The 55,607-nt window shown below is 40.2% G+C and overlaps 1 protein-coding gene, 1 long non-coding RNA gene and 1 pseudogene across 2 annotated transcripts; 1 reads left to right on the top strand and 2 right to left on the bottom strand.

Moving 5' to 3' along the window:
- Positions 1–8,197: 8,197 nt before the first annotated feature.
- LOC118892180 lies at positions 8,198–32,192 on the bottom strand (annotated as a pseudogene).
- On the top strand, positions 15,726–30,897 carry LOC118892183. Its single transcript, XR_005019251.1, has 3 exons — positions 15,726–16,105; positions 28,042–28,137; positions 30,133–30,897. It is a non-coding gene; the product is annotated as an uncharacterized LOC118892183 (long non-coding RNA).
- Positions 22,936–32,177, bottom strand: LOC118892179 (olfactory receptor 7D4-like). The gene is made up of 2 exons (XM_036846460.1): positions 32,166–32,177; positions 22,936–25,473 (listed from the first exon to the last, which is right to left on the bottom strand). Exon 2 carries the CDS (start codon positions 25,455–25,457, stop codon positions 24,483–24,485), a length of 975 nt encoding a protein of 324 aa, XP_036702355.1. The 5' UTR covers positions 25,458–25,473; positions 32,166–32,177; the 3' UTR covers positions 22,936–24,482.
- Positions 32,193–55,607: the final 23,415 nt, after the last annotated feature.

Raw genomic sequence — 55,607 nt, 5'->3', positions numbered from 1 at the left:
GTCCTGTAAACAGTCCCCTGCAGATACCGATGGACAGCTGTATTTGGCTTTTCGTGTCTGGCTTATTTCATATAGTAGAATACCTTCAAGTTTCATGCATGGTGTTGCATGTGACAGAATATTTCTTTTTAAGGCTAAATAATACCCCATTGGATATATATACCACATTTTGTTTATCCAGTCATCCATTAATGGACACTAAGGGGACTTCCATCTTTTGGCTACTGTGAATAATGCTGCTGTGAACATGAATGTGGATAGAACTACCAAGTTCTTTCAGTTCTTCTGGGTGAAACTCAAAGGGGAAATTGCTGGATACTGTGCTAAGTGTCTATGTATCCTCGTTCACTTTTAAATCTTACCTTATCTTGACAGGTGTGTTATTCATAGGGATGTTGGGGAAAACTACAAAATGGGAGCTTTTGACAGAGAAATTTTGTCAGTTGGGTGTAAAGATGTAGTAAGAGTGTCTATAGCACTAGAGCACTTTAAATTTATGTTTTTGTTTCCTGCATTTGCCTCTACAGGGATATTTATTATATCCCATGGGGGATTGTGTATTACATCAAGCAACGTAAGAGCCAGTGATTTTGCTATATCTAGGTATCGTTTAACAATCGTAAGAAGAATTGCAGTTTTGTGTTAGTCACAAGTCACTGGATTCCTTCAGTGAACAAGGCTGTCTGCAAGGTACTATGCCATTGGTAACCAAAAGACATAAAATGCCCACAATGTGCAAAAACTCTCCAAAAGAAGGCAGATCCTAATGTCAGACAATGTAGAATTTAAAGCATTTCTACAGATAATCGATAAAAGATTCCAGTTCTTCAAAACAGGAAAAGTTGAGATGTGTCTCCACTTAAAATATTTCTGTAAAATATATAAAGGAATGTTTGACAGAAATAAAAGGATGAAGAGATAATACACAGGGACTCCCCTGTTGACGCAGTGGTTAAGAATCCGCCTGCCAGTGCAGGGGACACAGGTTCAAGCCCTGGTCCGGAAAGATCCCACATGCCACGGAGCACCTAAGCCCATGTGCCACAACTACTGAGCCTGTGCTCTAGAGCCCGCGAGCCACAATTACTGAGCCCACGTGCCTAGAGCCTGTGCTCCACAACAAGAGAAGCCACCGCAATGAGAAGCCCACGCACCACAACGAAGAGTAGCCCCCGCTCGCCGCAACTAGATAAAGCCCATGCACAACAACAAAGACCCAACGCAGCCAAAATAAATAATTAATTAAAAATAAATTTTTAAAAAAAGAGAGAGTACACAGTTCCACGGGGGGACTTAATCACCTTTCTCCCCATAATGTTTCTCCAAACAATAGACAAAAATGAGTTAGGCCATATATGTGAAAACAGTGAGCGAAGGCTTAATATATGTGTACTGAATACTGTCTCTCTAATAACTTACAAATCAGAAAGTGCTTGTCTGGGGATGAAGGTGAGGGGATGGACTAGAACAGGCAGGAGGGCTTTGGAGGAAAGATAATTATGTTCTGTATCTTGTTTCAGCTGGTGATTACTCAAGTATGTGCAGTTTTCCAAAGTCATTCCCTGAATGCTTACATGTGCTTTTCATTGTACACTAATTGTATCTTTTTTAAAATTTATTTATTTATTTTTGGCTGCATTGGGTCTTCATTGCTGTGCACGGGCTTTCTCTAGTTGTGGCGAGCAGGGGCTACTCTTCATTGCGGTGCACAGGCTTCTCATTGCAGTGGCTTCTCTTGTTGCGGAGCACGGGCTCTAGGCGCGCGGGCTTCAGTAGTTGTGGCACGCAGGCTCAGTAGTTATGGTGCACAGGCTTAGTTTCTCTACAGCATGTGGGATCTTCCTGGACCAGGGATCGAACCCGTGTCCCCTGCCTTGGCAGATGGATTCTCAACCACTGCACCACCAGGGAAGCCCCACTAATTGTATCTTAACAACAAAAAGTAAATATCCTATGCAGTCACCAGGAAAATAAACAGATTTCTGGCCCTGTTCAGTACAGGGTTTCCCAGTTTGAGGAATGTGGTATTAAGTAGAATCTCTACTATGAAATAGATAGCTGGTTTTCACCTGTGACCATATATGACTTCACGGTTAACAAAATAACATTGGTAAACAAAAGAAAGCAGATCCTAATGCCGGACAATATAGACTTGATGTATATGGTTTCAGGCTTCAGGCTTCTCATCTGTGGGGTTATCATGATGGTGGATTTTGTTCATGCATAAGAACTGTGGAACTTTCCACCTTTGTCATTCGAATACTGTTGTGAAGATTACCATTTAGGCTGCTCTTCAGTTTTAGACTGTGATTGGGCACGGCACCCTCTTGCCTGCCCACTTGTAAGCCTCACAAGTGTCCTATTGTAATAAGTCGCTTCTTATCAAAAAATTAAAAAAACAAAGACTGTGATTGATTTTAACCAAATAGAGTTGACCTTTAAAACCACAGAAGGTTAAAAGATATCAAATGGTTGAACATGAAGGAAATCTGAAGAATAAATGAATAAAAGTAAAACAGAAGAACTGATAAATAATTCCCAGTGGTGGTTCTCTGAGAAGACACACATCCAGGGAGACTCATACAATACATAGATGTTGGAGAAAGTCTGACTTGGCATTTCCCCTTTGCAAAGGTGATGGGGAGAGCACAGACCTGTTTCAATTGAATTTTCCCAACCAAGACTTTCTTGAAGTTACCCAGTACTTAAAATTTATTTAGAGAGTTTTGGGCAAAATTTATTTAGAGGGTGTTGGGTGGGGGGGGAATCATGACGTTGTTTTTCTAATCTTTTTTGGTTCAAGGTATAATAGTCAATATTTATTTTCCTTTTCTGCCATTATCTGCCCCAGAATATTTATGCCACTGTGGGTGTATATGTAGGACCTTCCCTATTTTCTTGCCTGCTTCATTTTTCCCATATCACTTTTGAACTGGTATATTAATCATTACTTTATTATCTACCTCCTACCATCATATCAGATCGTCTAGACCGTGTACATGTTTTTTTAACATTTAACTTTTTATTGAAATAAAATATTACATACAGGAAGTACACATGAGTGTTTAGCTTGATACATTTTCACAGTGGAACACACCCATGTAACCAACACACAGATCAAGACACAGGACGTTACCACCACCCCAATATCCTCTGGTGTACCCTTGCAGACACACGCCTCCCAGGGTAAGCACTTTCCTGACTTCTGATAGCACAGGATGACTTTTATGTCTTTGTATTTGACATTAATGGAATCATACAGTATCACATTTTTTAATATAAATATATTGTTAAATTTATTTATTTGGCTGCATTGTGTCTTAGTTACAGCACATGGGATGTTCGTTGCGGCATGTGGAATCTTTCCTTGTGACGCATGGGCGTCTCCCTACGTGTGGCACACGGGCTCTAGAGCATGCAGGCTTAGTTGCCCCGCAGCATGTGGAATCTTCGTTCCCCAGCCAGGGATCCAACCCGCATCCCTGCATTGGAGGGCAGATTCTTAACCACTGTACCACCAGGGAAGTCCCCAGTATCACTTTTTATATTTAAATAAACTTCTAGATTTCGAAACAGTTCAGATTTTCAAAAACAAAACAAACAAAAAAAAACCGTGTAGATGGTACAGAAAATTCCAGTGTACCCCACACCCAGTTTTTTCTATTGTTAGTATCTTACCTTGCAATTAGACCTCGTACATTTTTTGTATACGGTGCTCATGTCTTCTCAGTTTCCAGCACAGGGACATAATTATTTACTGAGAGATTAAAGGAGAAAACCAGAGAGAAGGACTTAAAAGGAGATACAGGTCTCCAGGCTTCTCCAGGCTCCTTCAAGGGAACGTCAACTATGTTGACTGAATATTTCATTTTTCTTTTCTTCATAATTCCCAGCTGCAGTTTATACTGTGTAAGCCACATATAGACTTAAAATTTTTTCAATAGCCACAATAAACCAAAAAGAAATAACTGAGATCATTTTCTTAATAAATTTTATTTAACCCAACATATCCATAACATTTCAACATAGTAAGTGGTAATGGTGATATTTAAATCCTTATGGAGTATTCAAAATTCTCTGGTTACTATATATTCTTCAGATGTAACTGATACGTGTTTAGCTCTCAAAAAATTACAGTTGAAAAGGTAGCTTCTAATATCCAAAATATTTCCAATAATTGTCTACATACGGGTGTGAGGCCAGGAGCTCCCGGAGCCCTGGTTGCAGATTTAACCTCGGACCCTCGTGTCCTGAGTAGTCGTCACATGGCGCTCCAGACCCGCTTCATAATTGAAACAATGTCTCAAGTCTGGAAATCCAAAGACTGATTTGTGTCATCACAGTAGACAATCACAGCCCACTAACCAATTTCCAGGCATACGTCAATAAGAAAGAACCTTTTCATCAAAGGGAAGACCTTGCACCATCACCACAATCCATACTAAATCTTCTCTCAAACCGTCCTCAAAAGGACTTGCAGTCTTTGCTAGAGTGACTAGGCACTGGGGAGAGGAAATGCCTAGATGGTCTCAGATGACACGAATTTCTGGAAATCCAAACTCCCATTGTAGCCCTCCACCAGTAAAGCAGAGTGTTATGGTAGGATTCCTCCCGCATGGCTGTGGATGGGCCAGGGGTCAGCTAGTGGGGGGTGGGGTCCAGATGCAGCCCAGAGGACATGGTTCATTCATTCATGTTGGCCTCGGTGGCAGAAGGGACTCTGCAGGTGTAATTAACTTCAGGATTTTGAGATGGGAAATTTATCCTGTATTATTTGGGTGGGCTGAATGTAATCACAAGTGTAGTTATAAGAGGAAGGCAGTGGGGTAAGAGAGAGATTTCAAGCTATATTTTTACTTTTAAGATGGAGGAAGGACCACCAGCCAAGCACTGCAGGGGGCCTCTAGAATTTGGAAAAGGCAAAGAAAGAGATTCCCCTCTAGTACATCCAGCAGTAAGCCCGTTGCTGATACTTCGTAGAATTCTGACCTCCAGAAGTGTAAGATAATAAACTTCTGCCATTTTAAGCCACTGGACTTAACAGCAATTTGCTACAGCAGCATCAAGAAACTAATACACCTCTCTTCCAAAATCTACCTGTCTTACTGCCACTGGCTTGGTCAGGTCCCCATCATCTTTCCCTGAACTACTTCAACAGCCTCCTAACTCTTCACTGTGCCTCCAATTTCCCCCGCTTATAGCAATACTAAAATCCTCATATTATGCCCATGATTACAGCATGGCCCTTGTGCTCAATTGCTTTTAGAATCCTTAATATGTCAAACTAGACTCTCAATAGTCTGTCTTCCATCTTCATATCTATGCTTATTTCTAATAAATCAGACATAAGTTCCAAATATCTTACTGAAATGCTTTACTTGAATTTCCACATGCATGTGTGTGTGTGTGTGGTTTCTTCTTTCTCAAGTTCCCAATCTCCTATCCTGTTTTCTACCCAAACCCATTATCCAGTTAAATTTCTACTGATTATTTGTTACTCTTGGTCAAGTATATTCTCCATTAGAAGTTTTTCTGAATCCTAAGTGTTGGCAAAAATGTGAAAAAACTGAAACCTTCATTCATTGCTGGGGGGAATGTAAAATGGTGCAGCCACTTGGAAAACAAGTTTGGCGTTTTCTTAGAAATTAAATACAAATTTACCGTATGACCGACCCACTAATTACTCTGCAATACCTACCCCAAAGAAATAAAAGCACATTTTGGCACAGAGACTCATATGCAAACGTTCATAATAACATTATTCATATTAACCCCAAACTGGAAATACCCACATAGCTGTCAATTGGTAAATGGATAAACAAAATGTGGTACATCCATACATTTGAATACTATTCTGCAATTATAAGGAACAAAATACTGATGTATGTTTTCCACATGAATAACCCTGACAAATCATTATGCTAAGTGAAAGAAGCCAGATACAATAGATCATCTATTGTATGATTCCATTTATATAAAATAGCTAGAAAAGGCCAGTTTATAGAGAGAAAGAAACAGATAAGTGGTTACCTAGGACTGAGGTGGCAGTTGATAATACCTGCAAATGGGCATGAGGGAACTTTCTAGGGTGATAGAAATGGTCTGTGGATTGTGGTGATGGTTGCATAACTCTATAAATTTACCAAAACTATTGAACTTACGCTTTCAATGGCTGAATGAATGGTATATAAATGATCCTGCAATAAATCTGTTAAATAAATTTAAAAAAATTTTTTTCTGGACTTAATCAAGGTGATTTGAAAAGTTTTGCCTTTGTTTTCAGCATGCCTTATTACACACCAATATTATTATGGTTACCACTCTGTATTTCAGTCATGTTTACCTCTTTGGTCCCCAGTTGAGTTTGTATGAAGTAGGCAATAAATACACTATGGATTAAACTTAGTAGAGTCAAATTGAATTAAAGCCACACTGAATATGTTTTTCCTCACTAAAAAATTATGATTTTCCAGTACTTTTGAAGATCTTAGTACATACCCGATACTTGTTTTATTTTGTTTTTGTTGTTTTTGCCCCCAAAGTCCTTAGTTCCATTCATGGTATTGTTTGGATACTCTTCACAGTCTTTATCACCTGTCTCAGCTTTGGTTCCCCAGAAGCAGATCCAAGGATTCACGTGCAAGTACTTTATTGGAAGGAGCAAGGACCATGGTATGTGGGTTGGAGAGAGGAGAAGTGATACAGGGAAGAAAACACATCCAGTAAAGTTTACCTTAAGTCAGCTCCCGCAGGAGTGAGCAGAGTTTCCATCCTGTAGGGAAATTCTGGAAAATGGCACAAAATCCAAACTTCAGAATTATTCCAGCTGAGGGGTGAAGAAGATGGTACACCCCACACCTGTCCATCAAGAACTGTCCCTGGTAGGGCATAATTCTATGTCACGTCTACCATCATGCATTGGGAAAAGTAGGTTCCACGTGGTGGTGACAGTGGCAGTCAGGCTGGTGTGCAGTGGGGATGTGAAGGGATCCCAGGGAATGTAAGAGAAATACTGACCACTTCTACCATGCCATCCTTCACTGCAGACTCAGTTCTATCAATATTCTTCTCAAAAAGTGGACTAAGTTCTGAATACATTTCAGAAATGTGTAACTATCATTCCTGCTGGCACCTCCAGAGACATCCCTTCCCCAAAAATAAACCACATTACAAAACAAGGTTTATTCTGTTGTATTCATTACTAGATGTTTTAGGATCTTTGGTGTATCTTCAAACTGCCATGATGGGAAATAGATGTCCAATAAAACAAGGAAAGGAAAGAGGAAGGGAAGAAGAAGGAAGGCAAAGAATGAAGCAATATAACAGAGTTATCTGATGCAATATATTACTATGAATCACCTGAACAAACTAGCTGTCAAAACATTCCCACCTAAATGTCCATCAACAGAGGAATGGATAAAGAATATGTGGTACATATATACAATGGAATATTACTCAGCCATTAAAAAAGAATGAGATAACGATATTTACAGCAACATGGATGGGCCTAGAGATTGTCATACTGAGTGAAGTGAGTCAGACAGAGGAAGACAGTATCATATGATATCACTTATATGTGGAATCTTAAAAAATGATACAAATGAACTTATTTACAAAACAGAAAAAGATTCACAGACTTCAAAAACAAATTTATGGTTACCAAACAAAGTGGAAAGATGGGGGATTGATAAATTAGGAGTTTGGGATTTACATATTCACAGTACTATATATATAATCAACAAGGACCTCTTGTATAGCATAGGGAACTCTACTCAATATTTTGTAATAACCTATATGGGAAAAGAATCTGAAAAAGAATGGATATATGTATATGTATAACTGAATCAGTGCTATACATCTGAAACTAACATAACAATGTAAATCAGCTTTAATATAAAATAAAAGTTCAATTAAAAAAAATTCCCACTCTTAAAGTTGAAAATCACGTCACTGTTTTCAGGAAAACTGTGATAGCAAAGTTAGCAACATGGGCTCAATGTCAGGTTTCCAGGTTAGCGTCCATCCCATTCTCATTCTCTTTTAAAAATGGGGTAAATGAGAGAAAATACCTTTAAAAATGTTTTCAAGATTACATAAAATATACACATAATACAATAAGAACAGACTTGATATATGAAGCAGTTTGGTCATGAGTATTGTGTGATTTTCATTCCATTTTTTTCCAGAGAAAGACAAACACAACCAAATTAAGGTGAAGAACATCAACATTTGAGAGGATAATTTTAGGGGGAAACCATGCCACATTTGATATAAATGCTACAAATCTAATGTCGGAAATCACTGGAATGGCTGTAAGAAAGCTGGCCCAAGATAGAAATGTATGGTCTGCAAATAGGAAACAAAAGTTAAAAAGGAATTACTGAGGAGGGTGTTGAAGAGAAACTAATATAAAAACAAATAAAAGCAAAGTCATAGGTGCTTTGAGAAGAGAAGAAATGAAGCATGTCTTTCAGGGTCAAAAAAGAACCAACATATTTAAATTCACAACATTTGTTTTTGAGCCTCACAATGTCCACTTAGTTCTGAGGCCAGTGACCCATCACAGACAAGGGGCACCTCGGCTGAGGAGCCTTCCCAGGGCCCCTTTCACATACATCCTTGTTCCTCAGGCAGTAGATGAAGGGGTTCAGCATGAGGGTGACCACAGTGTACATTACAGAGGCAAAGGAGCTTCTCTGGGAAGAATGAGTCACATCGGTACTGAGATAGATCCCCAGGCTTGTCTCATAGAACAAGGAGACCACACAGAGGTGAGACCCACAGGTGGAAAATGCTTTATATTTTCCCGCTGCAGAGGAGATTCTCATTAAAGAGGAGACAATTCGAGAGTAAGAGAAGAGGATTCCAGTGAGGGGAAACACACCCAGCAGGGCAGTGGCCACAAACAAGAAGATGTTATTGATGAGGGTGTCAGAGCAGGCCACCTTGAGAATCTGAGTCAGTTCACACAAGAAATGTGGAATTTCAGTGCCAGTGCAGAAGGTCAGCCGCCTCAGCAGTAGAATATGAAGCAGGGCAACCCAGAAAATGATGAACCAACACATCAGAACCAGGAGGCCACAGAAGCGTGGGTTCATGATGACCATGTAGTGCAGGGGGAGGCAGATGGCCACAAACCGGTCATAGGCCATCACAGTCTGAAGAAAACCATCCATTCCAGCAAAAATCATTAAAAAAAATACACCTGAGTGAAGCATCCTGTGTAGGAGATGTCCTTGCTCTGTGCCTGGATGTTCACCAGCACCTTCGGGACAGTGGTAGAGATGAAACAGATGTCAACAAAGGAGAGGTTGGCGAGGAAGAAGTACATGGGGGTGTGGAGGTGGGAGTCCGAGCTGACAGCCAGGATGATGAGCAGATTCCCCAGCACAGTGACCAGGTACATGGACAGGAACAGTCCAAAGAGGAGGGGCTGCAGTTCAGGATCGTCTGAGAGGCCCAGGAGGAGGAACTGTGATACTCCCGTGTGGTTTCCTGCTCCCATGTGGATGGTGCGTCTGCTGGGGAAGGAGGCAAAAGCAAGGTTCAGCTAACAGCCGATTGTGGGAAAGATTGGAGAAGAGGTAGTGATTCTCTGGGAAATAAGTCTTTGGAGAGAGGGTCCAGATTCCACAAAATGAGAGAAAGAAACAGAACTGGGTTCAGTAGAAACTAAAGTATCTGAAAACTACAGACCTCACCGTCATAGACTAAATACATATGGAACTGTCCCAGTCCCACTATTCTAGAGGTAAAGCCCAATACCCACCCTCTCTCCTCTTTTCCTTCTTACTCCACCAGCCTTTACTGGGACACGGTCCCTGATGGTCATCACTGAAGCTTTCTCTTCTCTGCGGTCTATCTGGGGGAAACCCATTTGGGTTTCAACTGAGGCAGGGGTCACAGAATTATAGTGAAGGGGCAACAGGGACATGTTGTTATCATCTCAAGGGTTGAATTCTCAGGGCTCCTCATTAAATAAATTGTTGTATTGACTTTCCTCTCTCCAAACAACTCAGCTCCCTTGAGGTACAAGGAAAAGAAAATGGAAACATTTCAGCCAACGCTGTGTGTGTGGAGGCAGCAATGGGGGAAGAAGGTATATTCTCCAAGGAGAAATTCTTCCTTCTTTGGTTTGACTTTAAAAGTGACAAGGTATCCCCTAAGGAATGTTTAATTTCTACAAGAACCAAAACATGGAAGCCTTTGTAGATATTATGGAGGGCTCCATTTATTACCTCTAAATAGAGGGGCAGGGGCAGCACTTAACCAGGTAGATTGGGTTGAAGAGTGTGTATTGAGGAAATACATGTGGCAAATATAAATGATCTGTAAAGTTTGTCAAGGAAGGGGAGGACAGAGGTAAAACATAGCCTAAAGGGAGTATCTAATATGAGAGGGTTAAACCTAAGATTCAATGGAAGTTATGGGAACACATTTAACTTCAAGCAGAACGATGTTGTTTAGTGCAAGCATTTGAATACACAGGAATTTCTGGATACATAATTCATAGGATGCACTGTACACTCTAAACCAACAACAATCATAATGTGCTGTATCTCCAGTTTATAGGACATGGTTGCAGAAATCAAGGGTTGGAAGCAGAAGTGAACCCTTGTAACATCACTCGCAGTTAGTCATGTGGGGAGTTTGTGGTCCAAGTCTACACACTTCTGGCCTCTGCAGGTTTGGAGGCCTGGACACCTAAAAAGATAACAGTTCCAGAGACATGGCGAAAGTCCCATTGAAATTTTTTTTTGGGGGGGCCGTGTTGCCAGCTTGTGGAATGGCCGTGCTGCCAGCTTGTGGAATCATAGTTCCCTGACCAGGGATTGAGCCTGGCTCCGTGGCAGTGAAAGCTCCGAGTCCTAACCACTGGACCACCAGGGGATTACCGCCATTGAACTTCAACCAATTCTACTGCATGAACATTTCAAGTTCTTTATGCTAAGAACAGGAGTCACCTCCAGGCAAGGGTAATTGACCCTAGTGATCAATGTAATTGTATGAGCATGGCAGTGGGCACTGGTACCCTGCTGTGCTCAGTCAGTGGCTGGCAGCAAGAGCAATCTCAGGGCACAGTGGTGGATACAGATGGTGGTCAGTTATGCTCCCACAGCTAGAGATCTGAGTGGTGTGACCTTGGGTGAGGCAGCTTCCTTTAGCCGAGGACAGTTCTCAAAGAGAAGGCTCAGGGCTGTCATATGCTTGGAAAAATCAGCCTTTAATTCTGAAGAGAGAAGTGGGCAACACAACACAGGATTCGCTACAGTGAATCCTGATGGCTGTTTGGATTGTGATCTGTAACAACATGGACAGTGTCCCATGAGAGCTTATCTGTGATGCATGGGGGGGTCAGGAGTTGGGAAGGCCTTTCCTTAGGAAGTGAGGGCCAAACCAAGAACTGAAGCATCATGAGTAAGGCTCAGCTAAGCATAATCTTGTCTTTCTGACCTGCTTCTCTATAAAAATCCAATTCTCTCTACCATTACTGACATTAAGACAGAACACCAGACCAACACATGTCACTGCCAAGTGGAAATTAGTGGGCTGTTTCACAGGCACATCCAACCAAACCTTTCCAAGAACAAACCTACATTTTTTTCTTCCTTTCTTTTCCTCAACCACTTTATATCAGAGACAGTAACACCGTAGGGAAGGTGAACAGATCCACACGTGGAATTGTTCTAGATGGTTAAGTAATAATAAAGTTATATTAAAATAATTTTCCTAATTAGTCTTTACTTTTTTATTAGCATTTATCACAAAGTCTAGGTTTACCACTTATTTATATATTACTGTCTACCAATAGAATGTACACTCTATGAATTTTGGGCCTTTACTTTGTTCCAAATCTCATACCCATACCCAGAAGAAAACAGTTAATAAATATTTAAAGGCACGAGTCAGTGAATCAAACCATTGCTATTATTAGCATTTGAAATAAACTGGTTTCATCATCTGGAAAAAAAAGAAACGAAAAAATAGAAAAAAAAAAAGAACTTGGAAGCAGAGAAATGTTCCAATTTTTCTCTCTCTTTCCTAGTCTTTGCCTGATATTAAACTTCACCTACACAAATTGAACATTTGTAACTACCAAAAATTTGTATAATGGATGTAATCCATATGTTAATCTCAGAATGTCTTGTTTTCCACATACCTTTTAATGACATGTAAATATTAGGTAATTTTTGTCTGTAAGGAAAAATTCCAGATCTAATAGTAGTGTAAAGGAATATAAAGGGGAAAAAAACCCTATGGTCAAGACAGCATCAGGTTCCTCTTTTTCAGCATGTTTTCGGTACGATTAACAAAAGGGAATAGTTACAGAAGGGTATATTACATATCTTGGGTACTATTATGGGCTGAATTGTGTTCACTCAAAATTCCTGTGTTGATGTCCTAATCCCAGTGCCTCATAATGTGACTGTATTCAGAGACAGTGCCTTTAAAGAGGTAATTAATTTAACATGAGGTCCTTAGGGTGGGCCCTAATCCAATTTCACTGGTGTTCTTATAAGAAGAGGAGATTAGGAAACAGAGAGATCAGGGCACACCTGCACAGAGGGATGACCATGTGCAGAGGCAGCAAGGGGATGTCCATCTTCAAGGAGACACACCTGAGAGGAAACCAACCCTGCCGAGACCTTGATATTGAACTTCCAGCCTTCACGATTGTGAGAAAATACATTTCTATTGTTGAAGTCACCCAGTCTGGTATTTTGTTATGGCAGCCCCAGAAAACTAATACAGGCACCAATTAAAAATCCTCTTGCGTCATCTTTTCCTTGAGCCAGATCTGCTGTAATTTCTTCTTTTTTTCCAACAATTTAAAAAATATTATTTATTTATTTATTTGGTTGCTCTGGGTCTTAGTTGTGGCAGGCGGGCTCCTTAGTTGTAGCTCACAAGCTCCTTAGGTGTGGCACATAGGCTCTTTAGTTGTGGCACATGGGCTCCTTAGTTGCAGCAGGCAAGCTCCTTAGTTGTGGCTCACTGGGTCCTTAGTTGTGGCACATGGGCTCATTAGTTGTGGCATTCGAACTCTTAGTTGCAGCATGCATGTGGGATCTAGTTCCCAGACCAGGGATTGAACCCAGGCCCCCTGCATTGGGAGTATGGAGTCTTAACCGCTGTGCCACCGGGGAAGACCCTGCTGTAATTATTTCAATGGAAGCAGTGACACGCTTTGCCCAGCTCCAGCTGGACAGCACCTTCCCACACGCCCATGCCAAATACCTCCTGCTTCCTGCCCTGAAGCTTCTCTGATACCACACTAAGGGACATCTGAGGGAATCTGGTATATATTCAGAAGTGCGCAACTCAGAAATGTGGGGATGCTAATTTCTTTAGGACCACCTCTGGCCCATAGAAAGCATGAGCTGATGTCTCTTCATCTACTGAGTGGCAAGTTCTGAGACACATATCACGATGCACCTCAGAAGGGTTTGGTGGGATTTAGCACCAGTCATCAATAAACGAATCAAAACGATAACGATTACTTTAATTGGTTGGGTTTTCCTTCCTTCCCTGGTAGATAATAATAGGAGATATATACAACAAATATATATATATATATATATATATATACATATATATGTATCTACATATGTGTATATGTGTGTGTGTATATATATATATGTATATGTATATATATTTGTTCTGTTTCTCTGGATAACCCTGATAATCCCCAAGAGAAATTAAAATATGTCTGAACAAAAGGACATACATGAATTTTCATAGCACCATTACTCATAATATGCACAAAGTGGAAACAACCCAAACATTCATCAACTGATGAATAAATAAAACATAACATATTCATACTATGGAATATCATTCTACAATAGAAAGAAATCATGTGCGACAACACATATGAGTCTTGAAAAACATACTACGTGAAAAAATTATACTGATGAAAGATTTTATGATTTGATTTACAAGAAATGTCTAGAAAAGGCAAATGTATAGAGACAGAAAGTGGAATCATGGCAATGTGGATGTTAAGTGTGTAGGAAAATGGTATAACTAAAGGGTACTTTATAATTGAACCAAAATTCCATTATATTTTTACAACTAAATTTTCAAATAACATAAATCTATTGCTATCTAAAGAGTCTGATACAGACATAAGTAAATATTTCTGGCATAGAAGACTCTAAAGCCTGATATAAGTATATATAGGAATTTATTGTTTAATAAAGGTAGAATTTCAAATTCCTATGTCAAGGATAGATTATCACTAAACAATTGGCTCTCTTTCTGGAGGAAAAAAATAATTGGATCCACTACCCCACACCACATGCCAAAATACATTCTTTGAGGATTAAAGGTTAAAATGTCAGGGACTTCACTGGAGGTGCAGTGGTTAAGAATCCGCCTGCCAATGCAGGGGACACGGGTTCGATCCCTGGTCTGAGAAGATCACACATGCCGCAGAACAACTAAGCCCATGCACCACAACTACTGAGCCTGCGCTCTAGAGCCTATGAGCCACAACTACTGAGCCCACAGGCCGCAACTACTGAAGCCCACACGCCTAGAGCCTGTGCTCCGCAACAAGAGAAGCCACTGCAATGAGAAGCCTGTGCACCACAATGAAGACTAGCCCCCCATCGCCACAACGCCACAACGAGAGAAAGCCCACGCCCCTGCGCAGCAATGAAGACCTAACGCAGCCAAAAAAAGACAATGTCAGTAAAAATATTCAATTTTAGAAGAAAATTAAGAAATCTATGTAACCTAGAGTTGGAAGGGAATTTTTAAGGCTAGTAGGAAACCCAGAAATTATTTTTAAAAAGAAAAGAGTCCTTTGGCTACATAAAAAGTGAATATCTTGTTTGCAATAAATGAAACATTAACGTAGCAAAATAATTATCAATTTAATAGATGCATAAAATACATTTGATAATGCACATAAACAATTTTAGTAAAATGTGCTAGGAAACAAGATTTCAAAAGACCTTTATAAACTCCTCTGGGGCCACCCACTGAAATATACAGCAAACATGATTTTGGAGAAAATTTAGAACAATTCCTGAATGAGTGAAGAACGCCTGGTATCAGTGCTGTTTCTCAACTTAGTATGGGAGGCTCTGTACGGTATGGTAAGATCGGGAAAATAAAAAACAGAAATACACACTTGAAGAAGATAAATACAAAGGTTGCAGAAAAATGTCACTATGGATACTAACAGAAATCCATGATTAGAGTTTAGCGCGGTATCCAATGTAAATAACAAGTAATACGGGGAAATAAAGGTTAAATACAGGACTGAACGGAGGAGATAGACCATCTCATGGATTGTCAGGCTTACCAATATGTAAGGATCATTCTAAGGGCTCCAGGAAGTTGAGGACAAGCAGGTAGAAAAGCCCTTGAGGAGCATCCTGAGGGGTGAGTACGCACCCCAGTCCTCTTCTAACCTCTAATCCTGGCGCTGGGCCTTGCACCGCCTCCAACACCACTTCCGGTTGTGGACCCCGCCCTCTGGCCGTAGCCCCGCCCACAGGCCTAGGTCCAGCCTCAACTTTGTCCGCTGGGCCTGTTCCTGCGCCCGGCCCCGACCCCGAATCGACCCCAGGCCCGTCAACCGCAACGTGGGGAGAAATGACAAGTTTCCTCCTGCAATGGTGGAACTTGGCTGACAGCCCCAACCTCAGAGCCCCGCCCCGCCACGACCGAGGTAGGAAGCGGAAGTGCGTCACTGGTGCGCGGCAGTCTTCTGTCCCGCGGTTGCGCGCCTCGAGGAGGGAGCCGCTTTGGTCGTCGTGCGTTGCAGCGTGTCCTTGGTGAGGCCCGCGTTAAGGGAGTGCTCTGGGATGTACGGAGCGCGTTAAAGGACAGGTTTGGCTCGGGCTTTCAGAGCGGTCTCCTTAGGCAGACCTGGCCCCTCCTCTCACGTTCGCCCGGACCTGAGCCCCCGCCTTCAGCGAGGTCGTAGGTGCGGCAAGGGACGTCTACGGGTTTTGTCTTGCACGTGCTTCCCTGTTCGGAAGCCTGTGACTTTAGTCCATGAGGACATGAATATCCGCTGTTCCAGCCGGGTTGCTCAGGCCCCTGCGCCTTCTGGTTGTCATGAAGGTAGTGATCCTGCCGTGTTCGTGTGCGTATGAGGGTGTCCACTTGAAAATGCAAGAGTTGTGAGTTGAGTTTATTGAGTGTGTTAGTGAGGACTGTTGCCCAGGAGTCAGCCTCTGAGATGGCTCTGAGAAATGGTTCTGGAGAGGTAAGGGGGGATGTTAGTATATATGTGGTTTTGGAGAAGGGTATGTATAATTGTCCATGAAAAATTAATCAGTCAATCTAAGAAAGAATTGGAAAATATTATTCAAGCCAAATTTGAGGATTACAACCCCGGAAGAGCATCTCAGAACGGTCTGAGAAGTGTTTCGCCTTTTAGAAGTCAAGACTCAGTTTATATAAGTTTTTTGAGACAAAGGGCTTTACATTAAATGACTTTTTCCCCGCCGCGCCTCGCAGCATGTAGGATGTTAGTTCCCAGGGATGGAACCCACGTCCCCTGCGCTTGAAGCGCGTAGTCTTAATCACTGGATCGCCAGGGAAGTCCCTCAATGGTGCATTATTGACAGTTTACATAATCCAGATTGAAGCGCCATCGTGGTGGGTCATGTGACCCTTTACAAGCTTAAGAAGGGTTAAGGGTTAACCTTTTAAGTTGTCTTGATGCTAGGAGAATGTTGCTGTTTATGGTTGAGCATGTATTCCTGTGGATGGGGGAGGTTTGGTCAATGCATAATGTGGGTACACAATACACAGTGGGGGGAGAGGGGAGGCCAAAGGGCAGAGAAGAGTTTTTTATGGCTAAATTTTCCTTGTCTTGCCATAAATAAGGATTTTATTTCACATAATCAAGCATCGTGGTGCAAGGTTCCTGCTAGTCAGGAGGAACAGATACTTTAGTTAATGGTTTTAGTGTGTTTCTAAGTATAGGAGAATGCAAGAATTGGGGTTCATAAAATGTTCTTCTGAAAATATCTAACTATCTGAATGCATGCATAATCTGCCAGTTTTCCCAGAGCACAGAGTGCCTCATTTCTGACCTGTGTTCTGAATTCCTTTCAGGATGTGTGAAGGTGAGCCACTGCAGTGGTCAGTGAGTCAATCCTAGTAGACCCAGATGGTGGGCAATATTCTTTGGCTGGCAAGGGAAAGTCGGTTCACAGGGCCTCCTCTTTTCTTATGCAAAGTTTCATTTGAGAATTTGTCTTCATCTTTGCATGTTCTTTATTTTTGAATAGTACATACAGGTTGGAAGATGAGATGCTTTCTCGGGTATCCATGGTGTGCTAATTTCTGTATATTAATATAAGTGTATGTAGACCACAAGTCTTTCACCTGAAGAAAAGCAAGGATCTTAGATGGCTGAACTTAGATCGGTACACGCGCACAGAGTTAAAACAGGGTCCTCAAGGAGAAAATGATGGGAGGATTTATGACACTGGTTCTAAAATAATTGAGATTACCATTAACAGGATGTTTGGAGTACATGTGTCCCCAACACACCTTTTTTTTTTTTTCATAAAATCTTTAACCTAAAGAAAATCTAAACATCTAGTACAATGAATGTTCACTATAGTAGATACACTTATTTTTATTTAGCATTTTGCATGTTTGCTCTCTCAAATAAATAAATGCATTGTATGGTGAACTATTTGAGAGTCAGTAAGTTGAAAATAAATTGCATACATGATACTTAACCTTTAAATACTTGGTAATGCATCTTTTAAAGATAAGGATATTGTCCTACTAAAACGACAATACTATTTTGCTCACAAAAATTAAAAATAACATAATCTATTGCCTACTCTGTGTAAAAACTAAACTTTTTTGTGTTGTTCCAAAATATGATTTTGGTTGTTTTGGGATTTACGACCCAATCAAGGTTTATATGTAGCAATTGTTATGTGTTTTAGTCTTTTTTATACCAGATCAGTTCATATTGTTCAGTATATTGACTTTTTGAAGAGTCACACCCAGTCTTTTAGAAAGTCACACATTTTGATAGTTCACATTTTATTTTCAGGCTGTGTTTAAATGTCTCCTCCATGTCTTCAATCAATATTTCCTGTGAAATAGCAATTGGATCCAGAGCAGAGGTTGGCAAACCTTTTATCTGAAAAGGTCCAGATAGGTGTGGAATTACTCAGCTTTGCCTTTGTACTGGGTGAGCTGCCATGGGCATAGCTGTGTTCCAGAGAAACTTTATTTACAAAAACAGGCCTGTGACCAAAGGGTGCCAACTCCCGGTGTAGAGGCTCCAAGATAAGTTCAGGATATGTTGAGGGTGATGTGTCCATCAAATTGCATTCTGTTAGGAAGATATAAATGTATGCCATCCTTTGATTTGTGATGCTAAGTTTGATTACTTGCTGAAGGTAGTGATCACTAGAGCAGTCTGTTTTAAATATAGAGTTTTCTGTTTGAGGAAAAAATATTGTGGGATGATATATTGATGCACAGAATATCTTGTTCCTCAACAACCTTTCTAACAATTGACTTAGCATCTGTTAATAACTTGCAGTGAGTAAACTTGTGTATATCTTGTTTCACATTTGTAGGGGTGTATTTTCAGGGTGAGCTTCTCAGGTTGTTTTTCTAGGTCTAAGGGCAAATACACTTTTGCTGGATATTACAAATTCCCTTCCATAGGTCTTTTGCTGTTTTTCTGTTGCTCATCAACTTTTTAAAAGCATGTCTAAAATTTATTATGGAGAAACATAAGGAAAACCTTTTGCTTTTAACTTCAAGGCATTTGTTTTCAAAAAGAATATCCTATCCAATTTCATCGTGAGTAAAAATATCACAAATATTTTTCCAGAAGTACAGTGTTTTGGTTTCTATTATATTATGCCCAGACATTTTATGTGAGCCTTATTTGATTTTTATGTTGTAATTCTGTTTTTTGTGTTCCTCTTTTTGTGTGTACTGTACTGGAACATTTTTGTGGAGAATGGCAAATTGTCTGGCAATCCACAAATGGTCATTGAATTCCTTTAATGAGTTAGGCTGTGTGCCAGGGACAGGAAAGCAATGGCCATGGAAAGAGACATAGTACTGCCACCATGGGGTTTACTGTGTCTATCTAGGAGTTCCGATTGAAAATGAAAACTGGCAGTTTTGTAATATGGACATAGAGTGTCTTACTAGGAGGTGGTACTATGTACTGGGAGGAACTGATATTTAAACTGTGAAATAAAGCATGAGTAGGATTTACATAGTCAGGTCATTGAACTAGGGTGAGGATTTGTAGGTTGGGGAGAAAATTACAGGTGACAGGAACTTCATGAGCAAAATACTGCATAGTTGGGAGCTTATTGTTTTTATTTTTTAAACTGAGAAAGAGGTTTGGCAGAAGAAGAAGGGAGAGTGGGGGGAGTTAGAGTGGAGAGCTGGGACAGGACCGGGAATGAGGTACCCTGGACAATACTCAAAGGCCAAGGAAACTTCTGAAACATTTTAAGCAGGAAAGTGATTTGACATCATTTACAACTGAAATAGAACCCAATAACTCCTACTTTGGGAAAGGACTTTTGGAAAGATGAGAGTGAAGTCATGGAGACAAGATAGAATCCTGTGTTACATGTTTTAAAACAGAATCATGGTTATATAGATGTCACAGTTGTTACAGAAAGAAAATGATGAAATGATTTGAGTTTTTGTAGAAGGAGAAAATGAAAGAATCTGGGCATTTCCTTCACCTATTTATTTCCTAGAGGATATACCCCCCAATTAATGCATGCTTGATTAGCACTTAGTGAAAACATTCAACCCAGGGCTGTTCTTAGGGAACTTGTAAACTACTGGAGGAGGCAACCACCTTTCCAAGAAAATAAATGTATTATTAATATGTATTATTAATAAATGTATTATTAAAATGTGTTAGGGTTCTAGAGCTAAAGTAGAGGACCATATTATTTTCTCTATCTTTATGTGAGAGTAGTTGAAGGTAAGAAAAGAATGATATTTAAGTCATAAAAAGACAAGGTGTAGGAATTATCCATGTTGGACGTGAGGGGAGTAGGAGGTAGGGAAAGCATTCTGTATTTGGTTGATTACATTTCTAGGGTGACAGAGGGGAGTGCATGAAGGGTTACTCCCAGATTTGATAGTGGAGGCATTTTACTTGATTGGGAAAAATGCTGAGGGAGGAATCTAATCTTCAATGTAGAACTGACAGGAAAAACAAGTAGTATCTTTTAAAAATTTTTTTATTTATTTTTGGCTGCATTGAGTTTTTGTTGCTGTGTGCGGGCTTTCTCTAGTTGCGGCAAGCAGGGGCTACTTTTCATTGCGGTGCGCAGGCTTCTCATTGCGGTGGCTTCTCTTGTGGAGTATGGGCTCTAGGCACATGGGCTTCAGTAGTTGTGGCACGTGGGCTCAGTAGTTGTGGCTTGCGGGCTCTAGAGCGCAGGTTCAGTAGTTGTGTCACACGGGCTTAGTTGCTCCGCGGCATGTGGGATCTTCCCGGACCAGGGATCACACCCGTGTCCCCTGCATTGGCAAGCAGATTCTTAACCACTGCGCTTCCAGGGAAGTCCCAACAAGTAGTATCTTTTTAAATGCTGTGAATCGAGAGAAAATATGAATGTATTTTAATTCATGAACAACAAATTCATTCAACAGTTTAATTAGAATCAGTGGCTGAGGGCTTCCCTGGTCTGGGTCTGGGAAGATCCCACATGCCGCGAAGTAACTAAGCCCGTGTGCCACAACTACTGAGCTTGTGTTCTGGACCCCGTGTTCCACAACTACTGAAGCCCGCGCGGCTAGAGCCCATGCTCCGCAACCAGAGAAGCCACCGCAGTGGGAAGCCCGCGCACCGCAACAAAGAGTAGCCCCCGCTCACCGCAACTAGGGAGAGACCACGCGCAGCAACGAAGACCCAACACAGCCAAAAATAAATAAAATAAAATAAAAAATTAATTAATTAATTAAAAGAAAAAAAGAATCAGTGGCTGAGCACTGAAAAATAGCTTCTCCATGAAAATTCACTTTGTTATTATAATCTGAGCAAATGCTTATCTTCATAAACATATAGTGGTTTTGAGATACCTTTTCCTACTCAAAGGAGGCCTCTTATTCCCTAAAGGTTCATCCATAGTAACCAGTCCTGTTTGACTCCTTATAGACACTGATGTATTAGGGGACTAGGATCACTCCATAGGTAAATGATGAGAAGGTTCCCCTGGCAATGTAGGTTGCCACAAAGCACTGAAGTGTCCATGTGATTTGGCAATTTCCTTATTACCGTGTGTATTTGCAACTTCTTTGTCCCAGTGAACTAGCTGTGACATAGTGAACTAATTGATGAAGGTTCTGAAGATAAAGTTGGTGAGGATGTGCATATGCTGTTGGTTGGGGAGTTCATTGGAAAACAGTTTAAAATTTATACATATGCCTGCACATGTGTATCAAGATAAAAGTAAAAACTTTTCATTCCAGTATTATCTGAAAGAATCCTAAGCTGGAAACAATTCAAATGAAGATTAACAGAATAATGGACAAACTGTGGTATGCTTATACCATTGGAAAACTCTAAAGCAAAAAAATGCAAAAAAAAATCTACCTGTCTTATTGCCACTGGCTTGGTCAGGTCCCCATCATCTTTCCCTGAACTACTTCAGCAGCCTCCTGACTCTTCACTCTGCCTCCAGTTTCCCCCGCTCATAGCAATACTAAAATCCTCACATTATGCCCATGATTACAGCATGGCCCTTGTGCTCAATTGTTTTTAGAATCCTTAATATGTCAAACTAGACTCTAAATAGTCTGGCATCCATCTACATATCTATGCTTACTTCAGTAACTTATAACTCAGTCATAAGTTCCATATAACCTCCTGAAATGCTTTATTCTTGAATTTCCCCATGCAAGTGTGTGTGTGGTTTCTTCTTCCTCTAGTTCCCAATCTCCTATCCTCTCTGCTTCCTACCAAAACCCATTATCCAGTTAAATTCTACTGACTTTTTGTTACTCCAATCTCAACTACACCCCTCCATTAGAAGATTTTTTCTGAATCTCAAGTGTTGGTGAAAATGTGGAAAAACTGAAACCTTCGTTCATTGCTGGTGGGACTGTAAAATAGCACAGCCACTTTGAAAACCAGTTTGGTGTTTTCTTAGACATTAAATATAAATTTACCATATGATCCACCAATTACTCTGAGATATCTATCCAAAAGATATAAAAGCACATTTTAGCACAGAGAATGCAAACATTCATAATAGCATTATTCATATTAACCCCAAACTGGAAATATCGAAATATCTATCATTTGGTAAATGGATAAACAAAATGTGGTACATCCATACATTTGAATACCATTCTGCAGTTATAAGGAATAACATACTGATGTACGTTTTCCACATGAATAACCCTACAATATCATTATCCTAATTGAAAGAAGCCAGATATGAAAGATCATACATTGTATGATTCCATTTTTATAAAATAGCTAAAGAAGGTCAGTTAATAGAGACAGAAGCAGATAAATGGTTGCCTAGGACTGAGGTCGCAGTTGATATTACCTGCAAATGGGCACAAGAGAACTTTCCTGGGGTGACAGAAATGTTCTAAAACTGGATTGTGCTGAAGATTGCATAACTATAAATTTAGCAAAACTGTTGATCTTATGCTTTCAAGGGCTGAATTTCATGATATATACATGATCCATCAATAAATCTGTTACATAAATTTTAAAAAGTTTTTCTCTGTAATTATTCAATGTGAGATGACAAGTTTTACCTTTGTTTTCAGCATGCCTTATTACACACCAGTATTTTTATGGTTAACCACTCTATATTGCAATCATGTTTACCTCTTTGGTCCCCAACTGAGTTTGTATAAAGTAGACAATAAATACATTATAGATTAAACTTAGTGGAATCATATTAAATTAAAGCCCCACTGAATATGTTTTTCTTCACTAAGAAATTATAATTTTCCAGTAATTTGAAGATCTTAGTACATACCCACTACCTGTTTTATTTTGTTTTTGCTGTTTTTGCCCCTCAAAGTCCTTAGTTCCATTCATGGTATTGTTTGGATACTCTTCACAGTCTTTATCACGTGTCTCAGCTTTGGTTCCCCAGAAGCAGATGCTGAGCCAAGGATTCACATGCAAGCTGTTTATTTGAAGGAACAAGGACCATGGAACATGGGTTAGAGAAAAGGGAAGATATACAGGGCAGAAAATACATCCAATAAAGCTTAAGTCAGCTCCCACAGGAGTGAGCAGAATTTTCATCCTGTAGGGAAGTTAGGGAAAATGGCACAAAATCCAAACTTCAGAATTATTCCAGCTAAGGGGTGAAGAAGATGGTACACCCCACACCTGTCCATCAAGAACTGTTCCTTGTGGGGCATAATTCTCCGTCAGGTCTGCCGTCACGCGTTGGGAAAAGTAGGTTCCACCTGGTGCTGACAGTGGCAGTCAGGCTGGTGGGGATGGTGAAGGGATCCCAGGGAATGTAGGGGAAGTGCTGACAGCTTCAACCATTCCATCCTTCACTGCAGACTCAATTGTATCAATATTCTCAAAAAGTGGACTAAGTTCTGAAAACACTCCACAGGTGTGTGACTACCACTCCTGCTGGCACCTCCAAAGAGTGCCCTGCCCCCAGAATAATCCATGTGAGCAAAGAAGTTTTATTCTATTGTATTCATTATTAGATGTTTTAGGATCTTGGGGTATATCTTAAAACTGCAGTGATGATGGGAAATAAATGTCCAATAAAACAAAGGAAAGAGGAAGGGAAAGAAGGAAGGAGGAAGGAAGGCAAAGAATGAAGCAATATCTCAGAGTTACCCGATGCAATATATTACTATGAATCCCCTGAACAAACTAGCTTTCAAACCTAAGTTCCCACTGTTGAAGTTGAAAATCACATCACTCTTTTCAGGAAAAGCATGACAGCAAAGTTGGGAATGTGGGCTCAATGTCAGGTTTCCAGGTCAGAGTCCATCCCAATCTCAGTCTCTTTGAAAAATGGGGTAAATGAGAGAAATACCTTTAAAAATGTTGTCAAGATTACATAAAATATACACATAAAACAATAAGAACAGTCTTGGTATGTGAAGCAGTTTGGTTATGACTACTGCATGATTTTCATTCCATTGCTTCCAGAGAAAAACAAACACACAAGCAAATTAGGTGAAGAATATCGGTATTTGAGAGGATAACCGTGGTGGGAAATCATGCCACATTTAATATAAGTGCTTCAGATGTAATGTTGGAAATTGCAAGAATGGCTATAAGAAAGCTGGCCCAAGATAGAAATGTATGGTCTGCAAATAGGAAGCAAAAGTTAAAAATGAATTACTGAGGAGGGTGTTGAGGAGAAACTAATACAAAAACAAATAAAAGTCATAGGTGCTTTGAGAATAGAAGAAATGAAGCATGTCTTTTAGGGTCAAAAAAGAATCAAGACATTTAAATTCACAACATTTGTCTTTGAGCCTCACAATGTCCACTTAGTTCTGAGGTCTGTGGCCCATCGCAGACAAGGGGCACCTCGGCTGAGGAGCCTTCCCAGGGCCCCCTTCACATCCTTGTTCCTCAGGCTGTAGATGAAGGGGTTCAGCATGGGGGTGAGCACGGTGTACATGACTGAGGCGATGGAGCTTCTCTGGGGAGAATGGGTCACAGCAGAAGTGAGATAGATCCACACGCCTGTCCCGTAGAACAAGGAAACCACAGAGAGGTGAGACCCACAGGTGGAAAATGCTTTATATTTTCCCGCTGCAGAGGAGATTCTCATTAAAGAGGAGACAATTCGAGAGTAAGAGAAGAGGATTCCAGTGAGGGGAAACACACCCAGCAGGCCAGTAGCCACAAACAAGAAGATGTTATTGATGAGGGTGTCAGAGCAGGCCACCTTGAGAATCTGAGCCAGTTCACAGAAGAAATGTGGAATTTCAGTGCCAGTACAGAAGGTCAGCTGCCTCAGCAGTAGAATATGAAGCAGGGCAACCCAGAAAGTGATGAACCAACACATCAGAACCAGGAGGCCACAGAAGCGGGGGTTTATGATGACCGTGTAGTGCAGGGGGAGGCAGATGGCCACAAACCGGTCATAGGCCATCACAGTCAGGAGAAAACTATCCATTACAGCAAAAATCATTAAAAAATACACCTGAGTGAGGCACCCTATGTAGGAGATGCCTTTGCTCTGTGTCTGGATGTTCACTAGCATCCTTGGGATGGTGGTGGAGACGAAACAGATGTCAACAAAGGAGAGGTTGGCGAGGAAGAAGTACATGGGGGTGTGGAGGTGGGAGTCCGAGCTGACGGCCAGGATGATGAGCAGATTCCCCAGCACAGTGACCAGGTACATGGACAGGAACAGTCCAAAGAGGAGGGGCTGCAGCTCAGGATTGTCTGAGAGGCCCAGGAGGAGGAACTGTGATACTCCCGTGTGGTTTCCTGCTCCCATGTGGATGGTGCATCTGCTGGGGAAGGAGGCAAAAGCAACGTTCAGTGAACAGCCAAACGGCACCTCAGCTAGTCATCACTTACGATTCCACCTTTAGGTCGATATCCTTCACCTTCTATTAGTCCTTCCAATGACAGTGATTCACTCAGCCAAATGGTAGACCATTTCCATTTTACATGTATTTATTTAGCAGAAAAAATATTTTTATCTCCTACTCACTGGTTCTAATTTTTTTTTGTTATTGGAGTATAGTTGATATACAGTACTGTGTTAATTTCTGCTGTACAGCCAAGTGATTCAGTTATACATACATATATATATGTATATACATTCTTTTTTTTTTTTTTTTTGGCTGCCCCATGCTGTCAGTCGCTGTAAGACTGAGGAACAAGTCCTGACAGCAGGTGAGGGGATTAAGAAGAGACGGGGTCAGGAGGGTGGTGTACAAGCACACACACACTTTATTTCCTACCAAACCTCTTTTTATAGATTGCAGTAGACAATACATGTTTTTGTTAAAATCACCAGACAGAATCATCAGACAGTCTCTCCTTAATGTTGAAGTTATAGTACAAAACATTCTGCGAACCAGGATATAAACATGCGTGAGAACAGACTGTGACTACCGAAGCATGCCAAGGACAAACTATAGGTAGAGAAACCGCAAGCAACCTCACGGGCCAAGACTCATATCTTCTCTAATAACTCTTTCAGGTCCTGTCAGGAATTAAGCAGGACTTTGCCATGCTTTAAGCTGCAAGAACTGTGTCAGCTTGCAGCTGGTTCCTGACACCATGCAGACTTTGGGATCCTAGTTCCTCAATCAGGGATCAAACCTGGGCCCACAGCAGTGAAACTGTGATGTTCCAACCACTGGACCACCAGGGAATTCCCTATAAATTTTTTAAAATATTCTTTTCCATTATGATTGATCTCAGGATATTGAATTTAGTTCCCTGTGCTATACAGTAGAAACAACTTGTTTACTCACTGGTTATAATTCTGTATGAAGCTATGGATATAATTCAATTTCATCTATGACATGACCCTTGTAAAATGACTGAAGACATGTAATGTCTTTTCTTTTTATTCTCCATACTTCCTTCACTCTAGTAACTCAGTAATAGTTACTGAGACATGGATTCTCAACTCAGACAAACAGTTCTATGACCTGATGCTCCCTATTGTTGGGATACTTTAACTCTCAAGTGTCTTAAGTGCCTTATTTTTTATTTCTAAAAGTATGGTTACTGCTGTTAACTTCTTTGTGAAGATTAAAAATGCCTTTGTGCACAGTAGGATCCCAGTAACTGATAGCTATTATTATTACCAATCTATTACTTTTATGACAATTATTTTTGATACGTAACTCTCCCACAGTATGATACAGAGATGTCAGTTAGAAAATGGGATCTTGAGTTAGAATTCCTAGAGTAGAATTTTGATCCACCAAGGTCTCTGTGACGTTGACAAAGTTATTTAACCTCTCTTAGCCGCAGATGCCTTGCTTCTACAATGGGAGTTATAAATATTTCCTGCATTATAAGACTGATGAGTGAATTAAATGAGATGATGCATGTAATTTTTCTAGTGTGGTTCTTGTGACATATAGCAGACACTTGATAAATGTGAGCTTCTTAACAATAAATCTGTCTTGTGTGACTATCATTGATCATTATTACACTTAAACAGGGGCAGCCAACAAAGATGGAATTCTGATCATTATAAACACACCAGCTCTGTTAGCTCTGTGGACCGCAGTGCAGTACTTCTAGTTAATGACGATCCCTTTGGCTCCCTCTCTCAGATACCGTCTGCCAGGTGGATTCTTCCAAGAAGAGGGAAAAGTATGTGAACTACACACATAAGAGGGGTAAACAAAATCACAAGACCATAAAATAAAATGCAATGCCCATGTGAGAGTGTGAGCTCATATATAATGCTGAGTGGAAATGTGTTGTATTAAAAATCAGCACAGTTAATTGTAAAAGGAATGACTGACAGATTTGATTAAAAATATTCAAAGCTTCTATAAAATAAATCAAACAAATCATCCTTAAAAAGATAAAAGGCAAATTTAAGATGAATATAAATGTTTACATTCTCCATGATAGGAAAAAGCTCAGTATTATTATGCCTAGAGAATGCAATTAATATTCTTTTATATAAGCAAAGTGAAGATTTATTAAGCAATAGTACACTCGCAGGAGGGGAAGCGGGCAGGCTCAGGTGAGGAGCTGCCAAGAATGCATTTAATTAAGAGAAAAAAATAACTGGGCATCAATTTAGTCTGGGAAGGTGTATAGAAAATGCCTCTCTGAAATGAGAATATTGAGCTACGAGAGGAAGGATGGGTAATTGTTAACCAGAGGAAATAAGGAAAGGGCAAGCATTTTGGGCTGAGAGAACAGAATTCACCGTTTGCCTTGGGGTTGGTGAGCTTGGTAATGGAAGGGATGTGAGAGACCAGTGACATGGAGAACAGAGTGAGGGTCAGAAGGACAGAGTATAAGGCTCACAAGTCGAGCATCCTGTACTGTTCTTGATGTGCCTCTCAGGTTGGTAATTTTATGTTTATTTGCAGGTGAGACAGAGGTTGTGACCGTTTTTGCTCATCATCTTTCCGGGGACTTACATGGTGCCTGGAACATAGTAGGTGCTGAACACATGCAAATGTTAGGTATGTAATAAAGACTGAGACCAAAAGCATCGTTGTAACACAAAGAAAGAAACTTCCAAGTTCATCATGCCTGAAGAGAGGCACAAAATAGAATAGTAAAATTAAACAAAGTGCATTCATATACATTTTAAAAGAATAATATATCATGAACAAGTAATTCCTACTCTAGGAATGGATATCTGGTTAGTTATAGGATGTTTGCTGTCATAATTCATCTCAAAAATAGGCTAGTGAAGAGGAATCATAACCATAATTACAGTAGAAAATACATTTGAGAAAATGTAACAGCCATTACTGTGGTTAAGAGCCAGGACAGAGCCTCTCGCTAAATAAGGAAACTTAGAACAATGTCTTAACTCAATAAAAAACAGGTATTTTAAAACTGCAGCCAACAGGATATTCTACATTAAAACACTAAATAATTGCTTTAAATTCATGAAGAGGACAAGGTAGTCTACTCCAAATTCAATCACTGGATATTCTCTTAACGATTTAAAGAGAATGGTAAAAACAAAGTGAAATTAGCCTGAATACCGAATGTCAGTAATAATTACACTGTTCTTAGATGATACTGTGGTGAAACAACAACATCAATAGGGAGATATCAGGTCCTATCAGGAAGTCAAATCTGCCAGCAGAAAAAGGGAACCTAATAGAAAAATCCAAGCACATGAGGAACAAAATTGATAATACCTGTGCATAATAAATCTCCAGTGAGTAGTTAATGAATAAATCATTGGACACAGGATATCTAAGAGGAGCCTACAATTGTGGGAAAGATTGGAGAAGAGGTGGAGGATCTCTGGAAAATAACTCATTGGAGAGAGGGTCTACATTGCAAAAAAAGGAGAGAAAGAAACAGAACTGGGTTCAGTAGAAACTAAAGTACCCACAAACTACAGACTTCCCCGTCATAGATTAAATAACTATGGGACTGTCCCAGTCTCACTATTCTAGAGGTAAAGCACAGTACCCACCCTCTCTCCTCTTTTCCTTCTTACTCCACCAGGCTTTAGTGGGACACGGTCACTGAAGCTTTCTTCTCTGCGTTTTGTCCCAGGGAAACCCATTTGGGTTTTCACTGAGGCTGGGATCAGAGAATTACAGGGAAGGGGCAATGGGGACATTATTACCATCTTAAGGGTTGAATTCTCAGGGCTCCTCATTAAACAAATTGTTCTAGTGACTTTACCCTTTCTAAACAACTCAGCTCCCTTGAGGTACGAAGATAAGAAAATGGAAATATTTCAGCCAGTGTTCTGTGTATGTAGGCAGTAGTGGGGGAAGAACGTACATTCTCCAAGGAGAAATTCTTCTTTCTTTGGTTTGACTTAAAAGTGACAATGTATCTCCTAAGGAATGTTTAATTTCTACAAGAACCAAAACATGGAAGCCTTTGTTGATATCAGGGAGGGCTCCTTTTATTACCTCTAAATAGAGGAGTAGGGGCATCTATGTTCCCTTGCACAAAGTGTACTGAGACTTGTGAATACATAAATGCCCACTGTCAACTCCTCAGCAGCACACTGACCCAGAGACCCAGAAATCAGTCCAGTTAGAAGAGCCTAAACAGGCCCAGGTGGGAAAAAGAACCAAGTCCCTCCTGAGAAGTGGTAGAGCCACTGTCAGAGTCTGACAGGGACTTGGATACCCCTGTGGGGAGGTGCTTGGTATCATCAGAAACAGTGAAATTTTTTAAAAATTAATTTTTATTGGAGTCTAGTTGATTTACAATGTTGTGTTAGTTTCTGCTGTACAGTGAAGTGAATCAGTTATACATATGCATATATCCACTCTTTTTTAGATTCCGTTCCCATATAGGTCATTACAGAGTATTGAATAGAGTTCCCTGTGCTATACAGTAGTTTCTTATCTATTTTGTACATCGTAGTGTGTATATGTCAATCCCAATCTCCCAATTTATCCCTCCCCCCTTCCTCTCTTACCATAAGTTTGTTTTCCACATCTGTGATTCTATTTCTGTTTTGCAAATAGGTTCATTTGTCAGAAACAGTGAAATTAATGCACTAATGTGAAGTAAAGATTGGCCACCACCATAAGGGGACACAGCTGTGGAGACTGCATGATCGCCCACTGTGCATAACAGTAATGATGATGGAAATGGCTGCGACTGTTCCCCAGCTTTCCTGGGTCATGAAGGCTTCCTGTTGGCCTTTTCTATCCCAGACGACTTTGGAGCTGGCTGTCTCCCTCAGCCCCAGGCGGTGCCATCCTTTGAGTTCCCCATTGGCTTTGTCCCCTGGTCTTTCTGGGTCCCTGCAGTCAGTACAGCTCTGGTCCTCTCTTCACTCTTCACCCAGACCTGCCGCTCTCACAGGCAGCTGTCTTCCTCCTGCCTTTTCTCCCTCCTGACTGCTTGGCCACTTGACACATAATGGGTGGTCTGTGATTCCCTGGGGATTGGGACATTCCTGTTTTTGAATGGCTGAGGCAGCTGTACTTGTGAGGCTACTAACCTCCCTGTTCAGGAAACCTACAGGACTGATACTGCGTATGTGCATTTTAAAATTCTATTTTGTGTTAGATGTTTATTCAGTTCTTCTTCTGTGAAATGCTGGCTGAGTGGTTTGGTTTTTTTCTTTTCATTTTTTTACCCAATACATCCCTCAGTTCAGGGTCTGAATTTAGTAGTAATTTTAAAATCTAGGCCTTTTAAAATCTGAGTTTTCATTTGCTAGCTGGTTTAAAACGTCTGTTTTAGGGACTTCCCTGGTGGTCCAGTGGCTAAGATGCTACACTCCAATGCAGGGGGCCCGGGTTCAATCCCTGGTCAGGGAACTAGATCCCACATGCCACAACTAAAGATCCCACATCCCGCAACTAAGACCCAGCGCAGCCAAATAAATAAATAGTGCAGGGGACACGGGTTCAAGCCCTGGTCCGGAAAGATTCCACATGCCGTGGAGCAACTAAGCCGGTGCGCCACAACTACTGAGCCTGCACTCTACAGCCTGTGAGCCACAACTACTGAGCCCGCATGCCACAACTACTGAAGCCCGCACACCTAGAGCCCATGCTCTGCAACAAGAGAAGCCACTGCAATAAGAAGCCTGCGCATTGCAATGAAGAGTAGCCCCCACTCGCCGCAACTAGAGAAAGCCGGTGTGCGGCAATAAAGACCCAATGCAGCCAAAAATAAATTAATTAATTTTTAAAAAAAGAAAAAAAAAGAAAAATGGTACTGATGAACCTATTTGCAGGGCAGGAATAGAAACGCACATGTAGAGAACGGACTTGTGGACACAGGGTGGGAAGGAGAGGGTGGGACAAATTGAGAGAGTAGCATTGACATATATACACTACAATGTGTAAAACAGATGGCTAGTGGGAAGCTGCTATATATAGCACAGGGAGCTCAGCTTGGTGATCTGTGATGACCTGGAGGTGTGGGAGGCATGGGGGGAGAGAGGCTCAAGAGGGAGGGGATATATGTGTATATATAACTGATTCAAGTTGTTGTATAGCAGAAACTAACACAACATTGTAAAACAATTATACTCCAAAAATATATATATATATATAGTGCTGCCCATGACATGCAAAAACTCTCCATAAGAAAGCAGATCCTGGGGCTTCCCTGATGGTCCAGTGGTTAAGGCTCTGCACTTCCATTGCAGGTGGCACGGGTTCGATCCCTGGTTGGGGAACTAAGATCCCACATGCCGCAGCAAAAACAAACACACACACACACAAGAAAACAGATCCTAATGTCAGACAACATAGACTTATGCCATGATTACAGGTTTCAGGCTTCTCATCTGTGGTGTTACTGTGAGAGTGAATTTGGTTCATGCATAATGAAGAGTGGAACTTTCCATGTCTGTCATCATTAAATACCAGTTTTTAGATTACTAGTTAGGCTGGTGTTATGATTTTGATTTATTAAAGACTGCAATTTATTTTAAACCCAGAAAAGTTGACCTTTACGTAGGGTTAAAACACACCAAATACATGAACATGAAAGAAATATAAGGAACAGATTAATAGACATAAAAACAGGGACTTACCTGGTGGTCCAGTGGTTAAGATTCTTTGCTTCCAATGCAGTGGGCAGGGGTTCGATCCTTGGTTGGGGAACTAAGATCCCACATGCCTCTTGGCATGACAAAAAAAAAAAAAAAAAGGAAAGAAATAAAACATAAGAAAACCTGATAAACAGTTGTACATGCGTGAACTGTATGGTATAGGAATTATATTTCAATAAAGCTGTTCCCCAAAACAAAAGAGAAAATTATGATAGTGCCCATATCATTGAGTAGTTACATTTAAGAACTTTAACGTATGAAACACCTAGAGCAATAACATGCAAAAACATTAGCTACCATTATATTTTTACTGCTAGTATTAAAACTTAAATTATTGTCATCAAAAGGAAATATAGTGATATTGGCATTAGTAAATATCTTACTGGCACAGAATAATCTGGGACTTGATTCAGGTATATATGTAAGAATTTGTTGTTTAATAAACTAGGGATTTCAAATCAGGCAGGCAAAGACAGTTCTTCAATAAGTGGTACTAAAAATTTTTTTCGTATTTCTGGAGGAAAATATATTGGATCTACCCCAGTCCACAGAGAAAAATACATTCCATGAAAATTATATATTTAAATGTTTTTAAAGCAGTACATTTCAGAAGAAATTTAGGAAATTTGTACATGATCAAGAATTTGAGGAGACTTTTTAAAGCAAGGTAGAAAAGCCAGAAATTATTTTTAAAAAAATTTTTTTATGTAACTGAAGAATTCTTTAGTTACATAAAAAATTTTACAGCAAAAGATGAAAATTTAATGTAGCAGAATAACCATTTGATAGATGTAAACACTTTTAATAATGTATGGGAACACGCCTCATAAAATGTGTTAGTAAATGAGGATTTTTTAAATTTTTATTAACTCTCAAAGGCCACTCACTGACACAATAAACAAGATTATCAGAGAAACTTTAGTACCATTCCTGAGCAGGTGAAAAATGTCTGGTATCAGCGCTATTTTAACATAGTAGGGGAAGTCCTAGCCTGTCTTGTTAGATATGAAAAACAAACTCAGAAGTATGTATCTGAAGAGAAAACAATTTTTCAAATTTACAGAATATATCTGTACATCGAAATCGCAAAGGAATCCACTATTAGACTTTAGCATGGTGTCCATATAAAAAAGCAATCAGGGGAAACAAAGGCCTAAAAACAGAATTGACTGAATGGACCACCACTTCAAGGATGAGCAGGCTTTTCAATATTGGAGAATCCCTATAAAGGGTCTAGGAAACTGGACAGGTGGTGGGAAAGCATCCTATGGGGTAGACCCTCAACCCCAGTCTTGCCCTTCCAGCCTCTAAACCCCGCCCTGGGCCTGGTCCCGCAGCCCCACCCCTGGGTGTGGGCAGGGTCTTCGGCCCGTAGCCCTGGCTACAAGCCTGTTTCTAGCCTCTACCTCGTCCCTTTGGCCTGATCCTGTCCCCAGCTGCCGTGCTTAGCCGAGCCAAAGGCCCATCCGCATCCACTCCGGAGGGAACTATGTACAACTTGTGTGAAGTGGTCTAACCTGGCTGATGCCCGAAGCCCTGCCCCTCCTCTCCGAGGCAGGGAATGGAAGTGACGCAAGCGGTTCAGTCTGTCTTTCCAGCACCGAGTCTGCGTCTCCCAGAGAGATTCCACTTTCGTGGGGGTCAGTCCCATCCCGGCTTGGTGAGGCCCGCGTGAACGAGAGGGTCCTGGGCTGGATGAGGGTGTCCAAGGATGAGTTTGTCCCAGGAGGCTTCAGGGGCCTCCTGGGGGTGGCCTGGCCCGCTCTGCTCACGTGTGCTGGGGCCGCAGGTCCTCCAGGTCCAGCTGTGACCTAGAGATCACTCCTGTGATCAGCTGAACCAAGTTGGGAGATGCATCCGGAGAGTGTCCACCAGGTCTTTCCACCCATTCTCTACCTCTGTTCAGAAGTCTTCAGAGCCAAGTTTGTTCATTTTTCTCTGTAAGGAAAAGAATTTCTGCTGTTGGAGTCTCGTTGACTCCGGCTCCGTGCCCTCATGTCCTCATGGATCTGGCGATTCCCCCGTATTCTGGTGAGCACTGCTGGAAAGATGGTTCAAGGGGTCCTTTATTACCTTTTATATGCAAAAGAAGGTTTCATCTGAGAATTAAGCTTTGCCCTTTATTTACTTTTGACACTTTCGGTAGAAAGAGAAGATACTTGAGTGTCCTGGGCATACATATATCTATATGTAAGTAAAAACGTGTGTAGACCACAAGTCTTTCTTCTGACGAAAGGCAAGAATACTTGGTTTTCGTCATCTGGTCTTCTGAGACTTATACATCCCCACCAAGCTTCAAAACAGTCCCCCAAGAAGAAAGGATAGAAGATTTATTACACTAACACTAGATTAATTGAATTTGCCATTAACAGGATGTTTGGACTGTTTCCCTCACACCCCACCTCCCACATTTTTCTTTCAAAAAATCTTAAACTAACCAAACAAAAAATAGTAGAGTGAATCCCCATGACAGTAGATTCACCCATTTTTAACATTTTGCATGTTCTATCCCCAGATAAATAAATTTATGGTGAACTATTTGAGTAAGTTGAAAACAGAGACTTGATTTTTGATCTTTAAATACTTGATCTGCATCTGCTAACGATAAAGACATTGTCTTACTAAAAATCACGATACAGTTATAACACCCAAGAAAATTAAAAATAATATCATCTAGTACCTACACTGTGTAAAACTAAAATTCTCCACATTGTTGGAAAACATTTTTGGGGTGTTTTTAGATCTGCCATCCATTCAACAAAGACCCAACGCAGCCAAAAATAAAAAATAAATAAATTAAATTAAACTTTAAAAAAAATGAGGACAGTTTCGGGATTCCCTGGCAGTCCAGTGGTTAGGACTCAGTGCTTTCACTGCTGTGGGCCTGGGTTCGATTCCTGGTCAAGGAACTAAGATCCTGCAAGCCCTGTGGCATGAAAAAGAAAAAAAGAAAAGACAACAGTTTAAGGAACCTATGGGACAATATGAAGCATTCTAACATTCTCATTATAGGGGTCCCAGAAGGAGAAGAGAAATAAAGGGGTCAAAAATGTATCTGATGAAATTATGGCTGAAAATTTCCTGAACCTGAAGAAGGAAACAGATATCCAGGTACAGAAAGCACACAGAGTCCCAAACAAGATGGACCCAAAGAGATCCACACCAAAACATATCATAATTAAAATGCAAAAGTTAAAGAGAGAATTCTAAAGGCAGCAAGAGAAAAACAAAGAGTCACATACCAGGGACCCCCTTAAGGCTATCAGTTGATTTTTCTGCAGAAACTATGCAGGACAGAAGGACACGATACATTTAAAGTGCTGAAAGGGAAAAACCTACAAGCTAAGATACTCTACCCAGCAAGGTTATCATTCAAAACTGAAGGAGAGATAAAGAACTTCTCAAGCAAGCAAAAACTAAGAGTTCATCAGTACTAAAACAACCCTAAGAGAAATGTTAAAGGGTCTTTTCTAAGTGGAAAAGAAAAAACTACAAGAAGAAGAAAGAATGTATAGGAAAGAAAAGTCCCATATAGTAAAGGCTATGGACCAACCATTAAGTAAGCTAGTACAAAGATTAAAAGAAACTAATAACTACAACAATCAGTTAAGGGATAAACATGAAATACAACATCAAAAACAAAATATGTGGAAGAAAGAGTAAATAATGTAGATCTTTTAGAATGTGCTTGAAATTAAATGACTATTAGTTTAAAACAAGTAGATCTAGTTACTGGTCAACATATGAACCCCATGGTAACCACAAATTAAGTAAAGCTAAAGACACACACAGACTGAAAGTGAAGGGATGGAAAAAGATATTCCAAGCAAATGCAAACAAACAAAAAATCTGGAGTAGCCATACTCATAGCAGACAGAGGAAACTATAAAACAGTCTAAATACAAGACAAAGAAGGGCATTATGTAATGATAAAGGCATCAATTATAACATTTGTTAACATATATGGACCTAATACAGGAGCATCTAAATAAATAAAGCAAATACTTGCAGACATAAAGGGAGAGACTGACAATAATACAATAATAGTAGGGAATTTTAATACCCAACTTACATCAGTGGCTGGATCATCCAGACAGAAAATCAATAAGAAAACAGTGGTCTTAAAAGAAACATTAGGCCAGGGACTTCCCTGGTGGTCCAGTGGCTAAGACTCCATGCTCCCAATGCAGGGGGCCCAGGTTTCATCCCTGGTCAGGGCACTAGATCCCGCATGCTGCAACTAAGAGTTTGCATGCCACAACTAAAAAGTTCCCATGTGCCACAACTAAAAAGATCCCATGTGCCACAACTAAAAAAAGATTCCGCGTGCTGCAGCTAAAAGATCCTGCGTGCCACAACTAAGACCCGGCGCAGCCAAATAAACAAATTAACAAATATTTTTAAAAAAAGACAAATTAGGCCAGTTGGACTTAATAGATAACCTACAGGACATTCCACCTCCAAACAGCAAAATAAACATTCTTCTCAACTGTACACGGAACATTCTCCAAGAGAGATGACATGCAAGCTCAACAAATTTAAGAAGATAGAAATTATATCCAGCATTTTTTCTGACCACAATGGTATGAAACTAAAAATCAATTACAGAAAGAAAAACGGGAAAAGAACAAACAGGTAGAGACCAAACAACATACTACTACAAAACCAATGGGTCAATGATGAAATCAAAGAAGAAATCAGAAAATACCTCAAGACAAATGAAAACAGAAACAAAACTTTCCCAAATTTATGGGATGCAGCAAAAGCAGTTATAAAAGAGAATTTTATAATGATATACGCCTACCTCAAGAAAAAAGAAAAATCTCAAATAAACCTAACTTATCATCCAAATGCACTAGAAAAAGAAGAACAAACAAAACAAAGCCCAAAGTTAGCAGAAGGAAGGAAATAATAAACATCAGAGATGAAATAAATAAAACAGATGACACCCCCCCCACCCGCCAAAAAATAGAAAAGATCAGTGAAACCAAGAGCAGGTCTTTTGAAAAGATAAATAATGTTGATAAGGCTTTAGTCCGGCTCATGAAGAAAAAAGAGGACCCAAATAAACAAAATAAGAAATGAAAGACAGACTTCTCTGGTGGCGCAGTGGTTAAGAATCTGCCTGCCAATGCAGGGGACACAGGTTAGAGCCCTGGTCCGGGAAGATACCACATGCCACGAAGCAACTAAGCCCCTGCGCCACAACTACTGAGCCTGCACTCTAGAGCCCATGAGCCACAACTACTGAGCCTGCATGCCACAACTACTGAAGCCCACATACCTAGAGCCCGTGCTCTACAACAAGAGAAGCCACCGCAATGAGAAGCCCACACACCACAACGGAGTAGCTCCCACTCGCAGCAACCAGAGAAAGCCCGCATGCAGCAACAGAGACCCAACACAGCCAAAAATAAAATCAATTAATTAAAAAATAGATAAAAATAATCTCATAAAAAAAATGAAAGAGGAGAAATTACAACTAATATCACAGAGATACAAATAATCATAAGAGAATACTATGAAAAAAAGAGAATACTATGAACCGTTATATGCCAACAAACTGGACAACCTAGAAGAAATACATTCCTAGAATCATACAACCTTCCAAAAGTGCATCAGGAATAAATAGATAATCTAAACAGACTGATTACTAGTCTTGAAATTGAATCAAAAACTCCCAAAAACCAAAAGTCCAGGCCAGACATCTTAACAGGGGAATTCTACCAACCGTATAAAGAAGACTTAAAGACCTTTTTTTTTTTTGGCTATGCCATGCTGCATGAGGGATCTCAATTCCCCAACCAGGGATTGAACCCATGCCCCTGCATTGGAAGCATGGAGTCTTAACCACCGGACCACCAGGGCAGTCCCTTAATACCTATTCTCAAACTATTCCAAAAAATTGAAGAGGTGGAAACACTCCCAAATTCTTTCTATGAGACCATTACCCTGATGCCAAAACTAGAAAAAGGCAGTATAAAAAAACTAAACTACAGGCCAATATCCCTGATGAATATAGATGCAGAAATACTCAACAAAATATTAGCAAACAGAATTCAACAATCTGTAAAAAGGATCATTCACAATGATCAAGTGGGATTTATTCCAGGGATGCAAGTATGGTTCGACATCCGAAAATCAAGCAATGTGATACACCACATTAACAAAAGGAATAAAAATCACACAATCATTTCAGTAAACGAAGAAAAAACATCTGATGAAATTCAACATCTATTCATGATAAAGACTCTCATCAAAGCTGATATAGAGGGAACGTATTTCAGTATAATGAAGGCCATTTATGACAAGCCCACAGCTAACATACTCAATGGAATGCTGAAAGGTTTTTGTCTAAAATCAGAAGTAAGACAAAGATGCCCACTCCTACCACTTCTATTTAACACAGTATGGGAAGTCCTAGCCACCAGTATCAGACGAGAAAAAGAAATAAAAGGCATCCAAATTGGAAAGGAAGAAGCAAAACTGTCACTATTTACAGATGACATGGTACTATATATATATAAAAACCCTAAAGTCTCCATCAAAAAACTATTAGAATGTATGGCTGATTCACTTTGTTGTGCAGTGGAGGCTAACACAACATTGTAATGCAACCATACTCTAATAAAAATTAATTTAAGAAAAACTATTAGAACTAATAAATGAATTCAGTAAAGTGGCAGCATACAAAATTAATACACAGAAATCTGTTGCTTTTCTATATGGTAATAATGAACTATCAGAAAGAGAATGCAAGAGAACAATCCCATTTAAAAACATATCAAAAAGAATTAAATTACTAGGAATAAACTTAACCAAAAAAGACCTATACTCTGAAAACTATAAAACACTGAAGGAAATAGAAGATGATATTACAAAGAAGTGGAAATATATTCCATGTCCATTGATTGGAAGAATTAATGCTGTTAAAATGTCCATACGACCCAAAGCAACTACAGATTTAATGCAATCCCCAGCAAAATACTCACAACACACAACTAGAACAAATAATCCTAAAGTTTATGTGGAACCAGAAAAGACCCTGAATACCCAAAAAAATCTTGAGAAAAAAGAACAAAGCTGGAGGTACCACATTCCTTGACTTCAGACTATACTACAAAGCTACAGTGATCAAAACAGTACAGTACTGGCACAAAAACAGACACATAGAACAATGGAACAGAATAGAGAGCCCAGAAATTAACCCACACATTTATAGTCAATTAATCTACAACAAAGGAGGCAAGAATACACAACGGAGAAAAGACAGTCTCTTCAATAAATGGTGCTGAGAAAATTAGACAGCTCATGTAAAAGAATGAAATTAGAACATTTTCTCACACCATGTATTAAAAAAAACTCAAAATGAATTAAAGACCTAAATGTAAGACCAGAAACCATAAAATCCTAGAAGAAAACAGGCAGAACACTCTTTGACATAAATCACAGCACTATGTTTTTGGATCTTTCTCCTAAAGCAAAGGAAACCACAGCAGAAATAAACTAATGGGCTTTAATTAAACTTAAAAGCTTTTGTACAGCAAAATAAACCATCGACAAAATGTAAAAACAATCTACTGAATGGGAGAAAATATTTTCAAATGATATGACCAATAATAGGTTAATATATAAAATATATAAACAGCTCATACAACTCAAGATCAAAAAACCAATCCTATTAAAAAATGAACAGAAGACCTGAAAAGACATTTTCCCAAAGAACACATACAGATGGCCAACAGGCACATGAAAAGATACTCAACATCACTTATCATCAGAGGAATGCAAATCAAAACTACAATGAGATATCACCTCACACCAGTCAGAATGGCTATCATCAAAAAGACCATAAATAACAAATATGGCGAGGATGTGAAAAAAAGGGAACTCTCCTATTCTGTTGGTGGGAATGTAAATTGGTACAGCCACTATGGAAAACAGTATGGATATTCCTCAAGAAACTACAATATGGTCCAGCAATTCCACTCCTTTGGGTATAGATCCAAAGGAAATGAAAACAATAATTTGAAAAGATACATGCACCCCAATGTTCACAGCAACATTATTTACAGTAGCCAAGATATAGAAGCAACCTAAGTGTCCATCAACATATGAATGGATAAAGAAGATTCACAAAATGAAATATTCAGCCATGAAAAAGAATCAAATTTTGTCATGTGCAATAGCATGGATAGACCTGGAGGGTATTATGCTTAATGAAACACATCAGACAAAGACAAATACTACATGTTATCACTTATATGTGAAATCTAAAAAATGAAGGAAACAAATGAATATAATAACAGACTCAGAGGTATAGAGAACAAACTAGTGGCTATCAGTGGGGAAGGGGAAGAGGGGCCAGTAAGATCAGGGTAGGGGACTAAGAGGTACAAACTATAAATACTATGTATAAAATAAATAAGCCACAAGGATATACTGTACAGCACAGGGAATACAGCCAATATTTTGTAACAACTTTAAATGGAGTATAATCTATTAAAATATTGAATCATTATGTTGTATACCTAAAACAAATATACTATTGTAAATCAACTATACATCAACAAAAAATTAAAAAGTAAAAAATAAAATCAACATTGCAACTTTGGGATAAACACACACTAAAAACCAAAAGCTGGGACTTCCCTTGAGGTGCGGTGGTTAAGAATCTGCCTGCCGATGCAGGGGACACGGGTTCGATCCCTAGTCTGGGAAGATCCCACATGCCACGGAGCAACTAAGCCTGTGAGCCACAACTCCTGAGCCCACACACCACAGCTACTGAAGCCAGCATGCCCTAGAGCCCGCACGCCACAACTACTAAGCCCACATGCCGCAACTACTGAAGCCTGCACGCTTTAGGGCCTGCGTGCCACAACTACTGAGCCTGTGTGCTGCAACTACTGAAGCCCTTGCACCTAGAGCCCACGCTCCGCAACAAGAGAAGCCACCACATATAAGAAGCCCGCACACCGCAACGAAGAGTAGCCCCCACTTGCAGCAACTAGAGAAAGCCCTCGCACAGCAACGAAGACCCAACACGGCCAAAATAAAAAATAATAATAATAAAATAATAAAATAAAAACGAAAACCAAAAAAACTCACAAATACACATTACTGCCATGAAATAACAGAGTAGTCCTGTCTCACCTGGAGCCAGAGAGGTAAATGGTGTGCCATGTTACCCACCTGGCAAAGAATAATGGGTTCATTTCACAGGTTAGGAAACATAAGCCCTGAGTAATGTGACTCTTCACTTATCAAGGCAATAAAATACATGCATAGGATTACACATGCAGCAACTCTACCTAATGCATACAGATCAGGAAGCTGTCTTAGAGAACAGCATTCTCTGGCCCATTTCAGTTCCTCCTAGATCAACAAGCAGCATGACCACTCCAGCCCAGACCAAAGAAATCTGCATTGTAAAGGCAGAACCTAAAGCTGAGTCTCTGGGGAAAAAAAGCATTAACGAGGACTTATCATGGGACATATGATAGGCTGTCATCCTACAAAGCTGAAGGTGAAATTTGCATAAACACTCTTTTCCTGAACCAAGATCATTTCAGGGCAGCTTAAGAATATAAGTGGATAGGGCCATCTCCATCCCCCTGGAGATATCATTATCTGGAGCCCTGCTTCATATCAATCATAAATCAACAAATGTTAATTATCAATCATCCAACATGATAAATTAGTTCTTCCTGTGTAGATGACATATATGAAAGCTACTAAAACAGTGTGCTCTATAACAAGAGTATCAGTAACATCAACTGCCATTTACTGACAACCATCACGTACCAGATGTCTCACAAGGAGTTTATAAGTCCCTTATATATTTGGAACAACTTCAGTATTTGAATCTACTCTTTCAACTGTAAATTTTGTATGATCTAAACACTAATCAAGGGACTCCCCTGGTGGTTGAGTGGTTGAGACTCCACACTTCCACTGCAGGGGTCATGGGTTCCATCCCTGGTTGGGGAAATAAGATCCCGCATGCCACGTGGCATGGCCAAAACATATATATAAATAAATACACACTAATCAAGTATAGCTGATAAAAATTTATGGTGCAGTGAATTTTGGACACTTTAAATGAAGAAAGTAATGTAAAATATCTCATTTTTAGTAGATTACATGTTTAAGTAATATTTTAGGATACATGGGGTAAAATAAAATATATTCTTATAAATGAGCTAACTTTTTTTCATTTGTTATTGTTGGTACTGAAAATATTTTCACTGTATAATCTATACACTATATTTGGTTTTTTAATTATTATTTTAATTTTATTGAAGTATTCACAATGTTGTGTTAGTTTCAGGTGTACAGCAAAGTGATTCAGTTATATATATACATATATTCATTCTTTTTCAGATTCTTTTCCCATATAGGTTATTACAGAATATTGAGTAGAGTTCCCTGTGCTCTACTGTAGGCCCTGGTTGGTTATCTATTTTATATATATAGTAGTGTGTGTATGTTAATCCCAAGCACCTAATTTACGCCTCACCCTTACACACTATATATGTATTGGACAGCAAGGGTGTAGGCTGCTGTTGCCTATATGAAGAGAAAAAAATGAAGTGTTTTTATTTTTTGGCTGCACCACACAGCATGTGGGATCTCAGTTCCCCAACCAGGGATCAAACTCGTGCCACCTGCATTGGAAGTGCAGAGTCTTAACCACTGGACTGCCAGGGAAGCCCTGAAAAATGAAATATTTTATTCAGTCAACACACTTAAGCTTCCCTTAATAGATGCTGGAGAAGTATGAAGCTTTGGACCTCCTTTTGGGATCTTTTGACAGGCTTATTATTCCTTTATTCTTTTAGTAAATAATTAGGAAGTTATAAATAGTACTGTACAAAGAAAATGTCTAGGCATTATGATTCAACATTCCTACTGGAGAATACAGACAATAATAACTGATGTATCAAGACATCAGTGAGGACTTCCCTGTTGGCGCAGTGGTTAAGAATCTGCCTGCCAATGCAGGGGACACAGGTTCAAGCCCTGGTCTGGGAAGATTCCGCATGCCGCGGAGCAACTAAGCCCATGCACCACAACTACTGAAGCCCGCGCATCCAGAGCCCGTGCTCAGCAACAAGAGAAGCCACAATGAGAAGCCCGTGCAACGCAACAAAGACCCAATGCAGCCATAAAGAAAGAAAGAAAGAAAAAGACATCAGTGATATGGGAAAACAAGCAGGTAAGAAAATAACACACACACACATACACACACACACACAGAGAGAGAGAAAGCACATATATTCTGCTGATTCCTAGGCAAAATAATGAAACAAAAGGAAAATAATCATTGGTTCTTCCACATCTGACTCAAAAAAAAAAAAGAATTTCAAAGCTTTTACAAAAGAATTCAGAATACATGAAAGAACTGAGAAGCCCCCATAAGTCTCAGTTGGAAACAAACAGGTCTGCTGCCCTATCATACATTGTTCAACATCTGTCTATTTTATGAATCTTTCAAACAACTGCCTTTTCATATTATTTATCAGTTCCATTTTCTACCAATTCACTTCTATGTTTATTCATTTCTTCCACAGACGTCCTTCGTATTCCTTTCTCTTCTAACATTTTGTATTTAGGGTTAATTTCTTTTGTTAAATATCAATAACCTTTAATATATCAAACAAAGACCAACAGACCAAATGCTAATGTACAAAATGGTATTCAAATGATGACAAACAATGAAAGTTCCACACATATAAATATCAGTGAAACAAATTCGCCCTCACTAACTCCACAGTACTTATTCTTCAGTTGAGAAGACTAAAACTCAAAACATAATGGTCATAAAAAAATATGTGTTTAGATTCTTAGTATAAATATACTTACTACTAGGGGTCTCAAACTACAGATCCTTGGTCTGAATGAGCCCAAAATGTCTTTAGTCAGGTGGTTTCTAATAGAATGTTGCACTTTAGGTATATTTTAATTGGATATAATTAATGTCTAATCAAATACACAGATATTAAGTATTTAGTGGATGAGTTTTAACAACTGCATATACATATGTGATCACCTTTCTATTCAAGATACTGAACAGTTATCTCCCTGAAAAGCTTTCTTGCCCCTTCCAGTCCATTCCTTCACACTCACTCCCAGACAAGCACTTTCTGATTTCACTCAGGTACTAGATACACAATGCAATATATGTGTATTAAGCAGTTTCCACATTATTTTCAAATGTATATACTAGCTGATTTTCCTGTTTAATGAAAAATATGTGTGAAATATATTAAAATCTCGCACTAGAACTGCAGATTTGTCTACTTCTACTCCTGTCATTCAGTGTTTGAGATATTTGCAACAATATTATTGAGGGGATATACATTTTATTTTTTAATTTTTGGAGAAACAGAATCTTTTATACGATGACCTCAGTATTTGCAGCAATGCTTTTTCACAGTATTGTCTAACATTAAGATCAGCTTTTGCTTGGAGAGTTTTTGTCTGTTTTTTGGTTTTTGCACATCACAGGTAACACTGTGTCTGTTTTGGATGTCAGCGTCTACCAGTACAAAGAATAGCACAGAGTCAGGCCCAATGAAGTCAGTGATTGGTGATTGAAAAACACCAGAGATCCTTCACATCACTCTTCAAGTACATCTACATTATAGCTAAATAACTGTACATAACACAACATATATTTCAGTCTTCAGAAATGTATTTAATTACTCTAAGAATGTATGTGTGGGGTGTTCCCTGGCAGTCCAGTGGTTAGGACTCCATGCTTTCACTGCTGAAGCCAGGGTTCAATCCCTGGTCTGGGAATTAAGATCCTGCAAGCCACAGTGTGGCCAAAAAAACAAAAACAGAAAGAAAAGAAAGAAAGAATGTAAGGGTGGGAGGAACACCATCTTCTTCTGAGCACTCACACCAGCCTCAGCTTATCTGCACACCTTTAATTTGTTTCCCACAGCCTCCTTGCGTGGACACTTAGTGCTCTAGGTCCTGCACTGGCAGTGGCACCCCAATTCCCTCTCTACATCTTCCCACAGTCATGGCTCTTCTGCAGCCCAGAGGGATGCTTCCTCCTTGCCCAGTGACTGCTGACTACTTCTAGCCCTGGCAACCTAGAAAACTTCTTCACCATCTAACAGGCTGCCACACCCCCTTCTCCAGCAAGGTCTGAAGTCCAGTCTTTGGGAGAGAACCCCCCTACAAGTTTGGGCCTTCCCTACGTACTCTCCATGAACTCTAGGATATGCATTAGAATTCTCTTTACATCTTTATATCACAATTCTCCAGCTTAAGTGTGATTTCTGCCTCCTAATTTCATGCAGACTCATACAGAATTGAGTACAGTGATCCCTGGAGACAAAGCAGTAAAGATAAGATTTGGGATTATGTTTGGTGAAGCCTTCGGACTCGGGCATAGAGCTCAGCACCTTACCAATGGAAAAGGCATTCACAGAATTACAATGGTCAAGCTATCCCCTATGGTGATTACGGTATTCACCTTGGGAGACTAGGCGAATGCTACACTTAATGGTACAACAATAACGATGATTATAATGGATGTGATGAGTGATGGATTCTTTTGAGTATAGCTGCCCAGAAAATGACAAGGTCAGATCTGCTACCTTGGAGGTCAAGTCAAATTCTGAGACCAGAGAGATTCCATGACAGGTTAAAAACTCTTTTCGTGTGGTAACACAGGAAAGATATTGCTAAAAATCATATGTAAAGTTCAATTATTCAACACAGTTAAAGTCAGTCTCACATACTTTTTCATGTGAAAATGAGGGTACTGATCAGAGAAGAATGAGACAGGAAACTTGGCACGGGGACATCTACATGGACCCAGATGAAACTCACAATCCTGACCCCCCAAGACACTCTGAGCCTCCCTTATCAGGGAAGTAGCTAGTCCTTAGGTTTCTGAGGAGACTCGCCTTCCTCTGCTTGATAATCTCACTTGGAGCAGATACCTTGGAAGGAATGCTCATTCTCAAGACCCACCACAATTACCTGCTGTTGTCTCTGGACTCACAACTAGTGCAGAATCCAAATGGACAGGTATGCACCATAAGCCAGGAGAAAATCGCTTACATACAAAAGAAATCCACTCAGCAAATATGTATCAGAAGAGACCAGGGAACATGTGTAGGAATGGATTCTAAGGTTGTTAGACCAAGAAGATTGGAATATAATCTAAACAAGCCAACTGACTGACATGGTGTGCTTGTTAGTCTGGACTTAATATATTAGTTCATGGACTTGGAGATGGTTCTAACAGCTTGCTTTGTTGAATGACTGAAATTTGGACTCAGTGGTGACCTACATTTAATAAGGCTGATTTCAGTCACCAATACAGGAATTATATTAGAGGGCTGACTTCACCAGGCACAAGTCTAGAATTCTACAGAGGCTCCAGGCCCTCTCTGAGTTCAGACCCTCTGATAGCTGGCTTAATGAAGTATGTGACCATGTGTGTAGAAACTTTTTGTGGCCTCTAGGAGTCAAAGGTAGCCTCAAGCTGGCACCAGCAAGCTGTTCTACAGCTGTAAGGAAATGAATTTTTCAAGTTACCCAAGTGACTGTAGAACAAGTATCTTCCCTGGTTAAGCTCTCGTTAAGTTTCCCTAATTAAGCATGATGAAAAAGCAACTCAACAAATGCTTTCACTGCAGTGTGGAGAGATATCCTGAGAAGAGTACCTGCCTAAGTTATATCTGTACTCCCGACCCAAAGAAACTGTGAGATAATAAATGTGTGTTGTTTTAAGGCTCAAAATTTGTTTTAACATGTTAGGCAGCAATGGATAACTAATACATACACCTTCCCTAATGAGGTCTGCATCAAAGGGCCATGGTCTTTTTCTTTTCCACTATGGTTTATTACAGGATATTGAATATAGTTCCCTGTGCTATGCAGTAGGACCTTGTTGTTTATCCGTTCTATGTATAATAGTTTGCATCTGCTAATCCCAAACTCCCAATCCATCCCTCCCCTACCCACTCTCCCTCTTGGTAACCACAAGTCTGTTCTCTATGTCTGTCAGTCTCTTTCTGTTTCATAAATAAATTCATTTGTGTCATATTATAGATTCCACATATAAGTGATATCATATGGTATCTGTCTTTCTGACTTATTTCACTTAGTATGATAATCTCTAGGTCTATCCATGTTGTTGCAAATGGCACTGTTTCATTCTTTTTTATGGCTGAGTAAAAAAGATACATATATATTCCATCATATATATATAAATATATATAGATATCTATATCTATCTATATATAGATATAGATATATATGTATATCACATCTTATTTAACCATTCATCTGTCAATGGACATTTAGGTTGTTTCCATGTCTTGGCTATTGTAAATAGTGTTACTATGAACATAGGGGGTGCATGTATCTTTTCAAATTATAGTTTTGTCCGATATATGTCCAGGACTGGGAATGCTAGATCACACAGTAACTCTATTTTTAGTTTTTTGAGGAAGCTCCACACTGTTTTCCATAGTGGCTGCACCAATTTACACTCCCACCAACAGTGTAGGAGGGTTCCCTTTTCTCCATATCCTCTTCAGCATTTGTTATTTGTAGACTTTTTAATGATGGCCATTCTGGCTTGTTTGAGGTGGTACCTCATTGTAGTTTTGATCTGCATTTCTCTAATAATTAGCGATGTTGAGCATCTTTTCATGTCCCTATTAGGGCCATGCTCTCTTTTATGTCTGGCTTCTTTCACTCAACATTATGTTTGTGAAGCTTATCCACACTGTAGCATCTACCTTTGATTTATTTATTCCTTCCGTTTGCTTCAGAGTTTTCCAATGGTATAAGCATACCACAATTTGTCCATTCTTCTGTTAATCCACGTTTGAATTGTTTCCAACTTAGGATTCTTTCAGATAACACTGGAATGAAAAGTTTTTACTTTTATCTTGATACACATGTGCAGGCATATGTGCAAATTTTAAACTGTTTTCCAATGAACTCCCCAACCAACAGTATATGCACATCCTCACCAACTTTATCTTCAGAACCTTCATCAATTACTTCACTATGTCACAGCTACTTCACTGGGACCAAGAAGTGGCAAATACACAAAGTAATATGGAAATTGCCACATCACATGGACACTTCAGTGCTTTGTGGCAACCCACATTGCCAGGGGAATCTTCTCATCATTTACCTATGGAGTGATCCTAGTCCCCTAATATATCAGTGTCTATAAGGAGTCAAACAGGACTGGTTACTCTGGATGAACCTTTAGGGAATCGGAGGCCTCCTTTGAGTAGGAAAAGGTATCTCAAAACCACCATATGTTTATGTAGATAAGCATTTGCTCAGATTATAATAACAAAGTGAATTTTCATGGAGAAGTTATTTTTCAGTGCTCAGCCATTGATTCTGATTAAACTGTTCAATGAATTTGTTGTTCATAAAATTAAAACACATTCATATTTTCTCTTGATTCACAGCATTTAAAAAGATACTACTTGTTTTTCCTGTCAGTTCTACATTGAAGATTAGATTCCTCCCTCAGCATTTTTCCCAATCAAGTAAAATGCCTCCACTGTCAAATCTGGGAGTAACCCTTCATGCACTCCCCTCTGTCACCCTAGAAATGTAATCAACCAAATACAGAACACTTTCCCTACCTCCTACTCCCCTCACGTCCAACATGGATAACTCCTACGCCTTGTCTTTTTATGACTTAAATATCACTCTTTTCTTAACCTTCAACTACTCCCACATAAAGACAGAGAAAATAATATGGTCCTCTACTTTAGCTCCAGAACCCTAATACATTTTAATGATACATTTATTTTCTTGGATAGATGGTTGCCTCTTCTAATAGTTTACAAGTTCCCTAAGAACAGCCCTGGGTTGAATGTTTTCACTAAGTGCTAATCAAGCATGCATTAATTGGGGGGTATATCCTCTAGGAAATAAACAGATGAAGGAAATGCCCAGATTCTTTTACTTTCTCTTTCTACAAAACTCTCAAATTACTTCATCATTTTCTTTCCGTAACAACTGTGACATCTGTATTACCATGATTGTGTTTTAAAACTTACGCAACATAAGATTCTATCTTGTCTCCATGCCTTCACTCTCACCTTTCCAAAAGTCCTTTCCCAAAGTAGGAGTTATTGGGTTCTATTTCAGTTGTAAATGATGTCAAATCACTTTCCTGCTTAAAATGTTTCAGAAGTTTCCTTGGCCTTTGAATATTGTCCAGAGTACCTCATTCCCAGTCCTGTCCCTGCTCTCCACTCTAACTCCCCCCACTCTCCCTTCTTCTTCTGCCAAACCTCTTTCTCAGTTTAAAAAATAAAAACAATAAGCTCCCAACTATGTAGTATCTTGCTCATGAAGTGCCCGTCACCTGTAATTTTCTCCACAATCTGCAAATCCTCACCCTAGTTCAATGACCTGACTATGTAAATCCTACCCACAATTTAAATATCAGTCCCTCCCACTACATAGTACCACCTCCTGGTAAGACACTCTATGTCCATATTACAAAACTGCCAGTTTTCATTTTCAATCTGAATTCCTAGATAGACATAGTAAGCCCCATGGTGGCAGTACTATGTCTCTTTTCATGGCCATTGTTTTCCTGTCCCTGGCACACAGGAATTCAATGACCATTTGTGGACGGCCAGACAATTTGCCATTCCCCATAAAAATGTTCCAGTACAGTACGCACAAAAAGTGGAACATAAAAACAGAATTACAACATAAAAATCAAATCAGGCTCACACAAAATATCTGGGCACAATATAATAGAAACCAAAACACTGTACTTCTGGAAAAGTATTTATGTTATTTTTACTCAAGATGAAAGTGGATAGGATATTCTTTTTGAAAACAAACGCCTAGAGGTTAAAAGCAAAAAATTTTCCTTATGTTTCTCCGTAATAAATTCTAGTCATGCTTTTTAAAGTTGATCAGCAACAGAAAAATGGCAAAAGACCTATGGAAGGGAATTTATAATACCCAGCAAAAGTATATTTTCCCTTTGACCTACAAAAATAACCTGAGAAGCTCACCCTGAAAATACACCCCTACAAATGTGAAACAAGATATACACAAGTTTACTCACTGCAAGTTATTAACAGATGCTAAGTCAATTGTTAGAAAGGTTGCTGAGGAACAAGATATTCTGTGCACCAATGTATCATCCCACAATATTTCTTCCTCAAACAGAAAACTCTATATTTAAAACAGACTGCTCTAGTGATCACTACCTTCAGCAAGTAATCAAACTTAGCATCACAAATCAAAGGACGGCATACATTTATATCTTCCTGACAGAATGCAATTTGATGGACACATCACCCTCAACATATCCTGAACTTATCTTGAAGCCTCTACACCGGGAGTTGGCACCCTTTGGTCACAGGCCTGTTTTTGTAAATAAAGTTTCTCTGGAACACAGCTATGCCCATGGCAGCTCACCCAGTACAAAGGCAAAGCTGAGTAATTCCACACCTATCTGGACCTTTTCAGACAAAAGGTTTGCGAACCTCTGCTCTGGATCCAATTGCCATTTCACAGTAAGTATTGATACATGACATGGAGGAAACATTTAAACACAGCCTGAAAATAAAATGTGAACTGTCAAAATGTGTGACTTTCTAAAAGACTGGGTGTGACTCTTCAGAAAGTCAATACATTGGACAAACAATATGAACTGATCTAGTATAAAAAAGACTAAAAGACAAAAACAGTCACAACATATAAACTTTGACTGGGTCTTAGATCCAAAAACAACCAAAATAATATTTTGGAACAACACGGAAAAGTTTAGTTTTTACACAAGTAGACAATAGATGACGTTATTATCTTTAATTTTTCGTGGGCAAAATAGTATTGTGGCTTTACTAGGACAATATTCCTATCTTTAAAAGATGCATTACCAGGACTTCCCTGGTGGCACAGTGGTTAAGAATCCGCCTGCTAATGCAGGGGACACAGGTTCGAGCCCTGGTCCGGGAAGATCCCACATGCCACGGAGTAACTAAGCCCGTACACCACAACTACTGAGCCCACGTGCCACAACTACTGAAGCCTGCGCGCCTAGAGCCCGTGCTCCACAACAAGAGAAGCCACCGCAATGAGAAGCCCGTGCACCACGACGAAGAGTAGCCCCCACTCGCAGCAACTAGAGAAAGCCCATGCACAGCAACGAAGACCCAACGCAGCCAAAAATAAATTAAATAAATAAATATAGTGATGGAATTAAAAAATAATTTTAAAAAAGATGCATTACCAAATATTTAAAGCTCAAGTATAATGTATGCAATTTATTTTCAACTTACTGACTTTCAAACAGTTCACTATACAATGCATTTATTTATTTGAGAGAGCAAACATGCAAAATGCTAAATAAAAATAAGTGAATCTGGGACTTCCCTAGTGGCACAGTGGTTAAGAATCTGCCGGCCAATGCAGGGGACACAGTTTCGAGCCCTGGTCTGGGAAGATCCCACATGCCGTGGAATAACTGAGCCCATGCGCCACAACTACTGAAGCCCGCGTGCCTAAAGCCTGTGCACCGCAATGAGAAGGCCGCGCACCTCAAGGAAGAAAAGCCCCCACTCGCCACAACTAGAGAAAGCCCGCACGCAGCAAAGAAGACACAACGCAGCCAAAAAAAAAAAGTGAATCTACTATAGTGAACATTCATTGTGCTAGATGTTCAGATTTTCTTTAGCCTAAAGAATTTATGGAAAAAAAAAAAACTGCAGTGGGGACACATGTACTCCAAACATCCTGTTAATGGTAATCTCAATTATTCTAGAACCAGTGTCATAAATCCTCCCACCTTATTCTCCTGAGGACCCGGTTTTAACTGTGCGCGTGTACCGACCTAAGTTCAGATGACAAGATAGCTAAGATCCTTGCTTTTCTTTAGATGAAAAGACTTATGGTCTACATACATATATATTAATATACAGAAATTAGCACACCATGGATACCCAAGAAAGCATCTCATCTTTCTACCTGTATGTACTGTTCAAAAATAAAGAACATGCAAAGATGAAAACAAATTCTCAAATGAAACTTTGCATAAGGGGAGGCACTTTTCTTTTCTTTGCATAAGAAAAGAGTAGCCCCCACTCACTGCAACTAGAGAAAGCCTGTGTGCAGCAAGGAAGACCCAACGCAGCCATAAAGAAATATATAAATAAACAAATAAAATTAAAAAACAAAAATAGAAAAGAGGAGGCCCTGTGAGCCAATTTCCCTTGCCAGCCAAAGAATGTTGCTCACCATCTGGTTCTACTAAGATTGACTCAGTGCCACCACAGTGGCTGACCTTCGCACATCCTGAGAGGAATTCAGATGTGTTCTGAATGAGGCACTCTGTGCTCTGGGAAAACTGGCAGATCATGCCTTCAGATAGTTAGATATTTTCAGAAGAAAATTTTATGAACCCCAATTCTTGCATTCTCCTATACTTAGAAACACACTAAAATCATTAACTAAAGTATCTGTTCCTCCTGACTAGCAGGAACCTTGCACCACGATGCTTGATTATGTGAAATAAAATCCTTATTTATGGCAAGACAAGGAAAATTTAGCCATAAAAAACTCTTCTATGCCCTTTGGCCTCCCCTCTCCCCCCACTGTGTATTGTGTACCCACATTATGCATTGACCAAACCTCCCCCATCCACAGGAATACCTGCTCAACCATAAACAGCAACATTCTCCTAGCATCAAGACAACTTAAAAGGTAACAACCTTTCTTAAGCTTGTAAAGGGTCACATGACCCACCACGATGGCGCTTCAATCTGGATTATGTAAACTGTCAATAATGCACCATTGAGGGACTTACCTGGCGCTCCAGTGATTAAGACTCTGCGCTTCAAGCGCAGGGAACGTGGGTTCCATCCCTGGGAACTAAGATCCTGCATGTTGCGAGGCGCGGCGGGGAAAAAAGTCATTTAATGTAAAGCCCTTTGTCTCAAAAAACTTATATAAACTGAGTCTTGACTTCTAAAAGGCGAAACACCGCTTAGACCGTTCTGAGATGCTCTTCCAGGGTTATAATCCTCAAATTTGGCTTGAATAATATTTTCCAATTCTTTCTTAGATCGACTGATTAATTTTTCGTGGACAATTATACATACCCTTCTCCAAAACCACATATATACTAACATCCCCCCTTACCTCTCCAGAACCATTTCTCAGAGCCATCTCAGAGGCTGACTCCTGGGCAACAGTCCTCACTAGCACACTCAATAAACTCAACTCACAACTCTTGCATTTTCAAGTGGACACCCTCATACGCACACGAACACGGCAGGATCACTACCTTCATGACAACCAGAAGGCGCAGGGGCCTGAGCAACCCGCCTGGAACAGCGGATATTCATGTCCTCATGGACTAAAGTCACAGGCTTCCGAACAGGGAAGCACGTGCAAGACAAAACCCGTAGACGCCCCTTGCCGCACCTACGACCTCGCTGAAGGCGGGGGCTCAGGTCCGGGCGAACGTGAGAGGAGGGGCCAGGTCTGCCTAAGGAGACCGCTCTGAAAGCCCGAGCCAAACCTGTCCTTTAACGCGCTCCGTACATCCCAGAGCACTCCCTTAACGCGGGCCTCACTAAGGACACGCTGCAACTCACGATGACCAAAGCAACTCCCTCCTCGAGGCGCGCAACCGCGGGACAGAAGACTGCCGCGCACCAGTGACGCACTTCCGCTTCCTACCTCGGTCGTGGCGGGGCGGGGCTCTGAGGTTGGGGCTGTCAGCCAAGTTCCACCATTGTAGGAGGAAGCTTGTTGCTTCTCCCCACGTTGCGGTAGAGGGGCCTGGGGTCGATTCGGGGTCGGGGCCTGGCGCATAAACAGGCCCAGCGGACAAAGTTGAGGCTGGACCTAGGCCTGTGGGCGGGGCTACGGCCAGAGGGCGGGGTCCACAACCGGAAGTGGTGTGGGAGGCGGTGCAAGGCCCAGCGCCAGGATTAGAGGTTAGAAGAAGAGGATGGGGCTGCGTACTCACCGCTCAGGATGCTCCTCAAAGGCTTTTCTACCTGCTTGTCCTCAACTTCCTGGAGCCCTTAGAATGATCCTTACATATTGATAAGCCTGACAGTCCATGAGATGGTCTATCTCCTCCGTTCAGTCCTGTATTTAACCTTTATTTCCCCCTTTTTTTTTTTTTTAATTTTGATTCCGTTATTGATGGCTAGTGCTAAATCCCACCAAACCCTTCTGAGGTACATCATGATATGTGTCTCAGAACTTTCCACTCAGTAGATGAACAGACATCAGCCCATGCTTTCTATGAGCCAGAGGTGGTCCAAGAGAGATTAGCATCCCTATATTTCTGAGTTGCACACTTCTGAATACACAGCAAATTCCCTCAGATATCCCATAGTGTGGTATCAGAGAAGCTTCAGGGCAAGAAGCAGAAGGTACTTGGCATGGGCGTGTGGGAAGATGCTGTCCAACTGGAGCTGGGCAAAGCTTGTCACTGCTTCAATTGAAATAATTAACAGCAGACATGGCTCAAGTAAAAGATGAGGCAAGAGGATTTTGCATTGGTGCCTGTATTAGTTTTCTGGGGCTGCCGTAACAAAATACCGGACTGGGTGACTTTAACAATAGAAATTTACTTTCTCACAATCCTGGAGGCTGGAAGTTCAATATTAAGGTCCCAGCAACGCTAGTTTCCTCTGAGGTCTGTCTCCTCGTGTAACCAAAAGTAGGGTCTGGCTGCTCGCTGCTCAAAAGCCAGTAGACAGGCAAGCTTCGTGGACAGGAAAGTTTGCTTTACTTTGGATTCCAGCCACTGGGGTGGAGGGCAGATGCCTGTCCAAAGGCCGACTCCCCCCCCCCCCCACCACTGACAATCAGGGGGCAAGAGCTTTTATAGACGAAGGGAGGCGGCTACATGCAGAAACAGTACAGTCAGCTCTGACAGTCTTCTTGAAATTGGTCATGTGGTAATATAATCAGAGTCATCTTGATTGTTTTAAGTACAGTTAACTTCAGTTCCAGGGTCAGTTTGTTCCCATTTCCTTGATGGCAATTCTCAGAATCGTGGCAGCTTATGTCATGGCTGCAGTCTGGTCATCATGTAGTTAACTTCTTCCACTTGGTGTGGGGGTCAGTATGTACAAGACAGCTCACAGGATATGACTCAGAATATTATCTATAGCCCTTGAGGAGGAACTAAAAGTACTTGACTCTGCTTAATAACTAAACTATTATTATTTAATAATAATAAACAATCTCCTTTAACTGTTTTCCTTTGTTTCTGCATTTTCTCACTTCTCTGATTAAACTTATTCTTTGGCTAAAGTTTTTCCACAGACAAAAGGGGAACATAGACCATAGGGTCCTGCTCCGTTTCACTTGGATTGCAGATGGCCACCCTCATGCTGACTCTGCACATGGTTATCCCTC

The sequence above is a fragment of the Balaenoptera musculus genome, chromosome 3 (genome assembly GCF_009873245.2).
Source record: "Balaenoptera musculus isolate JJ_BM4_2016_0621 chromosome 3, mBalMus1.pri.v3, whole genome shotgun sequence".
Classification (NCBI taxonomy): Eukaryota; Metazoa; Chordata; class Mammalia; order Artiodactyla; family Balaenopteridae; genus Balaenoptera; species Balaenoptera musculus.
The sequence above is the reverse complement of the archived record's forward strand: the minus strand, read 5'-3'. Positions and strand labels throughout refer to the sequence as shown.

What these genes read in the sequence shown, in the direction of transcription:
- LOC118892179 (XM_036846460.1), bottom strand. Translation starts at nt 25,457, where the DNA reads ATGGGAGCAGGAAACCACACGGGAGTATCACAGTTCCTCCTCCTGGGC.